The sequence below is a fragment of the Coffea arabica genome, chromosome 1e (genome assembly GCF_036785885.1).
Source record: "Coffea arabica cultivar ET-39 chromosome 1e, Coffea Arabica ET-39 HiFi, whole genome shotgun sequence".
In the NCBI taxonomy this organism is placed as follows: Eukaryota; Viridiplantae; Streptophyta; class Magnoliopsida; order Gentianales; family Rubiaceae; genus Coffea; species Coffea arabica.
This window is the reverse complement of record NC_092311.1, coordinates 31,806,420-31,878,508: the sequence shown is the minus strand read 5'-3', so window position 1 is coordinate 31,878,508 and position 72,089 is coordinate 31,806,420. Positions and strand designations below refer to the sequence as shown.

Sequence of the window (72,089 nt, the reverse complement as noted above, 5' to 3'; positions counted from 1 at the left end):
CTAATTACAGTCCCAATTGAGCAAAAATTGCTGGATCCTTCTATGCCCATGTACTGTTTGTTAAAATGCCCGAGTGAAGGTCTAAATAGAAGATTGATGCCTAATCTGCTTGGGGAAGACGATCGTTTGCTTAAATTTGCAATTCCGGTCATTCCATTTTCTTTTTTGTAATTTAGCCCCAGAGTTCCTGAACTTCGTAATTCGACCCTAAAACATCCATAATTCATTCAGTTAAGTCCCTATTTAGTTGCATTTGAACCCTTCTAAGAATATCACTTTCAAACTCCATTTACGTTTTCTGTTGTTTTCTATGGCTTTTTTGTTTAGTTTTATGAAGTTGGATGTTTCTTTTCCTGTATCATTTGTTTTGCAATTTTTTTCTTGGCAAAATTGAAGTGGGTTTTTCTTAGAATCATTAGTAAAGGTTGGTTTGATTTGGTTTGGTTGTTTTTTTTAAAATATAGCAAGCTTTTGCTGTTTTCTTGCCCATAAGGTCTGTTGGAGTTCAAGGTGATCAAAGAACACATTCTCATGTTGTTGCATTGAGAGCTGTCACAAGTCAATATGGGATGACTGCTGACTGGTACAATTTTGAACACAATTTCCTTGATGTTGTTGCAAGAAAGATATGCAATAGTGTACGTGGTGTAAATCGAGTTGTTCAAGATATTATTTCCAAGCCTCCATCAACAATTGAATGGGAATAATATCATGTGATATGCAGCGTGGTTGATAAAGTTTGGAAAAATCTTGCGGCTTTCTAATATAAATGAAATTTTTTTTATCTGTAAATTGGTTGGAAATGATTCAAATTAGTTCTCTCCAATTAAGCCAAAAAGTATATCAATTCGAAATGAGCCAAAAAACAAAGAGTTATTATCTGCCACGCCCTCCTCACGTAGCAAGTGACTAAAGATTTTTAGAATAACTATTATAGGATCTTCTTTAAACTAACTCAGTTCGCTAATTTGATAGGTACTATTTGATACTTTCAAAGCCATTTTTTAGCAAGGAAGGATTGGGAAGGAAGAAAAAAGGGAGATGGGAAAAAAAAACCATTAACCACTAGGCTATCTATCAGATTGTTCTTCGCAGTTCATATCCTTCTTCTGTTCCTGCACTGTTTGTTAGTTTGATACTTGATGTTCATTTCATTTTCTTGAAATTAAATGAGTTCTTATTTTTTCCACTTGTTCTTGGGATGGTCACCACAATGTTTGAGCAAGCTCTTCGAACTCTTCAATCCCACGGTTGCTCGAGTAATTGTGGATTTCATCATGAGTGTGGAATTGCTTCATCCTGCAGTGTTTTAGTTTTTTTCTCTCAAAAACTATACATAAGAGTTTTACTTTTTCCAATAATATTTTTCGGTGCAAAAGGCTGTCTATCTACAATTTCCATCACCAAAGAATAAGCTGCAAAATTGGGAATAGTCATTGGAATAGATCTTGGAACTACCTATACATGTGCTCATATTTACAAAAATGGTCATGTTGAAATCACAGCAAATGACCAAGGAATCGTATTAAGCCATCATGGATTGCATTTGCTGGTAGCGAAAGACTGATTCGATGTTAATGTTGAAAGAACTATCTTTGATGTCAAGAGACTTATTGGATGAAAGTAAGGCACACTCGTGTATTTATCATTTTTGCTGGAACATTTTGGTGTGTATACATATGCTCACTGAAGTCTTAACTGTTATATAACAGGATTGAGACTAATGAAGTTTAGAGGGATATGAAGCTCGTTCCTTGTAAGATTGTGAACAAGGATGGAAAACCTTATATCTAGGTGAAAATTAAGGATAGTAAGGTTAAAGTCTTCAGTCTTGAGGAAATTAGTGTAATGGTTTTAACTAAGATGAAAGAAGCAGCTGAAGCTTTCCTTGCAAAGAAAATTAAGGATGTTGTGGTAACTGTTCCCGGTATAGTTCAATTTCTAGAGTTACTCGTTGAATCATATTTTACTTCAATGATGCCCAGAGGCAGGCAACAAAGAATGCAGGTATTATTGCTGGGCTGAATGTTGCTAGGACTATCAATGAACCCAGAGCAGCAGCAGTTGCCTGTCTAACTACGAATTAAAAAAGTTTATCTAACTACACTAATTAACTGTTGATTTTGCAAAATATTGAACAATGATTAAAGCAACCAATTTCTTGTATAAGTTTTATTAGTTACATTTCTTATAAAAAGCTTTCATATGGTTCTAATTGCTCTGTTTTATTGTAGGCAAAGGCTTTCATCAAAGGATTATAGAATATTTCATCAAGTTGATTAACAAGAAACATGGAAAGAACATCAGCAACCACAATAGACCACTTGGAAAACCGAGGGAAGCTGAACGTGCCAAAAGAGCTTTAAGCAGCCAGCAGCAAGTTAGGACTCATGCTTGATTTGACGAGTTGAACAATGACCTCTTTAGCAAAAACATGGGACTTGTCAAGAAGGCTATGGGGGATGCTGGTTTGGAGAACCACCAGATGCATGAAATTGTTCCTGTTAGTGGGGCTACCAGGATCCCAAAAGTCCAATAACTTCTCAAGGACTACTTTGATGGAAAGGAACCCAACAAGAGTGTAAAACCAGATGAAGCAGTGGCTTATGGGGGTGGTGTTCAAGGAGGTATTCTAAGCCGGAAAGGTGGTGATGAAAGCAAAGGTACTTTTTAAAATTTTTAATGGACATGTAAAACTTGATATTTTGCAAACTTAAGATGCAACTTGATTGTCTCAAGAAAGTTGAAACTGTTGGTATTGAAACTGTTGCTGTGGCAATGACCAAGTGATTGGTACTTGTGAATTTATTTTGCTGCTTCATAATTTATGAATTCATTCCTTGTGAACCCAGAACAAAAAAAAAATTTGCATGTGACCAAGTTGTAGCAATATCTTGCTACTTCCATTAACTGTTACTGCAGTAATGACCAAGTGATTAGTACTTGTGAATTTATTTCATTGTCATCTGAGTTGTTGTTACATGTTAATGGAATGTATTTGAACGTCAAAGGAGCCTCTTTCTTTTGAATCATCTATACTAAATTACTGCTGTATATGTAAATATCATGCTTTCCTTTTTCTTGTGAATCATCATTACTGCATTGGCTGTATCCTTTGTATTAGTACATGACTACTCTTTGAACTAATATATTTTTGACTAATACTCCTTTTCACTCCCAGCCCAAGTTCACGATACACACCACATCACTCTTTTCATCATCTAAAATATTAAAAATATTACAATAACAAATACAACCTTACTAACAGGTCTAAAGTTCCCACGCCTTGCGTGGGAAGCAATCACCTAGTTTTAATATATAAACAACCAAAAGCATAAACATTAAACAATAATTACTGTGGGAGTCCAATTTAATTGTTCAATAAGTTGAGCTATTTAAAGAAGAAGAAAGATAATTAAAAAAAACTGTTTTAGAGAGCTCTTTAGTTGAGCTTATGCAGTGTTGTATTTGTATAGATTGGACTGTGATTTCTAACTTCTTGCTGGTGTTGTAATATGTGGGCCCAAATTATATGAGGTTCTTAATGAATTGTAATTTTTGTCTTAATAATCTAAGTCTCATTACTTGTTCTTTATTATTGTACTCCTCCCCTTACCTACTTCTTTTACTCTTTTATGACAGATAAATGCTATTCATACTAGCTTTTGGAAGATATCTATGGTTATGGTTGAAGAATGTTGAAGACAAAATTGCCTTTTGCTCATGAGTGGTTCATTTAGATGTTCTTCAATTTCTTAAACTGTGATTGCTTTTGTAAATGTACCTTATGTACAAGTGATATTTTGGACAAATGTTATTTTTGTAGGCATTAGTTGGGCAATGTACACTTGAATTTGGCATTTGAGAATGCTATATTATTACCATGTAATCTAATGCAAATACTTTTGGTTATCAATCGTTCATGTTTATTTGTATGGTTTGTTTAAAATCAATGATTTAGCAATGATTACAGGCCAAATTATGACTATTAAGCTATTATGAAATTATCTAATGACAAAAAAAAGTTGTCACAAAATAGAAAATAAAAACTCCTTGTCACAACAGAGACTGTCACTAAATCTAAGTTACATTTGTGACGACAATTGTTGTCAGTAAAATAGTTATATACAATGGCTTCGGTGCTTTTTAGTGACGACTTTAAGTAGAGCATTTTTGACAAAAGGTCAATTCGTCAATAAAACACTTCCAGATTATCGTCACTAATGACAACTATTTAGTGACGACCAAATAGTTGTCACTAAATAGTTGTCATTAGTGACGACAATCTGGAAGTGTTTTATTGACGAATTGATCTTTTGTCAAAAATACTCTACTTAAAGTCGTCACTAATGAGAACTATTTAGTGACGACCTACACTGTTTACTTTTACCGACGGGGATTTAGTGACGACTTTGTCACGATCAAAAAGTCGTCAATAAAAGGTATTTGTGACGATATTTGTATGTTCTGTGATGACTTTGTGTTGTCACTGATGAACAATTTTCTTGTAGTGTTAGGGTTATTCATTATTCGGTGTGGTGAAATTAGGGTTTTAGGGCTAAGGAGAAAATCCTAATCTTGGTTAAGATTGAAAACCCTAGTTTATGTATTATTATTCGTAGGTTCGAGCTATAATTTATATTCGGTGTTCTAGTGTGCGTTTTGGCATACGTAAGTTTAGGATTCGTTTTAGTTTACAAAGGTTTAGCAAGTTTGAAATGGTTAGCAAACTCTAGATTAGCAAACCTCTAGTGTTACAATTTATTAGAAAACTTAAGTGGGGTTTAAAAACCCTAATTTTGCTAATGTTATAAAAGTTGTTGTTTGATTGTTTTTATTATGGAAAAAGTATATTTAAGTATAGGTGATTAAAATAGGAAAGTGATTAGTGAAGTAATTGAGCGTGATTACATGTTTTAGACTAGATTAAGTTATGACCTATGGAGTTAATTGAAAGATTATCAAATGTTTGAGGGCAAGAGTAGAATAAAAGCTAGGTTGAAGTGCAAGGGTTTAAAAGGCAAATAAAGCATTTTTATGTGATTGGTTAGCCTAAAAATATCTTCTATTGTCTTTGACTATTTATTACCTTAGGATTATAAGTCATTTGTAAGACAAACAAAACAAAAATTAAAGAGAAAAAGTGAGAGAGAGGGCCGGCCACCTTGAAGGGAGAAACCAAGGGAAGTTTGTGAAATTCAATCAATTTCCTTCCATAAATCTTCATTTTGAAGCATAAAGAATCCACTTTGGAGTTGGCTTAAGGTCATTAGCCATCATACATACTTAATCTTGAGGTAAGAAAGTCTATTTGAAGACTTAAGTTGATTATTGATTGATGAACTAGTGGCTATTTTTGGTAAAGAATCTTAGTTGTGCTTGATTATGGTACCTCTTATGTCTATCACTTGTTTTTATGGAGTAATTTGGTCAATTTTGGGGCCTTGATGATTCAGCCATAGGAGCCCTAATTAGGGTTTCATGCTAAACAAGTTAAGTAGCTCTAATTTTGTGTTATGAAGATTGTAATAGTTGTGTTTGATGATTTGTTTTATTTGTTTGGTGAAGTGGATGGTAAAAACTGATTTGGGTTAAGAAACCCTAGGCTTCCTTAGGTTGGTTTAGCTTGGCTAATGTTTAGTTAGTTAGGGTTTGGTTAGTAAGTTGTTAGATTAAGTTTGGTAATGCAAATAAAGTTAGTTTAAGGATCATGGTTAGTTTTGGCAATTTTGTAGTGGCTTAGAGGGAAACCTTTGGACCATTTGTAGGTCATTTAGAAGTTAGTATATGTGTGCTTAGTTGGTATGAATTTGGTTGGAAACCTTGCATAAGAACCATAGAAATGAACCATGTGTTTGCGACATTGGAAACCGGCAAAACGGGTAACCAGGGCAGTTCAGCATCGGAATTTCGGTTCCATTTTTCTTGATACTACGTATTGATTCAGAAGTTTCTCAAAACATGAAAGTTGTAGCCTCTTATGTCCTGAACATTCCTGCAAAATTTCAGGTCAAACAGATCAGTGTAGTCCGAGTTATAGACAAAACACTAGCACCTGTTTTGTACCCTGAAATGTGTTACGTTTTGACTTTTGCTTCTGCCCATGTTTTATCCGTTTTGATAACGTGCGAACTGGGTGTTGATCCCTTCATAAGAAATATAGATCTTGGTCTCATCTTCGAAACGGTATAAAGTACATCCAAATCCGAGTCCCGTAGCTTCAGTTATGACCAAAACAAGATCGATTGTCAGAACTGCCTGCACATTGGACAGTTCTGACAAGAATGTTTGGACCCGTTTTCCTCCATGCTCGGTAATGATTCAGCTTTTGGTCCAAACATGAAAGTTATAGATTTATGTCTTAGCTTTCCAAGGCCTTTGGAATTTCTTGATTTGGATTTGTGAGCTGTGAGTTATTATCCAGCAAACAAACCCTGTTCGTCACCCTAAGACTTAAATTTCTGGTACAGTTTTCCATAATTTCGACCTGCTTCCATTCAGATCTAGATTAAGGTGTCTTCAGGAGAATTGTAGCCCTTCCTCATAGCTTCGAAACGGTGTCTCATTCACCTTGAACTAATATTCCTAGCCTAACTTTTGATCAAAACGGTTTGAGATGGCAGATTTGGCCATTTCCGTTTGCCGTTCCGCGCGCCATTTTGCCGTTTCCGCACTTGCATGTGCCGATTTTGCCGTTTTGCTTGTTTTGGGCACGTTATTGGCCGTTTGTGATAATATGTGATGCAATCTTCTATTTCAGACAGTGGTGAGTTTGGCGGAGCCGGTGGGGCCCACTACTAGCGAACACGCACGACGTGATTTTGCTCTTGTACTACTTTTGTATTTTGAGTAAGTATTCAGGCCGCTCTTGTGTGTTAGTTGCTTATATGTTTCGATATGTATGAAGAGGGTACCTAGGTGAGGGTGTACTTTATCGCACTCGACCTAAACCCTAACTTGCGCATATATTTGTACATGGCTTGTGTATATGAGCAATTTTGGAACTAAAACCCTTGAGCTTGTGGCTCGGGGTGACTTTTGAATAATTTTGTGAAGTTTGTGAGTTTGGGGCCCGATCTCAATACTTAGATGGACTATTCGAGCCGGTTAGGGCTTGGTCGAAGTCAGTCCAACCTGGATTGAGGTCATTAAGTTTGTGAATCCGGTTCACCGAGTATGTGGACCAAGTTTGTGACCCGAGCTTGTGACCTAAGCTCAATTTCGTTCGCTCGAGCAAGTTTGTGAGGTGTTTGGCCAGAGAGGGCGATAATGTGTACGGTGAGAGAACAAGTGGAGTTCTACGGACCATTATTTGTGGTCGACGGAGTGTCGGCAAGAGATCATACATGGCACATGAATTGGCTTTGGAGCCACCCGTATCCTTATTATGTGATGTTATTTTTCTGCTTTTGCTTTACTCTTACATATGTGAGATTTACGCTTTTGCCCCTGTTTACTTACTAAGCATATAGCTTACCCCTTTTCTTATGTTTTCCTTAGCAGGGGCCGATGCAGGGATTTTTGACACATACACTAGTATAGTTAGATTTGCATGTAATAGTTGGACAATTAGGATGTTTGTTTTAGTTTTGGTGGTTTGTATAAGAACCCTTCTTAGGGTCTACTCTTTGGTTTTGGTTATATTCATAAGGATGTAATGGGATGATTCGAACACTTTTGGGATTGTATATATTGTGTATATAGTGGTCTTTCGGTTTATCTAGTTTTATTGCTTTAAATTTCGAGTCCTGGCGCGAGTTAGGCAGGCGGCCCGCTAATACTCTCGGGTTCGCCCTTGGGAGAAGTGGGGTCATCACAGTATACATGTTTTCAACCTCTACATCATACTACAGCTATAAATAGGGATCTCTCTACCAAATCAGGGGACATCAAGGGGCATCTCATACGGTCAAGTATTGAATCTCCGAACTACAAAGGCCTGAATTTTCAAGCACTTCAAATCTTCCAAATATCAAGACTTAGAGTATTCAAATATCTTTTAAATTCTTCAAATCTTCCATATCAAGATTTGAAGGGATTAGTGGTTGATTCAAGAACAAACTATGAAACCCTTGTATTAGTGTTTGAAGGGAAGAATCAAAGGAAACTCTCTATAAACTCGAGAAAATTTCGAAGACTGTACTCACATATTTTCCTAAATTATATATTGCATAATTGTCGTATATTTTTCTTGTCGTTTTGCAGACTTGAAATTTTATCGCGTAAAAATTTTTGGCACGCTCGGTGGGACGATCTCTGTCTTCCATCTTTTCTCTTTAAATATTCAACTACATATATCATCGATGGCACCAAAGAACAACAAGTCCATAACTGCACATTCCAAGGCTACTGATGCCAAATCTTTTCAGGAAATTGCACATGTTACCACCAATACTGGCGCTGTTGGTCCTATGACAAGAAGTATGATGATAACTTCCACCCAAAGTAGCATGGAAGTTCCATCTGCGTCAACTCCCGTCTTTGGTTTAACATCACCAATGGGCTTTTCTTTCACAATTGGAATCAAAGACGTTCCTGTCTCGATTAAGAATACTCTTGCCATGCTTAAATTTGGATCCGGATCCAAATTTTCTAAGTATGATGATGATTCATCAAGCACCGAATCAGCCTCTTCCCATGAAGCTCTTTAATCAAAGTTTTTTTTTTATTGAAGATCCCGCTGCTTCTTCTGTTGTAATGCCTGCTATGATGACAAATACTTTAAATCTCGAAAAACAAGTTTCAAACATGTCCAAAATGATGGAGACCTTGATGAAACACATCAAGGACCAAGATACTCTTATCACCCAACAGCTCACCCAAAAAGATCACGCTCCTGAAGGAAACCATATGAATTCTAAGAAGCACCAAGAGCGCGAAATTCCCTCATCTAAAGACAAAGATAAGGTAAAGGAAGTATATGTGATCGCTGAGGGACTATTCCCGTAGAACAACTGAAGAAATTTGTTGAAGATGTGATTAAAGACAAAAAGGAGGGTGATTCAAAATCAAACTTTATTTACTCCAAACCTTACACTACTAGAATTGACAACCTAACAATGTTTGCTGGATATCAACCGCTTAAGTTTCAATAATTCGATGGAAAAGACAATCCAAAATAACATGTGGCTCATTTCATTGAGACCTGCAATAATGCTGGAACCTGCAGTGACCTCTTAGTCAAACAGTTTGTTCGGTCTTTGAAGGGTAACACATTTGATTGGAACACTGATCTTACACCGGGGTCCATCGATAGTTAGGAATAACTTGAACAAGAGTTCTTGAATCTCTTCTACAGCACTAGAAGAACCGTTAGTATGTTGGAGTTGACTAACACTCGCCAATGAAAATATGAACTTGTGGTCAACTACATCGATACGTGGAGAAATTTGAATCTTAATTGTAAAGACAGACTATCTGAACCTTTTGTCATAGAAATGTGTATCCGAGGAATGTATTGGAGTTTAAGTTACATTTTACAAGGTATACGTCCAAACACATTCGAAGAATTAGCTATTTGTGCTCATGATATGGAATCAAGCATCACAGCCAATGCAACTAATGGGCTTCCTATTCAAACTCTACAGGTGCAACTGTCTCGTCAAAGCAATGAAAGACAAGAAAATAAAAAAGGGGGCAAACGTCCTTCAAAACTCAGTAATAAAGAGTCCATGGCAATAAACACGACTCCCATAAAGATTGCCATCAAGGTGAGTCGAAAGGTCACGGACCAGGTAGACTCCTTCCAGAATAAGTCAGTAAGAAATCCCACTTTAAAAGAGATGCAAGAAAAGAAATACCCCTTCCTTGAATTTGACTTACAGGGAATGTTTGATGATCTTTTCAAGAAGAAACTCCTTGAACTGGCCGACATGAAGTGCCCAGAGGAAGCCGATCATGTCAATGATCCAAATTATTGCTGTTACCATCATTTGATTGGCCACTCTCTCACTAAATGCTTTGTCTTTAAAGACAAAATCGTGGAATGAATCCGTCAAGGAAAAATCTTTCTTGAGAAGGATAATGTATCGGCAAATCAACAACAATAATGTTTGGGTTGGTGTGTTGTCCGATAGAAGTTCCATTCACATCAAACAATGCTCTGTCTGTAAAAAGGGAATTTAAAAAATCTTCAATTGAAAATGTTATTAAAGATAATAATGATGGATGAATTTTAGTCACTCGAAAAAGGACTTGCAAACCAAAGATAAAGAAGTACATTTTTTCAAAAAATATTTGTTCGACAAAGGCTAAAGTGGCAATGAAACAACGAAATGTAACAAAGATACAAAAAGGAGTGGCCTAATACAAGTTTCTTCAAATCATCCGCTTCTTCAAGAGGTTTGACAACCTGTGACACTGAGAGAGTTTACGCCAAAAGGATATTTAAGTGATAATGATGATGATTTCACTTCTTGTAATGTCATCAAGACTAAAAACTTTCAAGTCACACAAATTGGCATTGAATTTGAGAAAAATTCAAAATTGATAGTAAATCACCTGTAGATTGTGCAACGACTATTATTTTTGATAATGATTATTTAACAGTTGATTCCAAAATCTACAATTGACCCTTGTTTGTTAGCGCATATGTCAGAGAACAGAAGATGAATCGGATACTCATTGAAAGGGGATCTGCTGTCAACATTATGTTCGTACGTGCTATGAAAGAATTCGAAATTTCAAGCGATGAACTCTCTCAAAACCGCCTTATGATCCAAGGATTTAATCAATGGCGGTAAAGAGTAATTAGTCACATAAGGCTTGAATTGCTTATTGGCGAGTTGTCTTCAAGCGTGTTATTTCATATTATTGACGCCAAAACCTCTTATAACATACTCTTGGAAAGACACTGGATTCATGAGAATGAAATTATACCATATATTCTTCATCAATGTTTTAAATATTGCCGAGATAGTACAGTTAAGAAAGTTACTGTCGATGATAAGCCTTTCACTGAAGCCGAAACTCACTTTGCCGACGCAAAATTTTATTTTCAAAAAGAAGCAAAAAGAAAAGAATTAGTAGGGGAAGAAATTAAAGGTCCCAAGGTACCTATTTTGCATTACATCCCAAAATCAAAGAAAAAAAGAAGATCAATCTTCTTTTATCAGAAATGACACATTAAATGTTCCGTTCTGTGAGGACTCGTAAAAACTATTATTTTTTTACTCCTATTTTTGCTTATTTAATTATTTATTTGAATATTTGCTTCGATTATTATTTTTTAACTTTATTAGACCTAAGTACATGGTATTATAGCTCCATTATATTTTTAAAGTGTCTCGTTTCAAAAATTATTTTCTTAGAAGCTTGTTCAGTGAAAAATAAAAACACGTTTGGAAAATTTTAACCGATTGAGAGTACAATAAGTTTGAAAAAATGGAGACTTGTACAATGGTCCTAAAATTAGGTATTTTAATGTTTAAATACTCAAGCGATAGTTATTAGTATTATCGTTATAAGAATTTCTCAGAAGTTTCGCGTTATCGCGCTCAAATTGGAGATACGCGTTTTCACACGCGCGATTTTAATTGAGGGACTTTAGACCCTTATTTTAGGACAATTAAGAGTGAATAATATTGGTATGAATATAAGTGTACTAGAGGTTTAGTGCACTAGTGAAACAAATGCGAGAGAAATCGAGCACGAAACGTGCCCGAGTGCGCCGTGTAGAAGAGTTGACTTTTGCATCAACATGGGCCACACGTTTGAAGCTTCTCAAGGAAGCTGAAAATTGATCAAATTTCCCTCTCTCTTCCCTCTCATGTCAGCCGGCCAAGGAGAGCAACAAGAACACCAAGTTCTTTCAAAACTCTCTTCACCAAAATCATCATCAAACCTCACTCAAATCCTACCAAATTTTCACAGCACTTAACTCTACACTTGAGGATCATTTTGAGCTGAAAAAAGGGGAGCTGAAAATCACGGTTTTGCTGGAGTAAAGGGGGCCGAAATTCTGCTTGAACATCAAACCAAAGTAAGTGATAATCAACTCATAGAATCTTGTCTTTTGGAAGTCATATAGCATGATTAAGCTCTAGCATGCCTTTGGTTAGCTTGTTTATGGTGTAAAATGAAATGGGTGGGCTCTATGAACTCCCACCTTTGTCTTGGAGACTGATCGCATACTTGATGATGGATTTAATGTTAGTTTAGTGCTCAAAATGGTAGATTAATGGTGTATTATTAGTAGAAACTTCAAGGGGTGCATGGAGTAAAAAGTTCCGATTCTGCCCCTGCTTTGAACGTACCTATTTCTGCAGAATTTTGGGGATTTAATGGCTTGTATATGATGTTTATATGTTGTATAGATGGTGTACAAAATTTTATTGAAAAATATTGAGGTTTGGTTGGTCAAATGAATTATTTTCGTAAAGGTAGCAGACCTGGAAACTGTTCCCGTAATGCTCAGACCAGCTTTCTTGTTTCATCCATAACTCTGTTCTCCGACATCGAAATCGAGTACCGTTAGCGGCATTTGAAACTAGACATTCCCACCTTTCCAACGGTATAAAATGCATGTTCTGATTCCATGTATGTGAGCCGAACCAACCATTTAAAGTCAGCTGTTCTGTTTCTCTGTTTTCCTGGAATGAAATGCTGAGGCTGCAACTTGTGGGTCGAATTCGAGCTAGTTGTGTGCCGAATTTCAAAATGATTTCTTCTGTGAAATTATAACTCTATGAATTTATTTTCAACGCCATAAACCATACTCAATTCCGAGTTAAGTTGAGTGATTTGTGATCAAAATACCGAACCTGCCCTGCTCTTGAAAACCCTAACTTTTGGACAGATTTGATGCAAGGCTTGATGTAGACTTGCTAATTGAATTTTTTGGGTGTTAAACACTTAGCAAATGTACCATGAATGTTCCTTAGGCTTTGCCTACACCAATGAACTACGTTTGGAGGATTTTCCTTGACCAAATGTTTGGAATGGAAAACCAAAAAGCTCAAGGCAGTTCTACCTTAGGATTTTCAAAACTTTGGGTGTTTGGTTGACTACCTTCCCGAAGGTATTTTTCCATGAAAATTGATAGAGGAATATCCTTTATATAGGAGTATTATACTGCCAAATTTTGTACCAATCCAAATCCATTTCGATACCCAACTAAGGTCCCAAAGTCGGAAACTCAAATCTGGAAATTTGTTCAGTAGTTTCGAATTTTCCCAAATTTTGAGCTGCCGTATCTCGGTGTTCGAAACTCCATTTCTTGTTCCGCTTGTTTTGTTGTAAACTTGGATTACAACACTATTAGATTTACAAATTTCAAAGACTAGTTTCACTCAAGTGAATTTTTCCGAATTTTCAAAGTTGGCCAAAAACCAACTTAAATCTGCCTTATGAACCAAAACAGCAACTTTGAGCTCATTTTTGAATGTTTTTCATTTGGAATCTTAGAAAAGTGTATTCTAAGAACTTTTAGTACTTTCAAAGAAGTTTCCAACGGCACCCAGTTTTCCAATTTCTGACATGTAGAATGGGAGATACGATTTTTCAAAATATCGTATCAAACCTGAATTTTTTTCCCAAATTCCAAAGGAAGGGAGTTTTCAAGTACTCCTTATTCCTTCAATATTTCTTGACCGTTTTATACTTGATTTCCCAAAATGAAAACTCGATTACCGTGTACTTTGAGAAACTCCATTTAAATCTCGATTTACGAGTAATTGAGGTTCGTTTTCATGAAATTTCCTTAGATTGTACTAGTGTACAATCTTCCTTGATAATTGGGATATATGAGTGATACTTCACTATTATATGCTCAGGCGCACACGAGGACCCTCAAGAGGATCCCACGGTGAACACTTAAATTTTGGTTGAGACTACTTCTACTTGGTGAGTGTCAAGTGTATGGCTACTAGAACTCTATGGACTTGATTCATGCTTGGCTTACCTGATTACATGCTTAGCCTACTTGGTTTTGAAAAATGGAGTCGAGTGTATACTTTATCGCACTCGTTCTTATTTGAAACAAATGACTCATGCTTAACATGTTTTGTCTGGTTTACATGACCTGAAATACATGCTTAAACCTGTCAAATGCTTGAATACATGACATGGTAAGCTATGGCTGCATACGTCGTTGGAGTGAATCTCCTAGACACTTACATGATACTAGAGGGACGCCCAAACTCATAGGCCGACCTTGGAACTCGAGCCGGCATGGGCTTGGTCGGGAATCTTGGTGAGCCATGAGAATCACATGATAAACTTGATCTATTTGAGAGATCTTGCTTGGCATACTCGTGGAGTATAGCTTTATAAATGTCGTGCGGGCCCGAAGCGGTGTAGGGTGGACGGATGAGAAGTAAGTGGTGATCTATGGTTTGGAAATATCAACCCGGTTGACGGAGAGTCATCGCGGGAAGATATACGAATGAACTGGCAAAGCAAGTGGAACTTAGCTCCTGAGAGCTACTATATCCTTGAATTGTTTCTGCTTACTTTCACTGGCTTTATTAATTACTTGTAATTATCTCTTGAACTGTTATTTGGGACTGTTATCTGGACTACGTGCTTGCATGTGTGTTCTTGGCCTCACGAGCGTTTTTGCTCACCCTGTAGATTTGTTTTCCTTAACAGGATTGAACTCGGAGATGTATTGGAGAAACCCTCCTGATGTACTTTTGTTTAGGATTTCTATTATATTTAGATTATACCCTTGGTTTTGGGTTGTTCTTTTGGAATTGAAATGTAACTTTTAGGGCGTGATGTATATTTGGGATTCATGATGTACTTTGAACACCCGACGTGCGGGTTGGATAATGGATGACTATTGTTAAGTTTGAACGCTTCCGCATTTACTATATTTAAGTTATTTACTTGTGTTGTGTAGATCGATAATAAGCTTAAATGGAATTGGTTGAGTCCTGGCGAGACTTAGGCAGGCGTCCCGCGGATACCTTTGGTTCGCCTTAGGGAGAAGTGGGAGGCGTCACACGTTCCACTCACCAAAATAGAGCCTGTTAAAAGCGAAAAAATGAATTTGCAAGGATTTGTCCGTCCTAAAGAAGAACCTGTAGTGGAACATCACTCACTACCAACTAATCGGACACAAGAAGATTTTGATCCAAATGCATATAGACTTCTTATTAAGGCGGGTTATGACCCAAGTGAGAAGAATGCATTGGGCAAACTCTCTCCTGAAGTGACTGACGAAAAGACTCATGAATTGACATCTACGTAGAAAATGTTGAAAGAAAGAGATTATAGCATTAAAAGTTCATCAATGGATCTTGGTTATCAACCGCCTTCTCCTGTTCGTATAGTGATCAAAAGGGCAAGTTGTAACTATGTGAACGAAGAAATGGAGGTCACAAGCCATAAGAGATCTGTTTTCGATAGATTGGGAAATAAGTCAAAACGTACTTCGGTATTTGATAGACTTGGCCCACAATCAAAGAATTTGAAACCGCCCATCTATGAGAGATTAGGCAATAAATAATAAGAGCATCAAGTTGTCAGGGAAGAAAGTCTTACTCCAATAAAAAAGAATGGTCCGAAAAAATGAGTCTTCAATTTCTTCATGAACTATAGAAATTTGTTTAACGTAAGATTCGAAACTATCTTTGAAGAACAGGGTCAAGAAAGTATTGCTTCCTACCATCATATTACGATTAATGATCATGAAGAAGAAGAAGATGCGGACGATGCTCCCTCTGAATTTGAATAAGTAAAAACTACAGCCGATATGCTAAAAGAAATTAATTTTGGTGCGATGACTCTCGCCCAATCTACATAAGTTTTTGTATGACTCCTGAAGAAGAGAAAGAGTATGTTGATTTATTCTGTTCGAATTTAAGAATGTCTTTGTTTATGTCTGGTTTAGATCCAAGAGTCACTGTTCATAATTTATCTGTCAAACGAGGAACAAAACCTATTAAGTAAGCTCAAAGATTCTTTAGACTCGAATTAATTCCTTTAATAGAAAATGAGGTAAATAAGTTGAATGAAACTGGGTCATACGAGAAGTGAAGTATTTAACATAGATTTCGAGTATCGTCTCTGTGAAAAAGAAGAATGGGCAAATACGAGTATGCGTAGATTTTCGAGAGTTGAATGAAACTTATCCAAAAATGATTTTCCACTTCCCATAACAGAATTGACAATAGATGCTACAGCGGAACATGAAACACTATCTTTCCTCGGTGGATCTCTTGTTACAATCAGATGCGCATGGCAGTTAAGGATGAGGAACTCACTACTTTTCGTACTCCCAAAGGAATTTATTGTTATAGAGTAATGCCGTTTGAATTGAAAAATGTTGGAGCAACATACCAAAAGGCAATGTAAAGAATTTTTGATGTTATGCTTCATTTAAATGTGGAGTGCTATGTTAACGATCTTGTGGTAAAATAAAAAAAGCGAGAAGATCACATTCAAAACTTTCGAAAAATTTTTCAATGTCTTCGAAAATATCAGCTGAAAATGAATCCTTTAAAGTGCACATTTGGAGTCGCTTCTGGTAAGTTTCTCGATTTTATCATTCATCAGCGGAAAATAAAAGTTGATCGATCTAAAATTAGCGCTATTATGAATATGCCTGAACTGCGAAATATCCAAGAATTGAAGAACTTTCAAGGAAAATTGGCTTACATTCGGAAGTTTATATCTAATTTGGCCGGACGGTACCAACCCTTTAGTCGATTAATGAAAAAAGGGGTACCCTTCGAATGGGATGAAACGTGTGAAATGGTTTTGCAAGCAATTAAAACTTATCTCACGAATCCGCTTGTGTTAGCTGTACCAGTTCTCGGAAAGCCATTAATCCTCTACATTTCTGCTCAAGAATGATCGGTTGGAGTTTTACTGGCTCAAGAAAATGATGAAAGTAAGGAGAATGCGTTGTATTACTTGAATTGGATGATGACATTAAATAAGTTGAATTATTCATCTTTTGAGAAGTTGTGTTTGGCACTTATATTTGCCATTCAAAAGTTGAAACGTTATGTTCAAGCACACACTATTCGACTCATATCCAAAACTAATTCCATTAAATATGTCATGACAAGACTTGTGCTATCTGACCGTCTTGTAAGATGGTATCTTCAATTTCAATAATCAAAATTATTTATGTACCTGCAAAGGCTATCAAAAGACAAGTATTAGCAGACTTTTTAACTGATCATCCCATGCCTGCCGAATGAGTGTTGATTGATGAACTCCTCGATGAAGAAGTATTTATGATCGAATCTCTATGGTCGATGTATTTTGACAAGTCTGCTCACCGTGATAGAGCTAGTGCGGGAGTCATCTTTTACACTCCTCAGGCAGACATATTGCCATACTCTTTCACTTTAACACGTCGATGCTCAAACAATGTAGTTGAATATCAAGCGTTAATTCTTGGTCTTGAGATGGCTATGGACATGAAATAATTACATCTTAAGGTCTATGGTGATTCTAAATTAGTGGTAAATCAACTTCTTGATATTTATAATGTTAAGAAACCTAAATTAATCCCATGTTATAATTATGCAAGACAACTCATCAGATATTTAGGCAATGTCACCATAGAACACATCTTTAAAAAATTCAACCAACAAGTTGACTCTTTGGCAAGGTTGGCGTCTACGATCACTCTGCCTTTTCATCGAAATCAAATCTTAATATGTCAAAATTGGATCATACCTCCAATGTTCGATGAAGAAGATAATGGTGGGAAAGAAAATGCCTATCATATTTACATTAATGAAATTGAAAAGGAGGATTGACGTCATCTCATCATTGATTATTTTAATCATGGAAAGTTATCAGAAAATTTCAAGAAAATGGTTGACATACGCCGCCAAGCGTCACGTTTCATTTACTATAAAGGAACGCTTTATCAAAGATAATTTGATGGAGTGTTTCTACGATATCTTGGAGAAAATGAGGCCACGCAAGCAATGGATGAACCTCACGCTCGGATATGTAGTGCTCATCAATCTGATCCGAAATATACTTTCGCATTAAGAGAATGGGATGATGGTGAAGGACTGCATTGATTTTGTTAGAAGATGTCAAACTTGTCAATTTCATGGTAATTTCATCCATCAACCTCCTAAACCATTGCACCCAATTGTGGCTTCTTGGCCATTCGATGCTTGGAGTTTGGACATAGTTGGAGTGTTTCCAAAATCTTCTGGTAGACATATTTTTATTTTGACAGCGACAGATTACTTCTCAAAGTGGGTTGAAACAGTTCCTTTAAGAGAGGTCAAAAAAGAGAATATAGTAGATTTTATTCGTTTGCACATTATTTACCGGTATGGAGTTCCACTTTATATCATCACTGATAATGGTAAATCTTTTTGCAATATAGCAATGAATAAGTTTTGCGAAAAGTTTCACTTCAAACAATACAATTCTTCAATGTACTACGTTGTTGCAAATGGATTCGCTGAAGGATTCAATAAGACCTTATGTAATCTGTTAAAGAAAATTGTAGATACATCAAAAAGAGATTGGCATTTTTGAATTGAGGAAGCTCTTTGGGCATATAGAACTACTTTTCGAACTCCCACACAAGCAACCCCATACGCACTTGTTTACGGTGTTGAAGCTGTTCTTTCAATTGAATGTCAAATACCTTTGCTAAGAATTGCAATTCAAGAGGAGCTCAGTGAAGAAGATAATGTTCGTCTTCGTCTTGAGGAGTTAGAAGCCGTTGATGAAAAGAGATTAGAAACTCAATAACGGACTGAGTGCCTATCAAGCTCGCCTTTGAAAAACATTCAATAAGTATGTCGACCACGCTCTTTTCAAATTGCAGAGTTAGTACTCACTGTTTGAAAACCGATCATTCTTGCTCATGGAGGACAAAGGAAGTTTATCCCTAAATGGGATGGTCCATATATTGTCCGAGAAGTGTATATAAATGACTCAAACAAATTGGTTGCTGATAATGGATTAAGAATTAGCCCCATCAATGAAAGTACCTAAAAAGGTACTATGCATAATTTGAGAACTCCCACTACCAATAGTGTAGTATATGGTTAAACTGTTGAAACACTCCACCAAATCTAAGATGGTAAACAAACAAATACTCCTGACCACATGAGGTTAAAGTGTGAACGACAGGAACTACGTGTAACTTAATTCCTTTTTTGGGATACGTAGGCAGTTTAGAGGGCAACTTCTAAGTTCGGTTATACCTCCCAAATCAAATTCTTTTTTTTTTCTCCTTGCAAAAAAAAAAAGGAATCCTCTCTTTCTTTGAAAATAAAATGCTAAATTTAAAAGTTCTTTTCTCTTAAAAAAAAAAGAGATAAGGGACGAAAAGCATTTTATTATTCATAAAAAGTTTCATTACATAAAAAAATGATAAAAAAATTTTTTTGATGAAAAAGAAGGAAATGATAGAAAGTCTAAATGTCAAACTTGTAATCTACTACAATTATTTTACATGCTTCGGGGTGCAAATTTCATGTCTTCAAGTTCCTTCATTGCATCATCAGTTAAGACATTGGCATTCTCGATAGAGGAGAGTTCATCATGCACTTGGTTTATCTCAATTTAGATCTCTTTAAAAGTTTCATACTTTTGATCAATAGTCAAACTGATTTTTGTGTCTTGTCTTTCCAAATCAATAAGTTCCTGTTGAAGAACTTTCTTCATATATTCGATAGATTGTAACTTTTTTTCAAGATTCTGCAGATGGCAAGTTAGTTCTTCTTCCTTTGTCTTGGCTCTCCCGAGTTGTACAGTCACTTTAGAAGAAATTCTGCATGTGTCTCTTTACTCATCTTTTTCTAAGATGAAGATGTCAAAATATCGTATGTCTCTGTCTTGGCGAACAATTCTATCAAAGAGTCTTTTAAAGGAAGAACATTGATAGGATCTGTTCTTGTGATTTCTGCAATAATTTCCTCTATGCATTCTTTTAAAGAAGAGATTTGCTCGATAGGAGTGTCAAGAATCTGCCCGCGAAAATCCATCTACAAACTCTGCAAGTATTTCTTTCGATATGCTTGGATCAATTTTTACCCATGAAATTCTGAAACCAATGCTACCTTAGACCTCTTTAGGATCTCGTATGAACTAGTCAGCCCCTTCTTATGAATTGATAAGGCACATCTACTGGTGACAAATTGTTTTGGGATGCTGACGACAATTTCGTCACCTTTTTTGTCTGAAATTTCACCATCAACTTCAAATTCAATTGGTGAATTGTTGCCAACATCTTCTTGGCGGAATTGAAGAAAAGGGGGCTGAAAAAAATAAAAAAATAAAAGAAAAAAGTTACAAAAAAATAAAAAAAGAAAGATGATATAAAGGAAATTTCCTCCAAATTAGAAGATGTCCTCTTCTTTTTTCGATTCCAATGACAGTCTTAACTGCTACTATTACTTGTCAATGAATGTGTTCCTCCTTGGTAGGTCTGGTGCCTTGGATTTGAGTTCCTCCTTTTCAATAACCTTGATAGAATCGTGATCATCTAACATTTCAATTCCGGCATCTTCTCCCATGGAAGTCATGGTTAAAGATTTTAAAATTTTTTACGACGTCTTCTTTATTGGAAGTGCTAGTTTTGTCTCTTTGATGGCCCATTGATAGTCTTTTGAAAACTTATTTTTCGTGACAATACTTTTCAAGCGAGTGTTAGTAATTTTGTTCTTCTGCAAGGTAAATGCAGTAAGAACCGTTCCAGTCTCTATAGCTCTATTGTGATGCATTGACTCATTGACAGAGTTATCCTTGCCCTTCTTTGATGATTGTTGAGGGATCTTAACGGTGAATTTAAAGGAAGTTGAATTGACGCTATTTGACCGTGTTGACTACCAGGTATCATAATCTTTTGTGATCAATAGATGCTTCCTATGCATAGGTATAGTCATTCGAGATCACGTCTGCGTGCAAACTGAGGAATCCCGTAATTGAATAGTTTCACCCAAAATATAAGTGTGAGTAATCTCTTTTAAATTATTTAGAATATCCTGGCAGAAGGCGAATTGTCTACTAAATCTATAAGGATTATATTTTTCAACAATAAAGATATTGTCCTTACATAGAGTTAAGTAGCAAGAGTATTGACTGATAAAGTAGCTAAGTCTTGATGATAAGGATCCGTCGTCGATCAATACCTTTTCTTCATTCTCAGTCCAACACAATTTAGAAAGCATCAAGGGATTCATTTCTTTGAAGATTTTCTCAGCTTCTGATTTATCATAAAATATTACTATTTTTTCACCACTAAATCTTATCATGCCTGCGTGGTGGTTACTCACTTTGTCATTCTCATAATACACATCAAAATATTGGCCAATTCAAACATAGACGTAATGGATTGGAAAAACCACCTCACATTTTCTAAGGTTAGGGGCATAGACGATCTCCCTCAACCCATAATATATGCTCGCAAGGACGGAAATTGTAAGGCAAAATCTTTTTCCTGTGACCATTAAGCATGCAACATTGAAGACACTTGTGCGAATGCAATTGACCTTTTTGATTGGCAAAAAAAACTTGCAAATTCAACATGTTATGAATGCCGCAATATAGGTTTTCTTTCTCAAGAACCCTAGGATATCCAATGTGTCAAAAGGGATGTTGAAATCTTTTGCATCAGTAAGATCATGAGACTCTATGCTTCCTGAAGGCTTATAGGTCATTTTTTGTTTAGATGTGATTTTTCTTCTATTCGCCCTGTTCGGATGAACCCTATATATAGCCTCTCATTTGAACCAGAAACGGATCTAGTCTTTTATCCACACTCCTTGGGCGTTCGTCCAAATGTGGTAGTAAGCGGAAAAGAGATGCCTGCAACTCTCAGAGAGAAGTGACTTCCCTTCTTTATCACAAGTGAGAAGTTCCTGCACAGAAGGAACAATTTCATCAAAGAATGAGCCATCAATTGAAAGACCACCAAGTCGATAAAGGTCCCAAAATGTGATGGACAACTCTCCAATAGGCGTATGGAGTGTATTTATCGATGGACACCAATATGTGAAGAAAGCTCGCAAGATATTTTCACAACGGTCGTAGGAAAATCTCGACGCGTAGACGACTTCAAATATGCCGGCACGTGTGAGCACCTCTTTATGCCTTCCAAGGATGTTTTCGATCCATTCCCAATAGTGAGAAGTGAAGCACGCCTCACCAAAGAAGAAAGAAGGAATCTTCCATGTAGTTTTGTCAATATTAAATCCCACAAACGGAAGCGTGAATTTAGCTATTTTTGGATCTCCATTATGAAGTGACGAGTTTAATACCACCACTTCTTCTACCCTCGACATAGTGAAGAAAGTCGATGGTGCTACAACTTCCTTAGTCCACTTGCTAGTCCAATCTTCAAGATGAAAGCATCCTTCAAGGAGTATAAAAGAATCAGCAAAGGCACCGATTGCTGGCTTATTAATATATAATGACAGACTTTTCGATTGAGATCATCACCGTTCGTCCGTCAATGAGATATGTGGCAATGGCGTGGCGCAATCTTTAATTTGCATGGCTGCTAAATTTTCCCGAAGTTAATCTTTCTAAAGTTCGTTGATGGATCTCGGACAGGAGTTGATCCTGCAAGTTAAAGTGAAAGTATTTAAGTTTATTGCCTAAATAAATTTATCATGCATGTTTGGGTGGTAACGCCCTATAAAGGTAGATAAGTAGGATAATGAAATTTGCCTTTTGCTATATGCAAAATCGAAAGAAGAAGAGCGCATGAGACCTGACATGCAATAGTGTACCATGCTACCGTAAAGTATTAGTCAATCTTGCAGTGGGAAGTTTTATGCAAAATCAAAAAAGATGAGGATACGTACGATGCTTAACATCTTGCATGAAAAAAAAGAGAATATACCAAGCATAGCATGTATACCTTCGAGTTGACTAGTTCGCGGGTATCTCGGAAAAAGTGATTATTAGCTTCAAGAGGACAACAAAGTGGGACAAACTAGCAAATAATGAGTAGCAGCAGCAGCGAACAAAGAAAACAGCCGCAACTTTTGCTGAGCAAACTACAAAGTATGGGCAACAAGCAGCAATTGGAGCTTCACAATTCTGGGGCATTTGTGAATTTATGGATTTAGTCTTGAATATTTTATAGCGGGGAGTGTCATTGAAAGCCCGCAGGAATTCAAGTTCGAATGCGAATAGATTTCTTGTTTACATGAACTATTCGTGGGTTATCTTTGTTTTCGAATCCTCTGTTGATAGAGTTTGTCATGGGCTGATCAACTAATTCCTCTTTCGCACAGGGGAATTTTGCCTTGGGAACTATGTATGCTTATTAGAGCTCCAGTAAATGGAATTCAAGTCCAATACGGTGTCCTTTTGGTCAACTATATTATGAGAAGGATCACTTGCATAGAGAATTGGATACTGATACAATTCATATCCTTGAGGGATAAGAGAATACTATTGTAATTAAAAGTTGATACCTTAACGGTAAGAGTTGTCTCCAATTCTAGAAAGTATATCTTTAGGTTCCCACAGATTGAGCTTGCCATGAATTGAACTAACTAATTTGTAATAGAGAAGGAATCTGGTTCAGCTTTGAAATGTCACACATGTATGTCATTGGCGTCCTAAGGGGCAAAGGAAAACTTAGAAATTTGGGCAAGTTAATATGGAGTTATAGTATAGAATCACTTGGTCTTGGAAATTGTAACTACTGAATTCGTCTGATGATACATGCGTTTGGTAATGTTGCGGTGGACTTGAGCCTATTGCATGATATGGTTTGATCCTGGAAATTGATATCACTAAGTTATGCATGAATTGGTGGTATTCCGTGTGGTCATCTTATATGATCAAGTCATTGCCATGAAGTTTGCAAAACTTTAAATTTAGCCAATTTATGGACTTTATTGAATTAATATTCCGACGATGCTCAAATAATAATAATAATAAAAAATGTCGAAACTTATCCGTTCAAAACTTACTTCAATCTTCAGCATTCATGAACAAGGTTTGAGGGGGCATTTGTAGGCAATGGAATTTTAATTAAATTCTAAAAATTACTGTTGATTTATAAATCATTTCTATGGCTTATTTTTATTCAATTAAGTATGGCCATATGTCATGCACACTTGGAAACTTGACTATTTGGTAGCCAATTATGTCTCTTCACATGTCAAGACGAGGTATTGCGGCCAATTAAAATCTCCAAGATATCTCTGCCAATCTCTATCTCCAATCAAAACATCCTAACTTTTTTTCAAACATCTCTGGTTATTTTGCATTGCAAGGATAGTGAGTTGCTTTTGCCTTTATTCAAATCAGTAATTGCATTTGGATAAAAGTAAAAGAAAGTAACTAACGAATATATATCTAACTCTTTAACTCATACAAACCATAAATCAACACTTTATTTCAATACCAAACTATCTAGAACCTCACTTAGCAAACTAACACATTAAAACATGTACCATTCATAAATACACACTACAACTCCCTACCAGCTCTTCAGTTGCAAATCGAAACACTCATACTTCACATACAAACACTTAGAACAAAACTCGCAAACTTTATTAACTCAAACTAATAAGAAAAATATTTAATATATTTTCACTCATCAAACATATTTACATCAACTGAACCTCCAATAAATTATTAATTACCACCATCTTCCCCCAATGTGTCGAACCATTGTCTCAATTCATGAGCTTGGGGAATTGCCACATTATACATAATAATGGTTTGACGTTGTGTTCCCAATGAAAGACCTATACAAAAAAATGTGAATAAAAAACATAAATTCAAAAACTCCAATTATAATTTAATATTATATATTCCAAAAGACCATTACCATGAAAATAACTGATCTTAGGCCTGCAAACCAATATAATGGGATATTCATGTGCAATTTGAGCAAGATATAATCCATCTATATCGATAAAATCATCCCAAATTGCAAACACAATTGGCATCATTCTACAAAAAAAAAATGAATATAAATAAAATTTAATGTAATAATAAAAAATCATACCAAAAAAATTAATTTAACAAAAACATACTCTTCATTAATTAAAAGAAACTCCTGAACTCGTATATATCTTCCTCCCAACATAAAAACTTGCATTGGAAGCACCTGAATGACAACACCGAGAATAGCTGTAACAACAAACAAAAAATTCTCACTATGATAACAAATATAAACCAATAATTACATAAAAAAATATCAATAATATTTAGAATACTTCTAATTGAGTCTCGCGAATGCCTCAGTGACTCCAAATCTCCAAACCGAGTCAAGTGGTAAATATTATGAATTGGTAGTGCAAGACCTTCATCAACAGTTTGAATAAAAGTATTCGGTCTTAACACCAATTCAAAAGGAACTGATCCAAGCATTATTGAGCCATTAAGGATTCGACGAATAGCAGCATCAGCAATGTAATACGTCGAGTACAATTGTATAGTTTCATTCAAGACATGAATATCATTATAATATGCAACTGCTTGAACCAACTCACCCTACAAAATAAACATCATAAAAATTTCTAAAAAAAAAAAAGCAACAAACAAAATATAATACTTACCAAACTATCTGCAAAAACAAATCGTTGATACCTCCGACCCATATTACGACTGTCCTGAATAAGACATTTTTCAACAAATACTACTTGAAGAACCCATCCACAGATAACATCATTTAACCGATTAACAAACACAACATTCTGCTCCATAGTACTAATCTAAAAGACAATTTCACCTAAATAACAAAGTTACAAATTACGTTTCTTACAAATAAAACTCAACTACTACAATGAAATGATCCTAATACATAATACAATTCACTTATATATATGGAAAAAATATCAAGCATTCATCATACTCGTCACAAATATTCTGAACACCATAATAGATGCCAACCACATCAAAGAAACTTGGCACCCATGCACCCAATGTATTCAAAAACCCATGCCACCTAGCCAAACAATCACTCTATATTTTATTCTACCTTGCATCTAATATCATATTTCACTCAACCCAACAAATAGAACGTCTGACAACAATTCTCACACACACTACACATGGGCCCCTAAAATTCAAAATGCATCTGCTTAACACAACAAAACCAAAAAATAACTATATAAGGGCAAGGCCACGCTAGGCGTGGCCCCAAGCACTAGTATGAAAGAAATAGGCTATCATTCCTTCCTTTGCAACCCGAAAACAACTCCTCCAATTCTTCCGAAAATTTTAGCTGCTCCAAAATAAATTCAAGAAAATTAAATAACATCCAAAACATTTCACACCCAAGGTAGAGCAAGACAAGCAAATAATTAATATTTCTGCCACTGGTAAATAAGATACAACATAACATTTCCAAATATTAGATGATAGACACTAGTCCCATTACCAAACAACAGATAGTAGTCATTTTAGATTGAATCACAGTCTAGGAGTTAAGCAAATAGCTCGCCAGATTGTTTAACATAACAAAACTAAGGGTGGAGCTAAATCCACACTCCTAGTGTTAAGAACATGGAAACTTTTTTCAATACAAAACTTATCTTTTATACAATAAGAGATGTTAAAAAATCAATTATAAATCTTAATTAATTGAAATTATTTGATACCATCATTCTAATTATTGATCCATTAGTGTTTTCTAAAATTATATTTCAATCAACTTTGAAATGCAACATGCCAAAAGGTAAAAGTATTTTCTAAACACAATTTAAAAAAAAAGAAGAAAATCTCTCATCTCCTCTTACATGATAAAAAGGGATAAAAACATTCTCTCCACCAAATAAGAGGAAAAAAATAAATGCCATTAAAGTGAATGAAAAAAATGTTAGAAAATTTAAGAGCATTCATAATGATGTAAATTTTAAATGTAAATTAGCACCATCTATTTTTCATCAAAAAAGGCTTTTTTTTTTTTTTGAAAAAGTTTCAACCAAGCCCCACATATTTTTTTTGTCTATTATCACTATCTATACCTACTCTTACTCTAACCTATACTATGGGATGACCTAATAGGGCCACAGGAAATCAACGGAGACTGAACTACAATAAGACCATACGAGTGCTTTAAGAACCCATATGGATTTTAGGGAAGCCACGTTAAGTGGCAACTTTTTGATGGACGGTAAGGTTTGAATCTTTGACCTTCCATTCCACAAGACATGTGGTAGCCAACTCCTCCAAAAGAGGTTGATTCTACCAAGCCCTACAAATGCTACAAGCTTTTTGGTCAACTTGGTTATAAGAGTTCGAATTTAGATTGTGGAGTTATGAATTTAGCTCCACTCCAAAACTAATTCTAGGGATAATTTCAGAAATCTCTCCTGAGGTTTCTGACAATTTCACTCGCCTTCCTTGAAGTTTGTAAAATTACAGAAACCTCCCATAAGGTTAACGTTTTGATAACAAAGTAAGTCCAATTAGAAAAAATAACATTAAAAAAGTACTTTAAGGAGAGAAATAAAACTTTTATTTCATAAATACCCATTATACATGTATATAAGTAGTATTAGTAAAAGAATAAAAATAATTAAAAGTTAGAAACAATTAATACACACATTTAACCACTCAAAAAGTTCATATTTAATAAATTAGACATCATAAATAAGCAACAAAACTACACTAATGATTACAAGATTTAGCAAAATAGAGTATTTATCTCTTTTAACATGATGTTTTCTATGATTCTTGTGACTTTGAATAGAAAAATTTTCAAATTTGTATTTCTTTTCCCTCCTTTCTCCCTTATTTCCATGAAATTACTTTACAATTGTCTCCTTTATTTCCATAAAATTACTTTACAATTGTCACAGTTTTAAGAGTTTCAAAGAAAATTGAAAGGAAGGAAAAGAAAGATAAAATTTGAAAAATTTTCTGTTCAAAATCATGAGAATCATAGCAAACATGATGTTAAAAAAGATGATTAGTCTATTTTTCTGAATCTCATTTTGTTGCTTATTTGTGTTGTTTAATTTATTAAATATGAATTTTTTAAGTGATTAAATGTGTGTGTTAATTGTTTCTAACTTTTAATTATTTTTATTCTTTTATTAATACGACTTATATACATACATAAGGGGTATTTATGGAATAAAAGTTTCATATCCCTCCTTAAAGTACTTTTTTAATATTACTTTTTCTAATTAGACTAACTTTATTATTAAAACATTAACCTTAGGGGAGGTTTGTGAAATTTTATAAAATTCAGGGGAGGCTAGTGAAATTATTAGAAACCTCAGGAGAGGTTTTTGAAATTATCCCCTAATTCTAAGCATGTAAAAGAATATTTCAGTCCCAACTAAAGAAAAGATAATTACTTCATATTCATATTTGACAAGTCTTAATTGGCAATCCAAAGCTACTACTCACGTCTACCAATCTACAGCAGTATCCATTACTAATTGTGAATTATCAGAGAAAAGGATTTTCTTTTTGTCAATCTTCTTGTTCCTTTTATAATTATGTCCCTTTACTTTCTTCCTTATTTATTTTAGTCACCACATGATATGCATGTGATCCCCCCACCCCACCCCCCCCCCCCCCCCCCCCCCAAAAAAAAAAGTGAGAGGGTAAATTTGTTATACTAAATTATCTATTGGCGCCAAATGCTAAAAGCGTCAAAGGCTAAAAGATTTTGACCGTATAATTGTCTTTACATATTTGAAAAAGATAGAATTTACTATATGCCAAACATGAATTGCATATTTCGTGAACATGGGGGTTGAAATAAAACCAATCTCTAATTACAAGGGGTCACAATGTATTTAAGCCTTAATTATACGTCCTGTATAAAGTAAGATATCCAGTTACTCAGAAAATCCTTCCACACCAGTCTTTTTCCCGCTGGAAAAAGCATGTCAATGGTTTTGTGTAGCCATGAGAACATGTACAAATTGGAATTGAAGTTCGGTTCAGGTGCAGCAAGAAACTCTATCTAATAATTCAATACAGGCATGTCACACATCTAAATTAATTGGATGTTCATGCCAACCAATAGTATTCTCATATATTGTTTGATAAATTTTGAACTTGCCGAGTTATATTATTAAAGGGTTCATGACAAGCTTATTGTCATGTTCTGATGATGCAAGAAAGGGAGATCAGATGACGGATTATTTACATTTATGGGATATATCCAGATGCTCTTGTGGAATATGTGCCATTTGACTGGAAATTGTAAGATTCATGAATCATGAGAATTAATCAAATAGCAGACTTTGAAAAGTAAAGTAACATAAAATAGTCAATCAGTCAGATAGACAAGTTTCCTTGGTAGCTGTTTTCCTATCTTCTGGCCGCGAGAAATGGGAAGTTTCTCAAGAAAGAGCCACATTTGATGAAACATTCAAGTTAAGTTCTGAAGATGTCATCTGCAGCTGCATTCAATTTTCATGCAATGACAGAAAAACTAGGAATATGCAAAGCACTGCTAGTTTCAGGTCTTCTTCTTTGGGTGATCTTTGTGCTCTTTTTCAAGGATCCAAGATGCTCAAATTCTAAATCCTTTCCTCTATTGAGAACAGAAACAGCTTCTTCTTCAAACTCAACATCTACTGATACTCCTAGTCCTACTACTCTCAAACATATTGCCTTTGGACTTCAAGGTTCTGAGAAAACTTACCACTTTAGAAGGGCTTATATCGAGGCCTGGTGGAGACCCAAAAAAACAAAGGGTTATGTCTATCTTGATAGGCCTCCCACAGGGAATCTCCTCCCATGGTCGCGGAAATCTCCTCCTTATAGAATCAACGATGATCTCAGCAAATTGTTCCAGGTAGTCAGACCGAAGGATCCTGTTATGCCTCGAATGGTACATGGGATTTTGGAGTTATTTCGTGAAGAGCACGAGGGGGTCAGATGGATAGTCATGGGAGATGATGATACTATTTTTTTCGTCGATAATTTAGTGGATGTTCTCTCAAAATATGATCACACAAAGTACTTCTACATAGGGTATCCATCTGAATTTGTTTTGTCAAATTACTGGTATAGTTTTAACCAGGCATTTGGTGGAAGTGGGATCATTCTCAGTTATCCTCTAGCAAAAGCATTAGTGCAAGATATGGATCGTTGCCTTAAAACATATGCAAGTCTTTCAGCTGATCTAATGACCATGAGATGTCTAGCTGACATCGGAGCTGATCTTACTCCCCAGAAAGGTTTCCACCAGGTAAGTTTGCCTCTCTATACTTTTTGGTTAATGACTTCTTCATTGGATTGCACTCTAGGATCATCAAATCTCCATGCCCCTTACATGCACATTAAAGAAAATTAAGGGGCTGTTTCAGGAAATTCTGGTGTTTGGCAGCCAAAAAGATTGGGAAAATTTTTTTCCGTGGAAAATCTTTTACGCAATCAGGAGTAAAATGACTTCTGCATCTGTTGTACTGAAGTTGTTTTCCAATAACTCTTAGAGTTCATCAACCTCACAATCCCTTTAACAAGAAAAAATTTGAGAGCTCATCAGTCTCATGATCCTTTACTAAACTGAAAATTTTCAGATCATGACTGAAAATTATCTATTGTGTCTAACCTAGACCCACAGCCACCTCCCCCACCACCACCACAAAGACGCCTCCCCATCTTTCTTATCTTTCTTAGTATTGTTTGTAAGCATCAGTGAAGTGCTTCATCTGATAGAACTCTGTCAATGATAAGGATCTCATTCTTGATGCAATTTCCATTGACATAACGATTAGGTAATTAGTATGATTTGTAATGGTCATGGGTTTGCGATACTATGGATTTCCAGATCATGGAGCATGATCTAATTTTTTGGAATTTGAAGTATTTGGATTGTGGTGATGAATTGATATAGGTGTGGATGGGAGTTCTGGTCATTGGGCAGAAGGAAACTGACGAATCTTTGAGGGGAACATTCTTTGTGGGTTTTTGTCTTCAAGGACTATTTTTCAAAAGTGCACCAAACACCTGAAAATGAAGGGAAATAATTATTTTCCTATTAAGATGATTTTCACTGAAAATATTTTCCTTGGGAAAAAATTTTACACTGAAACAAACGGACCCTAAAAAAAACCATTTTCTTCGGTAGTGTTATTTTTAATTTTTTTAAATATTTTTTCTGATACTTAACAAGCAAGTTATAAAGTTTAGTTCTTGCACTATTCCAACATGGAGAGGGCATACCCTAATAATTTATTGTTGTCCTTTCTCATTATTGTGTATCAAGCATGGGCGGAACTACCCCGCGACCCTCAAATTATTAAAAACTTAAGTTTTTCACCCTTCAAAAGTGGAAAATTTTAAAAATTTACTGTATAAATTTAAACTTTTGCTGTCACAAAGAATAAAAAATATTTAAATATATACTTAAGTTTTAGTTGAATTAGAATTCGTCCCCTCAATGGAATTTTTTTTTCTTTTTTATGTTTATGGTATCAAGTTCAATTATTCTATCACAACAAATATCTGATTTTTACCTCAGTAATGAAATCATGCTCACAGATATTCAAGTAATTAACTTCATTAAGGATAATTAATACTGGATTTTGTCATGCAGATAGATTTACAAGGCGATTTATCAGGTTTCTTGTCATCTCATCCTAAAGATTTAGTATTGTCCCTTCACCACATTGACGCAGTAGATCCATATTTCCCCTCAATGGATCGTGCTAAATCCACAAACCATCTAATGAAAGCCGCAAATGTTGATCAATCGCGCTTATTTCAACAAACCATTTGCCACCACAGGCAAAACAACTGGTCTTTTTCCATATCTTGGGGCTACTCCACTCATATCTATGAGAAAATAATGGCTCGAAGTTGGCTAAGAATGCCCATTGAAACATTCAAGACATGGCAAAAAAGTCCAAATCGGCCACATTACATGTTCAATGTTAGAAGACCATTTGGTGATCCTTGTGAGGCTCCTCACGTTTTCTTCTTCCAATCTGTAAAGAAAATCTCCAGAAATGAAATTCTCACAGTCTATTCAAGATCAGCATCTCGGAATTTGCCTGCTTGTGCTTCAAGTGGCAATCATTCTGCTGAGCATGTATCCAAGATACACGTGTTCTCACCGGCAACCAAGCGTACTGAGGTTAGTTAATTATTGGATTGAACTTCATTATTTATTTATTTATTTATTTCTGCAAGCATTTCTTTAATGGTGTTATTTACAAGTCAACTATAAAAAATGATAACACTACTATAATTTTAAATTTCTTAACTGATTTATATTACATGGCAAAAAATATTAATTATCTGCAAGATTTTACATTATAAACAAAACCCTCTAAATTCTAGTTACTTTACCTATTAACTTCTTTAGATTTTCTTTTCGATAACCATTTTTTGGATAGAGTTTAATTTGAAGAACTCATTATACATGTGATTATACATGATAAGAGTAGATATTTTCCCGTGAAGAGTTTGCGCTGACAATGTAATTAAAGATAATAGAGTGAATGACACAAAATATCACTCAACTATTTAGGGTTCTCTATTTTTTTTTTGGCCATTAAACTTTTTTATTTAGTCAAAATGGTTATTCAACTAATTAAAACATACTTTTTTTCTTTTATAAATTCTTAATAGCTAAGTAATCAAATTTTTTTTTACTAGTTAAACAACTATTTTGCCTAAATGAAAGTTTAGTGACCAAAAAAAGAAATTCTAAATAGTTTAGCGATGATCTTTGTCATTTGCTCTAGACAAATATTTGTTTGAAATTTATTTTGATGAGGGCTGACATGTATGACATTAGATGGCCTCATAGGGGTTCATTCATACTAGATTGTTGTATGTGCTTGAAAATTTCAAAATTGCACAGTTACGTAATCTGTCTATAATAGTTTTGCCCAGGCGTGTTCTCCAGAAATTTGTCAATGTGGCATCTTAATCCCCTCTCTCACGTAACCATATCCAGGGTCAACATAGGCTTCCTATCAAAGAAATTCCACTTTTAATAGTAAAATACTGAATAAAAAACACAGAAGAAGATATCAATTAGGATTAAGTACCAGTTGTTTTCAATAGAATCCGACAAACACGCAACAACGTTTGATAGGATACGTTTCCTACTACATATTCTACAAAACAACCAATACTAAGCTTGTATCTTACATTAGTTAATTGACCAAAGACAAACATCAACTAGGTTCCAGCTGGAAAAAATTCATTTAAATTTATTAATTTACTATTGCAAAAATGGATCAGAAATATGCCCATAAAGATGGATGACCTAATTCTCCATTCTCCTCTAAAAGTAATGATACAGATCATGATTTCAAGGACGAACTACACTTAACACCTCGGAATTTGTATGAATTCTTTACTTTGCACTCTAATTTTAATTTTCAATACTTTGCACCATAAATTCTCAATTTTGGATAATTTGGACTCTAAACTCTCAAGTATGTCCCATTTAAATTCAATCAATGACAATTTTAGTAAAACTAATGATATAGAGGACCCAGCAAATCAATAACAATGTACCAAAAGTGGTCAAAAGGTATCAAGATATCGTAACAAAAAATAAAATAATACACTATGGTTAGTTTGTGCTATCTTTTATCTCATTAATTTGCTCACAATATTAGTGACTGAAACCATATAAATCAATGACAACATGCCGAAAGTGATAAAGAAAAACTAAGGGATTGTAGTTAGAATAAAATGGTATATTTTCGTTAATCTTCACAATTCTTTGTCTCATTAATTTTGCAAAAGTGATTTATTGATCTGATTTAAGTAGGACAAAAAACTTGTGAGTTTAAGGTTTAAAGTGTCCAAAATTAAAATTTATAGTGCAAAGTGAGAAAATGATACAAGTTTAAGGATGCAAAGTGATGTTAGTCCTAATTTTTTACACATCACCCAGCATATAACTTCCAACATAGACTCATGATGTGGTATTTATTTTCCTTTTCCATCCTTATAAAATGATGTGGTATTTAGTTTCCTTTCCCATCCTTGTAAAGAGATGATGTGGCAATTGCTATATTTAATACAATTTGTTTTAATGGAATTTAATCATCTCCTTCATTATTTACAATCTTATCTTAATATTTCCTAGAGAACCTCTTTAACATATGCAAATAAGAATCTAGCTAAATTAGATTCTGTTTGTAATCAATGTTTCACCAAGATAAAAATCAAAGCCAGGGAAAAATGTCTTATTCAGTATTTCTACTGTCAATTTATCCATCTGCATAATCTTAAACTCTAGCTAATTTAAATGACTAAAATTTTCAAAAGAAACTGATATTGAAGATTGATCATTTAGCCAATCAAGATAAAGTTGTTAAGTATGTGACTACTATCGTTTCTATAGTTTCAATATCTACGTGTTCCTTCAAAAAAAAAAATCAACGTGTTTAACATTCTCAAATTTGAATTTTATGATTCCTTACATTTAAAACGATATATTTGTGTCCCATTTTTATTATATATATATATATATATATTCCCTTAGAAAAGTAAAATGCACCAATTTGGTCTTGAAATCTAGTAATTCATATCACTTTTCTCTTTGAAGTTGTCAAAGACTCACATTTGATGAATTTTAAGCAGCCAAAAATGTCAAATTGAAAACTTTGACCCGCCCACGTGCTCCGAGTTTGCTTGAACCTAAGCCGCCTTCTAGTTGATTGCGATGTATCGAATCAAGTGGCTGGATAAGAATTCTTTATTTGACCTTTTTGCCTCCTTGAATTTCATTACATAGGTGAAAAATGATCAGAAAGAACAGTTCCATACCAACTTGGTGCATTTCTGTTTGTGATGAACGTAATATATCATTTTAAAAGTGTGAGGAAAAAAAAGTCATACGGTAAAGGGATAATTTGAGAAACCTCCCTTGAGGTTTTCAACAATTTCATTTAGCGCTCACGACCTTTTAAAAATTACACTTACCTCCCTTGTCATTTAAAATGATAATACTAATCTTAAATATTTTAATGAAATTCTCTTGTTTGGTATGTTTATACTTAAAATGACTTTTAAAATTATTTTTTATTATTTTTCCTTCTTATTTCTCTTTTTTTAATTTTTTGCTAATAAAATTGTAGAACTACCATTATTACCTCTAGTTTCTATTGTAACCAAATGTCGAATTAGTGATTTTTTTGATGAATCAACTTTATATGGAATCCAATGTTTTTGCTGATTTTTGTTTGCTATTATTGGTATTAAAATTAACAATAAATCAAAAGGAAGTGGCCCAAAATCACTATTAAATCATGATAATCCCATTACTCGAAATTCATAAACTCTAAATGAATTATTTCAATATTTTTTTTCTATCTTATAAATTTAAATTCATAATAAAATAATATTCTATCACAGTGATAAAATTATTATTACAGTTGTTTATCAAATAGTAGGCATGGACATAAAAAAATTGGCACCTTTTCTTATAATTATACTAAATAATCTTATAATTGTATAGGAAAGTAAATTAAAACTCATTACACAAGGGCATTTTTGGGTATTCATTTAAAAAATTGACCAAGTCAATATTATTGTCAGGTTCTGTTACTAAAACTATAAAATCAAGGGAGATATGTGTAATTTTTCAAACCTCATGGGAGTTTAGTGAAATTGTCAGAAACCTCAGAGGAGATTTCTGAAATTTTCCCTATGGTGTAAAACGTAAGGCATGTTTTGTGCAGTTTTCTCAATTTGGTATATCAAGTTATACGGCTAGATTAAGATTCATGAGTTGACCTTTTTGTCCCCATGAATTTCGTTACATGTAAGTCTTGTGATGGCCCTAGTTAAAAAATGATCAGAAAAACAGTTTCACACCAACTTAGTGCATTTCATGTTCCCGAGGAATGTAGCTAAGTCGTTATAAAAGTTTGGGAGAGAAAATCAAACTGCAAAACATAAGGGGCGTTTTGTGCAATATTCCAGAATGCTATCATAACTCGTATACCATTTCACATGGCGTGAGGTTATCTAATTATCACTACAAATTAAGATTACCTGAAACCCGAATATTAGAGTTTAAATATGTAAGGGATCAAATTCTTTCATGTAAGAGAGCAAAAATAAGATCATTTGCAAACATGAAGGACCGCTGTTTCAATTTGTAAAAAAAAAAAAATCCTTTTATCTAGATATTAGTGGATTAATATGATTCTTGTTTGCTGGATAGAAGAATTAAATATATCAAAAATTTAAAATTAAAGAAAATGTTTTCTCGAAGTTTCATGATAAAGTTATTAATTTAACCAGTGACTTTTGTTATGAAATTTCCTAATAAACTTTAATAAGGTATATATGTCGTGCACAAATTTTTTTTTGGTAGGAAAAAATAAATATCTATTGCTTCTGTTGATTGTTTTCACAGTTTCTGCCAATAATCATTATTCGTTTGCTTCTTTTATTATCAAAAGAGCTGACTACTGTAGAAGTATTTCATTCTAGAAAGGTTATATGGGTTATAACTTAAGTTAAAAATAAATGCACAATACCATGTGAGAACCAAAATATAGAAAAAGTTGAGTGTACAAACTGCAATTGGTTCATCTTTATTTGAACTAATTAGTTTTTTAAACTAACGTGTAATCCAATGTCTGATCTAAAAGAAAGTTCCATGAAAGCTTATTCTTGCTTAGAAAAATTTTAGGGGATAATTTTAGAAACCTCCCTTGAGGTTTTTGACAATTTTACTAGTCTCCCTGAAGTTTGTAAAATGACACAAACCTCCCCTGAGGTTAAGGTTTGATAACAAAATTAGTCCAATTAAAAAAAGTAACATTAAAAAAGTACTTTAAGGAGAAAGATGAAACTTTTATTTCATAAATACCCCTTATACATGAATATAAGTTATATTAGTAAAAAAAATAAAAACAATTAAAAGTCAGAAACAATTAATACACACATTTTATCACTCAAAAAGTTCATATTTACTAATTTAGACAACACAAATAAGCAACAAAACTACGCTAATAATCACAAGATTCAACAAAATAAAATAGTCATCTCTTTCCTTGTATTCTTCTGAATGTTTTAATAAATTGTAGGGCTGGCACCCCACCCCTTCCCTGTGAATGGGACTTTGCCATTAAAAAAAAAAGAAATTTTTTTTGAAATTTGCCTTTTTTTTCCCTCCTTCCTCCATTAGATATATCAATTGATGTTATTTTGTATATACAAGCTATCATCCATCATTAAAGAAATTTTCAATAGTTATTTTTATTAATTAGTTACTAATAGTTAATTAGTGCTCTAATTACTTAATCTTAGATATTAGTAAAGGAGAATGGAGGGAAAAAAAGGCAAAATTATTTTTTCTATTCAAAATCATAAGAATCATAGCAAACATTATGTTAAAAGAGATGACTAGTCTGTTTTGTTAAATCTTGTGATCATTAGTGTAGTTTTGTTGCTTATTTGTGATATTTAATTTATTAATTGTGAACTTTTTGAGTGGTAAAATATGTGTATTAATTAACTTTAACTTTTAATTATTTTTATTCTTTTACTAATACAACTTATATACATGTATAAGGAGTATTTATGGAACAAAAGTTTCATCTCTCTCCTTAAAGTACTTTTTTAATGTTACTTTTTCTAATTGGACTAATTTTGTTATCAAAACCTTAACCTCAGGAGAGGTTTGTATAATTTTACAAATTTCAGGGGAGGCTAGTGAAATTATTAGAAACCTCAGGTGAGGTTTCTGAAATTATCCCAAATTTTAGAGCGAAAAAAATGCCAACATCACAATCAAAGTATTATTCTTAAATATTTTTAGTAAAACCAAAAAAGATTTTATAGTACATCTTAATAAATGAGTCTAATATCTGATGAAAACTGTACATATCATATTTCTTATTTTTTTTTATTTCACAGATCCATATATCGGAGTGCTGTGATATTGTCCGCGTTGACAACACGGGCAAAGCAGAGGTGAAATTCAGGGAATGCATGGCAGATGAGATTATTGCCTAAAGCTGATACGAGTCTTAAGATGGAAATCAAATTTTGGTTCTTTCTTCTCTACTAGAAAGTTGTACAATATCGCGGAAATAGAAATATAGACTACTGAAATTTTTATACACAATTGCTGTAGAAAAGTCTATCTTTTGTAACATGTATTGTTAATAGACAAGAATAACTATTTCCTTGTACAAATGCAAAAAAAAAAAAAAAAATTTTTTTGAATGAATAAAATGTTAGTCACAAAATGCCCCTAAGATTTTACATTTTCTATTTTGCACTCTTTAGTTTGTTATTGGTTTAACATGCCCCGTAAGATTCTAATATGCAATCTGTGGAGGCCAATTGTGGATTTGTCCACCTCGGCAACCCCTCACCTCGGCAACCGTCTTGGGGAGCAGGACGCCTGGACTCCCTGGTGGTCAAGAGGGTGTTGGGATGGTACCGGGAGGGGCCTCCCCAGGATTCGAACCCTTGACCTTAAAGGCCTTTGGATTGAATGCCTGGTACCCATTGGGCTACTTTTTGTGGAGGCCAATTGTGAATTTGTCCACCTCGGCAACCCCTCACCTCGGCAACCGTCTTGGGGAGCAGGACGCCTGGACTCCCTGGTGGTCAAGAGGGTGTTGGGATGGTACCGGGAGGGGCCTCCCCAGGATTCGAACTCTTGACCTTAAAGGTCTTTGGATTGAATGCCTGGGTTCGAATCCAAAGACCTTTAAGGTCAAGGGTTCGAATCCTGGGGAGGCCCCTCCCGGTACCATCCCAACACCCTCTTGACCACCAGGGAGTCCAGGCGTCCTGCTCCCCAAGACGGTTGCCGAGGTGAGGGGTTGCCGAGGTGGACAAATCCACAATTGGCCTCCACAAAAAGGCCCCTCTTGACCACCAGGGAGTCCAGGCGTCCTGCTCCCCAAGACGGTTGCCGAGGTGAGGGGTTGCCGAGGTGGACAAATCCACAATTGGCCTCCACACAATCCACTCAACTAAACGACTTCAAATTGAATCCAGTTTTGGCATGTGAAATTAAACATTCTGCAAAATAAGGTTAACTTTGCACTCAATGAAATCAAAGAAACTAGATTTTAACCTATTCATTAAATCACAAATACATATTTATTCAACAAAAGGGTACACAACATTTGCCCAAAATTTTCTTAATATTGGGAGCTTTAGGTTGTAGATAATTTAGTTTTGTTTTTTGTTTTTGTTATAGATAATCTTATTAGATCATATCGACACAAGTGTTGGTGGATGCTCATTAGTCTACTCATCAATGGCTGGATGAAGGGCCACTAAACACCATGCCCTTGTATCCAATTTTCACAAAGAAAAGAATGTATTCTTTTCACTGAAGGGTCACCGCACACCATGCCACTGTATCTAATTTTGACCTAGAAAATAGATGTATTCTTTTCTTTTCTCAAGGCTATCAAGGCTGAAGTCATACAATCTATTTCCATGTTTCCAGTTGTCAAGGTTGATCAATTAAGTTGAACAATCAATTTCCATCAAGATATTTAAGTCAAACTACCAAGTTGTCAATCCGTTTCCGTGAACACATTTCTCAATCACTTTTTTACCTCATATATATCAAATCGATATAGTATATTTTCTACAAAAACTCTGAAAAATTGCAATCCAAACACAACCTAAAATTTTGACAAGACACAAAGGTTCGTGAGGAAGGCGTGGCTATACAAAATTCATAGAAAGCTTGTAGACGTATTTAATTGTTGTTTCTGCATCAAGATTCTCCACAGAACTCGACAAGTGGAACAAGGGACCTCAAGGTTTGAACCTAACCATATACCCTCCATAATGTACCTCGAGAAGCCGTTTAGAATTCTTAATTAGGGTAGCTATTATAGTTTTGTTTAGAATTTCTATTTGTTTTCATTTATTTTCTAGTCATATTAGTGTTGTGCATTAAGTTCTTAACCATATTGATAGGGTATTAAGCTGGAGACTCTCTTTTTTTGTCGTAACGATAATATTTTTATAACTTAATCCGTCCTATTTTACAGAAAAAGGGAGCCTAAAGAGGTTAGGTTAGCAGGTATATTGATTAAACCAAAATGGATATTCTGACATCTTCTTTCAATTTTTTTTCACTTTAAATGAGGTTTGAACCCTGACCTTGAGTAGTGTTAAGCTGGAGACTCCAGCACCAGGGAAGTAAAGTCAATTCAAGAGTGAAGGGTACCAGCTGCCAAATCAGCACCGACTCCCATAGGTAAAGATTGCTTGCGTCAATTGGTCGAGCTAGTTGGCCACTAACTGTGAAGTGTTAGGGATTCAAGTGCGGAACACACAATTATTAAGATATCAAGTACATAACAATTTAATGACAAATAAGACATAAACATAAAAGATAAACGACACATAAAATTTAATGTGGTTCGACTCCATCATTGAGCCTACGTCCATGGAGAGAAACTCGTTATTTATTATGAGAGGAAAACCCTACTCAAGAATATAATTTGAACCCAAATCCAACCCTTGTATACCATCTCTCATCTTCCAAAAACCCCCTCTCACCTCATTTATAAGGCTATATGTCGCCTTTTATGTGCTCTTGTGTGTCCCTTATGTAATATGCCAACCCTTTTATTTATAGAAAATATTATTTGATCAAAACTCAAATAACAACAGGAAACTAGTACTAATGCTTAGACTTGTACAGAATAGAAAATAACTTCTAAATTCTAAACAAAATAGGAAATTCCTTGGTTACTACTTCAAATAACTAAAACTAATTAAGAAACTAGTTACTTTCACATAAAATAAGAAACCTGTCTATAAGAGATTAAGCCAATTTCCTAACATGAAGGTGTTGCCAGCTCTGATGGTCCATCCTCTTTGGTTCAAATCGAACCCCAGGCCAGCCCACAACGGTTAGCTACACGAGTTTCATGGCAATTGAAGCCATGATGACTAGTCCATTCATTCTTAAGTATCTTGCATGCCTTTCTTCCCCGTGTCTTCTACGTCATTTCCTTGTAGTTGTTTGTCGGGGTTACCTTGAAGTTGAAGCCATGCACAAATTACAATATTGACAAATCAAAGGGTCTTTTTGGATGGTGTAGTTTTGGATATTTATATAAAATTTTATTATAGTTTATTGTAAAAGTTGTAAAAAAACCTTTTATTTATTTGAGGTTTTGAAGATTTTTTTTTTTCTTTTTTTCCCTTCTTTCCGCTCTTCTTCTTTCTCCCCACACCCCTAACATTGGCAACCACTCCACTCACCCCTCTTGCTTTTTGTGTTTTTTTTATGGCTAAATAGCATCTCAAAAGTTAATATATTTGCAGCTAAAGTTGATCAAAATTCAAGTGTGTATCTAAACAGTGACCATTTTAATTATGTCGATCTCTTTATGTGGATTCCAGTTACTTCACATATGTTATATAATCACATGCTGTTGCTTAGGAATTTTGTTCGAGCTATTACATGTGTCATATTAGCACCTCTTAGTTGTTCCATAAGTATTTTTAGAAGACGTAATTTAAACATTTTCGGTGAAACTCTGGACAAAAAGAATATTTAACCAATTTAGCTATCAATGCAAGTCAAAAATTTGCTATTTCTGTATAGCTTGCACCTTTCCTTGGGATCTAATAAAACAATATTTAATTGTATTGGAAGAATTGATAGATCCGTTCATTCCGCAATTGGTCAGTGACTTTGTATAGTATTATAGTTGCATGATACGTCTAATTCAAGAATAAGGAATAATGTTTTGAAAGTGAAATAGAAATATAATTACCATAACAACAAAGAAAAATCTAATTAATCCTTCTTCCTTTTTGTTACAAATGTAAAAACCACTTTATCATTCTTTCACTCAAAAGGGATTGAGTTAGCCAACTGAAGACTATTAATGAGGCTTAGTAAACCAACCTTAAATACTAGTACAATCTATTGGAACAATGCATCACATTCCATAGTTCACATGTTCCTCTTTTGGTTTGTGTATTCTAGGACAAAAATTCAATAGCTCTAAATGGCGTCAACAGCAGGGGCCAACGTTTCAGAGTTCAAAGAAAAAGTAAATTTGTGGTCAGACAATTTTGTAGTCAGAAACCTCTGCAGAGTATTTGTGATTTCAGGTCTAATAATTTTTGCCATTCTTGTTTTGTTTTTCAATGATCCAACATGTAAGGCTTCAGGGTTTTTGTCAACCTGGAAAATAAGCCCTTCATCTTCACAACCTGCATCTACTGTTGATGATGTTCCCACAAATGTTAGTCACCTAGCTTTTGGTCTCCAAGGCTCTGAGAAAACATACCACTTCAGAAAGGCTTACTTGGAGGCTTGGTGGAGACCAAACATAACAAGGGGATACGTTTACATTGATAGAGAACCTACAGGAGATCTTCTCCCATGGTCTCCAAAGTCTCCTCAGTATCGAATGAATGATGATCTCAGCAAATTGATTCAAGAAATCAGGCCGAGAAGTGCTCTCATGCCTCGAATGGTACATGGGATATTGGAATTGTTTCGTGAGGAACATGAAGGCATAAGGTGGATAATCATGGGCGATGATGATACAATGTTTTTTGTAGATAATCTGGTTCATGTTCTTTCGAAGTATGATCATACAAAGTACTACTACATTGGGTATCCATCTGAATTTGTTTTGTCCAATTATTGGTTCAATTTTAACCAGGCATTTGGTGGAGGTGGGATTATTCTTAGTTACCCTTTGGCAAAAGCACTTGTAAGAGATATGGATCGCTGCCTCAGGAAATATTCAAACCTTTCGGCTGATCTAATGACTATGGCCTGTTTAGCTGATATTGGAGCTAATTTAACACCCCATAAAGGTGTTCATCAGGTAAATTTTCTTTCATAAGCATTCCTCCAATTTTTTATTACAGCTAATTTCATGGATATATACATCTTTCGTTTTGCTATTTGCATTTTTTTTATCAGCTGCACTTATCTTTTATTCTAATCTTGATTTTTTTAATCAAATGCCAATAAACGTATAATTTATAACATTCACAGTAATAATTATTCATTGCAGAACGACTTAAGAGGTGATTATTCAGGTTTCTTATCATCCCATCCCAAAGAGCTCGTCTTGTCTATACACCACTGGGATGTGTTAGATCCAATATTCCCTAAAAAAGATAGATTTCAATCAGCACAGCACCTCATGAAAGCAGGAAATGTCGATCAATCACGCCTGTTTCAGCAAACAATTTGCCACCATAGACCAACCAACTGGACATTTTCCGTTTCCTGGGGATATTCTGCCCATATTTATGAAAAAGTGATGGCCAGAAGTTGGCTGATGACCCCAATTGAAACGTTCCAGGGATGGTCAAGGAGCAACAAGCCACCACTTTTCATGTTTAACACCAGACGCCCGTTTGGTGATCCTTGTGAAGCTCCTCACGTCTTTTTCTTCGAGTCAATAAAGGAAACATCAAACAACGAAATTCTTACCATCTATGCAAGATCAGCACCTCGAAATTTACCGGCTTGTCCTGCAAGTGGTAACCATTCTGCTGAATTTGTCTCACAGGTTCACGTTTTCTCACCAGCAACCAAGCGGCCTGAGGTAAGTTAAAAAGTTAAAACAATGAAATACACCTGCATTTCTGTGGATTTTTTTAATATTCTGGAAGATCTTCTGAACTGGTAGATTTAAGTAGAAAGTAATACAGTAAAATTATTTCAAGAAATTAATCATTTTGAAGCAACTATTTCAGCAATTTTGGTTAAAAAATCGTTCGCAACGCACTCAAGATTAGCCTTAAATGTAAGAATTTCCACTTTATATCTGTACTTATTTTCTGTTTAATTTACATATATTTTAATAGTTCCTATTTGGCTTTGGTCCCTATTTGGTTTCTATTTAATTGAGCGCACCGTCAACTTTGTGGTTTCTATTAAAATAATGGAGGAAGTTTATTCTCCTTCTTTCGAACAGGAACGTGAAAATACAGAAGATTAGAAATAACAACTCCAGTTTTTTTTTTTTGGAAAATCTTATATATAGGAGAGGGATGCCAGTTCAAAGTTTTAGTAATCATGAAATAAAGTGAAGAGGATTAAAGCCTAATCTCCATTACAAAAAGCACAAAATAAAAAAAATTAAGCATGGAGTATTACTCCTTTGCAATGTAAGACCTAATTGAGGGAATAATAGCTCTATTTGGTTTATTAATACGTGATCTAACTCATTTATAGTTCTATCACTATAAAAAGATGTAAAGATGAAGAGTATTCCCGTATAAGTAGATCATTTTACAAACAAGAGAAAAATAATTAACTTAACATTCTTTTCTTTTCTTTTCTTTTTTCAGGTTCAAAGAGCAGAATGTTGCGATGTCCTCAGTGTAAAGGGCTCTGGGAAAGCAGATGTCCAGCTTAGAGAATGTAAGTTAGATGAGATCATAGCTTGATGACATAGAATGAGATGCAATTCTAGAGGATGTGGTTTCAGCCTTTGAGTTAAAAATTTCTAATTATTAAATCAATTAATCTCAATTATCTTGATTTTACTGCTAGTATATGGTCAAATAAATATAGTGATAATTAGGGTCAATCCCTAAGGGAATCTAGCAATTATTTCTACTTTTTAAACTTATTCTATTATCTAAACACTCAAAAAAATTAAGTAAAAGCAATACACTACTAATTATACTAAATTAAGCGAGTAATTGACAATGGTGAATTTAGGAGAAGAATTTTCTAAGGTTTACGAATCCTTTGTTGCTCAAAATTAAGAATAATCCGGTTGATTAATGCCTTAAACATGTGACTTGTCAAGGATTTCTTCCAATTTTATTCGAATAATGCTTTCGCCCTTATCCAAACATACTTGCACTGAGCCTTCACCTATTTGCATGATGAGTTAACTTGACATAAACTCATTAAGATCTATGAAGTAGTTAAATAAAATCCACCTAAATACATCTACTACTTTCGTGAACATGATCTTTAGGCTTCATGAATTTTGGTCAACACTTGCATATGCACAATAAATGATTAGATCATTCATAGTTGGTTATCAAGCCAAATATAAAGCATAGATGGATGAACTAATAAGTTCACAAGATAGCACAAATCAACCAAAAATCACTTCATATCATGATGCAAATAAATTCATTCTCACCTTAGGAGAAAATAACTTACAGAAAAATGTGCGACTGATAACAAAATGTAAATAGTAAAGGATGAAAGATTCTTATTCAAGATGATCTCCACAAGTTTCCTTTTACAATATTGCTTCAATCTATTAAGTTTACAAGCTCTTCTTCTGTCTAAACTACCTCTTTCAAGGTTTTTCAATGTCTAAGAATACTCTCCAAAAAGCTCTCTTGATCTTCCAACACAATGAATATATATAGATGTTAGAAGGACCAAAAGTCTTCATTTGAGATGGCATAAAGATTCTTCACACTTTTCTAAACTTTCTTGAGTAGCTACAACCGAAATTTTAGCTAAGAATTGAGATGTAAAAGCTATAGAAAAATAGAGCAAGTGGCTATACAAGTTGCATAACCACCTTAAGAATACGCGGGGTTATTATGTAGGAGTAAGGTTGCGTATTTCACCCGCATATTGCCTCACCTATATTTTGTTCGTCCTTTTCTGCTCCAATTAAAATGAAGAACTAAAACATAGGTTCCCCAGCATATTTAGGTCCTATTTTCTACTCAGAGAATGCACTTGTTTCTTTTGTCATCTCCAAATCATCCTTGAATAACATCAATGTTATTGTATGAATTTTTCTTGATCCAAAGTGATCATTAATCTCCAAATCCTGCAAATGTTACAAGTTTTGCACATTAAGATGCTGAAATGCAAGTTTTGGTTATAAAATGGAACAGTAGCTTAAAAGAGCAAAATTCATACTTAAGAATTTGAAAAGCAATCCAAAACTAAATAAATAAACACACTTAAAACGCGTAAATAAAATAGTTATCAAATTCCCCCATACTTGAATCATTACTTGTCATCAAGCATTAGGAAAAACCAATTAACAATGATTCAATTACTTGAAATAAATCATGTGAAGTTTTAGAATTCAATTCCTCATAACTTGGTAAATCATCGTAATGCAATCATTGAACTTTCCTTAAATACTCATAATATTAAGTAAAAGATAGACAATTATACTCTAATTTTAACAGGTTAAACTTAATTTTTTCAATTCAAAACTTTCCTCTTCCAGAATCTTCTTTTTCTTAAAATTTCAACACTAAAAGGGATGTATTCATATTTGACTTACTCAAATAGGGAAAATGGCTTTTGATGTGAAGGTCTACATTTTTAGATACGAGCCACCAGTTATTCAACACTTCACTTATTTGAATTGTTTATCTTACTATTAATTCAAGTACCTTTTGACGCAAAAGTTAGCATTTTTAGATGGCAACCTCTGGTTATTTAGTACTTAAATCATTGGAGTAGAATAACTTTTTTTTTCATATATATTTTTTTTGTAATTTTTTGATTGATCCCTCTATAAGATAAATTATAAGAAGAGGATAATTCTATTAACTATATCAATCAGTTACTTACAAGATTAAGTGAAATCGAGAAATCTCATTCAACAAGCAAAATTTTAGGCACAATTTTCCCATTTTATTTGATATACTTTCTAAAATGCAAAAATCCTAATCACACAATAACTATTTCCAAGTCAAATGAAAATTTAATTTTTCAAGTCACATATATTTAGTTAAAAAAGGGAAACTGAATGCTAATGGTTTCAACTTTTGCATTTTTGGATCAAATTGAAAATTTTTAAAAATTTTTGGGGTCATTTGCAATTTTGGACAAGATTTTGAAAACTATTTAGCAGAGTTTTTTCTTATAACTAGACGAAACTCCCTACTAACAAACCCGAATTGCAACAAATTTCAACACAAGTAATATTTGCAATACCGAATCCAAGTAATTTATGCACACAACCACATGTAGCACAAATTTAAACTCTCCTATCACACTTAAAATATACATGGTTCTCAATGTGTAGAGAAAGATAAACTAACAAATGAAAGAAATACTCTTCAAATGTCAAAGGTTGAGGTCCAGTTCAGCCATAAATCACAAATCATTAATCTACACATCTACTAGTACTGCACATAGTTCATAAGTAGTGACTTCATAAGTTCACATAACCATTAGTATTTAAAAAGAAAACTAAAAGAAGCTACAATTGTTCATGGAAGCAAGAAAGTTAGAGAAAATAAAAGGCTCGAAGGCCAAGTCAAGGTAGATCATGCCAAGCCGCCGGACTACCTCCTCCACTTGGCCTCTCGAGTTCTCTACCATCAACTTGGTCCTCAGGAATAGATTGTGGCTGAGGAATAATGCACAATCGATCCTCCACATGGTGCATCTAAATGTCAAATGTATCATGGCTAGCGTCGACCCTATCAACTCTGTAAAACCCACGATTTTTGGGCTCATTTTATCTTGCCAATTTAATTAAATGGTAATTTATTATGGGTAAAAGCAAACATAATTGCAGGTTAGGTTAAATAGGGTAAGGGGTCTAATAAATGAAAACTCTTACCCAAGCCACCTACTAATAAGTAGCGCTAGGTTTAGGATTTTATTAAAACCCTAGACAGGAAAATAACCCTAGCCTTACTTTTCTTTCGTCTACTTCCCTAGAGCAAGAGTCGTCAGAGAGGAGAGAAGGAGAAGCAGGCAACACCGTCAATTGATCCGACGACTAGGCACCTAAACCTGTAAGTCTCGAGTTCACACAAGAGAACCTCTCTTTTAAGTTTTAGTAGTTGTATCAATTGTTCTAATAATTTTATGAGCATGTATCGTTGCTATATAGGTGTAGATATGTATGTTTTGATAAGATTCGTATCTGGATTAATAGGAATAGGGGGGTTGATTTTAACCCTGATATTATAGGGTGTTTGAATTTGTTTTAAAAAAAGAAAGAAAGAAAGGGAAGAGCAGCGGCGGCTTCCACTGCTCTGTTTCGGCCAGGCGTTGCAGAGGCAACGCCACAGGAAGAATTCCAAGGGTTGGCCTTTTCGGCCAACCAATGGAAGGAATGTTGTTGCCAGACCTTGGTCAAACAAATGGTTTGTGACGACCATGGTCTAAAAGGAAATGGTTGGCCTTCTGGCCAACCATGGCTCTCACCCGAAGAGGAAAAAGGGATAATTTAGATGTTAACCAAATATAAGATAAAATAAATAAATATTTAATAAATAAATTTTGAATATAACTAGTCCATTTTTATAGGTGATCATGGGTATTAAAATTCAGGACCCAATTTAAAGAAATTGTTAGAATTCAAGTATTGGTCATGTAAAACTTTTATTTAATTAATTACGTCTAAGATATTTAAAGAAAAATCTAGGATATCTTAATTTAGCCTTATGAGGTTAATGTAGATGAGGTGAGATAAATTCTAAATTGTTAAACGAAACGTTTAAAATAATAATAATAATAATAATAGTAGTAGTAAATAATAATGCTGACGATAACACTAATATTAATAATAATCATAATAATAATAATAATAATAATAGTAAATAATAATTAATAAACAATAATAGTAAGGATAATAACAATATGGGCATGGAGGAAGTGAATTAAGGATATAAACAAAGATACAAATATAATACGAGTGGAATAAACTAAGACAATAATAATTATAATAGGTCAATATATATAGATATATATATATATATATATATATATATATATATATATATATATATATATATGTACATGTATACATAAATAATAATAACACCTATACACGCCTAAAAGTGGAAATAAAGGGAAAGGTAATAGTAACTATCTAACATATATATAAGTGATAATAAAATAAATTAGCGACGACGGGGATGGTAATAATAATAATGGATAGTCATAAATTATAAGTAAATATAGTAAGATAGTAGTGAGGATAATAAACAGGATTGTGAATAATTATTTTCTTCTAAATTAGGAAACTTTACAAAATGAACACTTTCCAAATTAAGAAACTTTCTAAAAATAGAAACTTTCCAAAAAAAAAATAGAAATCATCCGATTGGAGGGAAATGCTATTAGGGTCCATACAATGGTCTAGATATGAATCTTGTACTTACTTAGAGGTTATATATTTATACATCTATAGGAAGTAACAACTAATTAGGGAACTCATGCATTTGATAGGTACGGTACAAGGATTTAAGGTAGTTCCACTCGAGCAGCCAAACAGAGGTAGGTGGTACTTACCCTTCTGAGATTTCAAATGTGCAAAATGAAATTCTTGTTTTCAATCCTATTTTGTTGTGTTGACTCGAAAGGTGTTTGATTAAATGCTTTACTTGATATTTATGAAAGTTATATTTTACTATACAAAAAGGACCATGTGACTTATTTGAAATGTTTTGATATGTTATTATATACCAAATGAGTTGAACCTTTTATGTACTCAAAGATATATATATGTGGTGCGTGGAATGAATTTTTGACAAGTAAAGCTCAAAACAGTCATGGGATAGACGGTAGGAGCTATAGTCCTGTATAATGGTCATGGTAGCCTGGTATAAAGCCCAGCCGATTGACCGATGGATAAAGTCATGGTAGCCTGGTATAGAGCCCAGCCGATTGACAAGGTCAGGGTAGTCTGGTATAAAGCCCAGCCGATTGACCGATTGATAAAGTCATGGTAGCCTGGTATAGAGCCCAGCCGATTGACAAGGTCATGGTAGCTTGGTATAAAGTCCGGCCGATTGACCTAAGAATGAAATGAGATCAATCGATAGTCGCGAAATCTATTGGTCGCCCACCTAGAAGGGGTTTAATCTCTAGGCTGAGTACTCAGTAGCCGGTCATTACATGTACTTGTTATGAGCTGATCTGAAAGAATGATTTATGAGCCGATATGGAATGATTTATGAATTGGTTTGAAATGAGACTTATGAGCTAATTTGAAATGATCTATGAACTGCTATGCAACGTTTTACAGGATCATTTATGAATGGATATGAAGAGACTTATGAATTGTTATAAAGTGATTTTTGACGTTACAATTTCTCATGTATAAATATCAATAAGATGCCTTTTGAACTGCTTGTCATTTCTTTACTAATGATTGTTTTATAAATGACGCTACTTTCAAAATTATGGATGTGAATGATTTGCAAACGATTTGAGTTGTACTTCTATATATATGTATCTATAAAACTAAGAGTGCATGGTCCAACAGAAGGGTAAATATTACCTACTGAGCGATGTGTCGCTCAACCCACTCCTTACCATTTTTGCAGATTTTGAAGAGTATGAATTGGTTTACATAGAAGACCCTGAGGAGGACTTTTATTAGTTTAGGTACATAGAAGTTGGCAGGCTAGCCACTCCTAGTGTTAGTCTTATTTACTTTTATTTCCGCTGTTTCAATTGGAGAAAAAAAATGTACGAACGTCTTGAATATTCGTAGACTTCCTTTTATATGTAATTCGAACCGCACTTTATTTGTTTAAATTATTTAGTACTGTCAAGTTAAATTAGTTAATGTAGCCTTGTATTCCTGAGTGGGACTTGGGAGTACGGCGGATGTCATTTAACGGGCACGTGCGGGCTCGGGGCGTGACATTTTTAGTGGTATCAGAGCTTAGGTGATATGGTCCGGAAGTATGTGAAATGGTTTTTTTGAGGTTAGGGGTTTTGAGAATTGAAACAAGATGAAAAGAAAAAGGGGATTAAAGGAAATAAGAGATTCATGTGATTTTTTTTAATGTTTAGGTTATGCGATCTAGATATATGTTGAATGATATTTGTAGTATTAGTGCTTTTAGAAAATGGGAATGAGGTTGGATAGAATATTGTGTAATAAGAGATTTTCATAATATTTAATGATAACAGAGTTTGAGGTACGATTTACTCTTTAGATGAAGTACACCCTAGGAAATGCTCAATTGTGACTAAATAAATAGGCTTGAAAATTTGCATGTGTGAATAGTTGAAATGGTACAATTGGTGTTTATGATGTTGTTTTATTGGATATGATTTTGATTGCAAATTTTAAGTTTAAGATGTCGGATGTGTAGGAAATGTTATATATATTTGAAGTATTGTCTGCAGGAAATTGAAAGTACTAAGGAAATTAAAGTACGTATGCAATATATGTTGGATCTTGGAATTCTGTTGACTTATTTGAGGTTTACGATAATTAGATCTAATGCTCAAGACATTTTTTTTAAACTAGTTGATATTATTAGTTCAAGTATTATTACATCTTGCTCAAGAAAATATATTTATAAATTTCTTACAATATATAATTTTACATACTTTTTACCTAAAAATGAGTAAATGGTGAAACCAAAATTTTATTTGCACAAATAGTTTTTAATCAGAATTTTTAAATATGTACCTTTACCTTGCAGGTACTTGGTAAGTATAGTTTCTAAATATATATGTATATATCTATAAGAAAAAAAAATACATTAAATAATTATATCCTATAATCCTGTGCAAAATATTTTTTTTTATATACTCATCCAATCTCAAAAAGAGCTTTAGCTGAATGTATTCTGGAAAAAAAAAAAAAATTCTTATCGTATAAAAAAATTTAACAATAATTCTTGATAAATTCTCTTTGTACTCTAAATTCTAATGCTGAAAGAAGTATAGTTAGTTGACTTATGTATTTCAAAACACTTTCAGTTTTCTAAAATTGTGTGAGTTTGAAATTCTATGTATAGATAATACTTTACCAAGGTTATGATAAAGTTATTAATTTCCTATATGAGAATTTGGTGATAATTTTTGTATAAAATTTTCTATATTTTTGTATCATCAAGAAGTTTGTGAAATGATATTTGAGATATTAATATTTTCGAAAATTGAATTGAGCTAGGAAAAAAAATGACCAAAGGAAATAAGATTCCCATGTCATTTAGTGGTATAATAACTTAGGTTATAAGATCTGAAAACAGGAGTGATGCTATTTGAGATATTATTGATCTCTTTGGAATTTGAAATGAGATATATATGAAATTTGAGGGAAATAAGAGATTTCCATCACCAATTACAAATACAGTGGGCAGGAACCCATATATCAAGATAAGGATTATTTTGTGATAGTGGATAAGTAAGTTGTGATAAAATGTGTGACAAGAGAAGAAATGGTACTGTTAGTGTCTCTGGTATCTTTTCTATAGGTTGATATTTATAGAGCATTATAAGCCGATATTTAGAACACCGGATTTGTGAGAGATATTATGTTCATCTGAGCTATATAAACATGAAGATGGAAGGTATTGAGAAAAATAAGAGTGCGCAACAGAAGCTTGATGAAATTAAAGAAGGGAATCCAATTGAGACATTGTAGGAATAGTTCCAAAGATGTATTGCAAGAACATTGGAAATTTTGTTAACTTATCTTGATGTTTATGTCTTTTAGGTTTTGAGGACGAAACCTTTAAAAGGGGGGAAGAGAATGTGATACCTAGTCTGAAAATGAATTGTGAAAGTAGTGTGGAATTAAAACCCTAAATTCACATCTAGATTTTGGTCATCCTACCAAGAGATTATAGGGATTGATATTTAAGATTAAATACCGCCTTCTATCCCCAAATGAATAGATAGTTAGAAAGAATTGTACAGATATTGGAGGACATGCTGAGAGCTTGTGTTCTAAACTTCTCGAAGAGTTGGGATAGGTTGGTGAAACTAATGAAGCTCTTGTACAATAATAGCTATCATAGCGGGACGGTATGAAACTATTTGAAGTGTTGTATGTGCGAAAGTGTAGATCTTCCTTATATTGGGATGAATAGGTGAGAAACGGATCACTGGCCCCGACTTGGTGGAACGAACTTTGGAGAAAATTAAGATTATTCGGGAAAGATTAAAAGTAGCTCAGGACTGAAACAAGAGTTGGGCAGATTCAAAAAAAGGAAACCTTTAGAGTTTCAATCGGGAGAAAAGGTATATTTGAAGGTATCCCCCACCAAGGGACTGAGGGGATTTGGAAGATGTAGTAAGTCAAATCCGAGGTATGTAGGATCTTACGAAATACTGGATAGAGAGTTGGACTTTTAGCATATCGCCCTTCCACCTACTCTGTCGAGGATATTTCATGTCTCCCAACTGAGAAAGTATGTATCTGACCCAAGTCATGTTTTGGAGGACCAACACATCGGGGTGGGGGAAAACTTGTCAGTGGAGAAAGTTTCTTTGAGAATCATGGATCATAAGAATCAAGTTCGAAGGAGAAGGACCATACCCTACGTGAAGGTGCAATGGACGAACCATACACCACGAGAGGCAATGTAGGAGTTAGAAGAAGACATGCGAAATAGACATCCCTATCTTTTTATCAAAGTACATAAGTTTCGAGGACGAAACTTTTTGTAAGGGGGGTAGAATGTAAAACCCACGATTTTTGGGCTCATTTTATCTTGCCAATTTAATTAAATGGTAATTTATTATGGGTAAAAGCAAACATAATTGCAGGTTAGGTTAAATAGGGTAAGGGGGTCTAATAAATGAAAACTCTTACCCAAGCCACCTACTAATAAGTAGTGCTAGGTTTAGGATTTTATTAAAACCCTAGACAGGAAAATAACCCTAGCCTTACTTTTCTTTCGTCTACCTCCCTAGAGCAAGAGCCGTCAGAGAGGAGAGAAGGAGAAGCAGGCAACACCGTCAATCGATCCGACGACTAGGCATCTAAACCTGTAAGTCTCGAGTTCACATAAGAGAACCTCTCTTTTAAGTTTTAGTAGTTGTATCAATTGTTCTAATAATTTTATGGGCATGTATCGTTGCTATATAGGTGTAGATATGTATGTTTTGATAAGATTCGTATCTGGATTAATAGGAATAGGGGGGTTGATTTTAACCCTGATATTATAGGGTGTTTGAATTTGTTTTTTAAAAAAAAAAAAAAAGAAAGGGAAGAGCAGCGGCGGCTGCCACTGCTCTGTTTCGGCCAGGCGTTGCAGAGGCAACGCCACAGGAAGAATTCCAAGGGTTGGAGTTTCGGCCAACCCAAGACAAAAAAAAAAAAAATAAATAAAATTGAAAGTTGATGTCGCCAGCACTTGCTGGCGACAATGGACATAGGAAATGGTTGGCCTTTTCGGCCAACCAATGGAAGGAATGTTGTTGCCAGAACTTGGTCAAACAAATGGTTTGTGACGACCATGGTCTAAAAGGAAATGGTTCTGGCCAACCATGGCTCTCACCCGAAGAGGAAAAAGGGATAATTTAGATGTTAACCAAATATAAGATAAAATAAATAAATATTTAATAAATAAATTTTGAATATAACTAGTCCATTTTTATAGGTGATCATGGGTATTAAAATTCAGGACCCAATTTAAAGAAATTGTTAGAATTCAAGTATTGGTCATGTAAAACTTTTATTTAATTAATTACGTCTAAGATATTTAAAGAAAAATCTAGGATATCTTAATTTAGCCTTATGAGGTTAATGTAGATGAGGTGAGATAAATTCTAAATTGTTAAACGAAACGTTTAAAATAATAATAATAATAGTAGTAATTAATAATGTTGACGATAACACTAATATTAATAATAATCATAATCATAATAATAATAATAATAGTAAATAATAATTAATAAACAATAATAGTAAGGATAATAACAATATGGGCATGGAGGAAGTGAATTAAGGATATAAACAAAGATACAAATATAATACGAGTGGAATAAACTAAGACAATAATAATTATAATAGGTCAATATATATAGATATATATATATATATATATATATATATATATATATATATGTACATGTATACATAAATAATAATAACACCTATACACGCCTAAAAGTGGAAATAAAGGGAAAGGTAATAGTAACTATCTAACATATATATAAGTGATAATAAAATAAATTAGCGACGACGGGGATGGTAATAATAATAACGGATAGTCATAAATTATAAGTAAATATAGTAAGATAGTAGTGAGGATAATAAACAGGATTGTGAATAATTATTTTCTTCTAAATTAGGAAACTTTACAAAATGAACACTTTCCAAATTAAGAAACTTTCTAAAATAGAAACTTTCCAAAAAAAATAGAAATCATCCGATTGGAGGGAAATGCTATTAGGGTCCATACAATGGTCTAGATATGAATCTTGTACTTACTTAGAGGTTATATATTTATACATCTATAGGAAGTAACAACTAATTAGGGAACTCATGCATTTGATAGGTACGGTACAAGGATTTAAGGTAGTTCCACTCGAGCAGCCAAACAGAGGTAGGTGGTACTTACCCTTCTGAGATTTCAAATGTGCAAAATGAAATTCTTGTTTTCAATCCTATTTTGTTGTGTTGACTTGAAAGGTGTTTGATTAAATGCTTTACTTGATATTTATGAAAGTTATATTTTACTATACAAAAAGGACCATGTGACTTATTTGAAATGTTATTATATACCAAATGAGTTGAACCTTTTATGTACTCAAAGATATATATATGTGGTGCGTGGAATGAATTTTTGACAAGTAAAGCTCAAAACAGTCATGGGATAGACGGTAGGGGCTATAGTCCTGTATAATGGTCATGGTAGCCTGGTATAAAGCCCAGCCGATTGACCGATGGATAAAGTCATGGTAGCCTAGTATAGAGCCCAGTCGATTGACAAGGTCAGGGTAGCCTGGTATAAAGCCCAGCCGATTGACCGATTGATAAAGTCATGGTAGCCTGGTATAGAGCCCAGACGATTGACAAGGTCATGGTAGCCTGGTATAAAGTCCGGCCGATTGACCCAAGAATGAAATGAGAACAATCGATAGTCGCGAAATCTATTGGTCGCCCACCTAGAAGGGGTTTAATCTCTAAGCTGAGTGTGACGCCCCGAAAAAAAAAATGAGTTTGAGAACCCGAAAATTTTCTAATTTTCTAGGGTTTATTTTATTTAATCGCCCGCCTTTTCTACATTTTATTTATTAAAAAAATTCCCCAGATAAAGTTTATGAGCAAAGATAGTTTTAAAATGATTTTTCTAGTATCGGTTAATTTTTGAGAAATTAAAAGCGTATTTTGAACGTGGGACCCGCTAGTGCGGTAAATGCATTATATTTTTGACAACTTGTTGGAATTTTGTATTAAGTGATATTATTTTACAAAGTGTTAAGATATTTGTATTGGAGAGACAAAAAGATAAGTTTTGAACCAAAAGGGTGACAAGTGTCACCTTCCTATTCAACCTTGACTTTGACCATTATTTCTTACCTTTATTAATACTCAATTTTGACCCAAAAATCACCTAAATTTCTGCAAGCTTGGCCGAACCTCTTGGAGCAAGAATACAAGAAGAAAGCCTTCAACTCCAACTCCATTTCTTGCTCAATCTTGTGAATCAACCGTTAAACTTTCGAATTCCTCCACAAAAGTCACTTGTTTAGGAAGATTGAAGGTAGTGGTGGAGTGATTAGAGAAGGCAAAGGACTAAGCCATCAACTTTCTTGCTATTTCAAGGTTCATGTCTAGCAATCCTTTCTTTGTTCTTGATTATGCTAAATTAGTGACTTGTGATGGCTAAAGAGATGGTTTGATGGATTATATTTTGAGTTGTGGTTGGATGGATGAACTTTTATTATTTTTGGGGATTTTTCTGTTTTAATATGAGTATGATTATGTGATTATGTATGATGATTGGAAATGATGTTTAATGATTCTAGAAGGTGGAAAAAGTGGACAATTGCAATCAATTTCTGTTTTGGAAGAAATTCTGGAAAATTAGGGTTCTTGGTTCTTCATTCTGTCCGAAATTTTTGGTCCTAGATAGAGGTCAAATTGGCCTTAGCTGAAAACATGAAAGTTGTAGGTATTGATGTTTTAAGGGTGCCTGCAAAATATCAGGTCAATTGGAGTAGTGTGGAATGAGATAAACCAAAATTACTATTGCTGTTCTGGGTTCATCAGGATGTTAGAACTGCGTCTGAAATTGGTTGTTTTGACTGGAATTGTTTTGGATTTGGTTGTTGAGGTCTTCTGATGAAATGTAGCTTGATGTCCTATCTACCATATGCCTTTGGAATTTCTGCATTTGGACCTGTTTAGATTGAGTTGTACTGATTACAGCATAGTGTAATTTGTAAACCTAAAATTACGGTTCTGGTTTGTTATTTGGCATATTTGACTTAGTTGTGCTGGGATTTGGACTGAGTGACCTTCTACATTGTTGTAGCCCTGGTTCTTAGCTTCGAAACGGTGGGTCTTGGACCTCCATCCGACAATCGTAGCGCCTTTGATACCATTACCGCAAAATGACGTCAAAACTGTTTTTCTGGTTTTGAGCTTAACTTTCATTTCCGGACTTTTCTCTAGCTTGACTTGTCTTTGTACTTCTTGGACCTTGCTGAATGGCTATTGGATGAACTTGTTGTTGTGTGTGTACCTTTGGGTTGGAATGAGGAAATAATGAAGCCATGATGGCTGGAAAAGTTAGCAAATTCAGGGGAAGTGCTGTCCGAACTTTGAAGGGATTTGTTTGCATTGAGTTTGTGATCTAAGACTTGGATTTGAGCAAGGCAATGATATTTGATGGATGATTTCTGAGCCATGGAGGTGAGTGACCCTAAACTATTTCCAAAGTACTTGTGAAATGTTTCTTGCATTATGTACTCGATTGCATCTCATGCGTGCTTGCATGTGAATTCATGACATGATTTGGCTTCAATGAGTTCTGGGAAAGTCTTGTGCTGGACACCAACGTCTCCACCATTTTCGTGAGTTCGTGACATGACGGAGCAAATGGCTCCGGAGCTCAAAAAGGGGCTCCCTCCTAATGTTAATGTTAATGTTAAATAATCTATTTGAGCGTTGGGTGTTCAAGTGCTGTGATTTCACCGGCTCACGAGAGCACTAAACGTACATTTGATCTCTGAATCATGACATCATCGAAATGATCGAAATGCAACATTGTGAAATATATTTGTTTAATGATTTTCCTGGTTACTCGCTGAGCTTCTAGCTCACCCCAAAAATATTTTATTCCCCTCCACAGGGCTCAAAGCGAAGGAAGGACTTGTTGTGCTTATTCACATGTCTGGATGGCCTATATCTTGTACAGTTTGGATTTGAAAATCATTTTTATGTATAGTTGAGAATTGTTTCCGCTTCGCTTATGACATGTAATTTTTGGAGAATTTGATGTATATTGGAGATTTATATTGTAATATTTGAGGTTTATTCTTGTAATTCATTTGAGGACTGTAGTGAACGACTGAGTCCCGGCGAGAGCTGGGCAGGCGGCCCGCCGAACCCTCTGGTTCGCCTTAGGGGGAGGTGGGGCTGTCACACTGAGTACTCAGTAACCGGTCATTACATGTACTTGTTATGAGCTGATCTGAAAGAATGATTTATGAGCCGATATGGAATGATTTATGAATTGGTTTGAAATGAGACTTATGAGCTGATTTGAAATGATCTATGAACTGATATGCAACGTTTTACAGGATCATTTATGAATGGATATGAAGAGACTTATGAATTGTTATAAAGTGATTTTTGACGTTACAATTTCTCATGTATAAATATCAATAAGATGCCTTTTGAACTGCTTGTCATTTATTTACTAATGATTGTTTTATAAATGACGCTACTTTCAAAATTATGGATGTGAATGATTTGCAAACGATTTGAGTTGTACTTCTATATATATGTATCTATAAAACTAAGAGTGCATGGTCCAACAGAGGGGTAAATATTACCTACTGAGCGATGTGTCGCTCAACCCACTCCTTACCATTTTTGCAGATTCTGAAGAGTATGAATTGGTTTACATAGAAGACCCTGAGGAGGACTTTTATTAGTTTAGGTACATAGAAGTTGGCAGGCTAGCTACTCCTAGTGTTAGTCTTATTTACTTTTATTTCCGCTGTTTCAATTGGAGAAAAAAAATGTACGAACGTCTTGAATATTCGTAGACTTCCTTTTATATGTAATTCGAACCGCACTTTATTTGTTTAAATTATTTAGTACTGTCAAGTTAAATTAGTTAATGTAGCCTTGTATTCCTGAGTGGGACTTGGGAGTACGGCGGATGTCATATGACGGGCACGTGCGGGCTCGGGGCGTGACACTCTCCACCACATGAGCCTGAATGCAACGAATTGCTTCTAATACCCTTTGCAAAGAAGGACGTGATAATGGAGGTGGTGGTGGTGCAGAAGTAGACGGACCAGCAATCCTTACTGGGATCTAGAGGCACCCCTTGGTCTCTCTCTCCGTGGGTGAGCTATATTATCCGTTTGAATGTCCATGCCATTAAGAGTAGAAACACTCAACTCATCCATGGTTTGTATAGGAGGTTGAGGTATGCCATTTAAATTGACTCCCTCCCGCTCAAAAATTAGTGAGAGGAGACATGGGAATTCAAACCAATAGGAAGCATTACTCCTACTTGCAGTCATCCTTATGCTACTAATGATGATATTTGTTAGCGGGATATGGGCAAATAGAGACTCCTAGTTATGAAACATGTGATCCAAGAAGTAGATATCACTGTGTTGAACTTCACCTTGACCACTTTTCTTAGAGATCATATTATGATCCATCAATAAATGATAAGGCGATGCCTAAACTTGAAAACACGCGCAAGAATCATCTCTTTCTGAGATGATCAGAATGGTTGATACTCGAGATCATACCACGCCATGGCATGTGAAGCGTCACAATTCTTATTTGGTGGAGTAAATCCCTTCTTCAAATTAATGATTGAACATGATCATTGCATCCCAAACTTCTAGCAATAGTGTCTCGAGTGATCATCAAATGCATCCCTTGGATAAAAGATTGAATCTCTTCTTCATTATGGCCCTTCTTATTGACTACATTTGCATAAAATTCCCAAACCAAATTTGGATAGATGTACTGAGGAAGAGAAAAAATGGACGCCCATAGATCAAAAGCCTTAGTAATGTGATATACTACATCCACCTCTGGGCATCCCATATATGAATTCCATATGCTTATGATCTTCATACCATTCTTGATTATCTTTAGACATGAATTCCGTGGTCTATTCCTCCATTGTTTAGGAAAGGATGTCCTCTCTTTACTCCCCTCTCTTCGTGGAGGAGACTCAAGAATGATAACACGTCTTCCTCTCTCCATAGTACCTAAAAAAAAAAAATCAAATATTAACTTAAATATTGTACCAAAATTTCACACACTTCACAAAATTATTCAAAAAATAATCAAACCTTATAAAATACCTAAATTACCAACATTACAACTTATATCATCCTAGGCATTTTATAATACCACCATTTCATGAATGCTTATCATAATTTGCTCAACTAACCACAAAGTATAAATCATCATGTCATGAAGGATCAATTAATTGCTCAAAATTTCACATTATGTTCATGAGCAATTCTATTTCAAAAAGTTTTGCCTAAAATTGTTAAAATCACCAATTGACCTAAATGACCAACAACATATGTTTAAACATGTGAATTAACAATAAGCAAGCTCATGACAATTACTAATTATCAACAATAATAGACATTTAGCCATAAACATGCTTAAGCAAAATTAACCAAAAATTAACCCATATAATCACAAATTTCCTCAACATCACTCAATATGACCAATATAAATGCTTAACCATCATCATCAAGTAACATTTTAAGTATTTGCATCAACTAAATAGGCTTACTAATAATGACTCTATGAAGGTCAAGGGATGTTTGGATGTTGATTTCTTGCAACAAAAATGATGAAAAAGGAGATTTTGTCAAGTATGTGTGTGGAGTGTGTGAAATGCAGGTTTGAAGAAGAAGAAGAAGAAGAATGAGAGTTGTGGCAGCATTTGTTTCTTAAAATAGGGGAAATCAAATATCCAGGTTGAAAACATGGGTTGAGACCTGCATTTTCAAGGAAAACTCTGAGATTCTTCAATGTAAACTTGTGATATGCGGGCTGTGACTCGTGTTTTCAAGCCTGCGCTTTCATTTTTTTATAGCAAAAGAGGCAAAAAACGTGGGTATAAATGCGGACTTGGCTGCATTTTACCCCACATTTTTCTATGAACTCTTGAAGATGGACTAAAATGCAAACCAAAACATGGGTAAGGTTGCATTTTTTGTCCCTATTTTCAAAAATTTGCAACTTTTATGTAGAAAAACTGCACTTTTCCAAAATTATGCACAAGACCCCTATTTTCCAAAATGCATTCTAGATCACTGTTTTGCCTAAAATATCACTTCATACAACTTTAAAATAATCTAAAAATGCATTCTACCCCAAAATAACAAATAAAAAATAAAAATTATGCAAAATAACAGGTGGAATTTTTTGATCAATTTTCTCCTTCTTGTCCTCAATTGGTAAGCTTTGCTTCTATTTCCAAACCCTATGAAACAAATACTCCAAAATATCATTAAAACTTAATTTAAACTTAAAATCACACCAAATTAAGATAAAATACTAAAATCAGTGGGTTGCCTCCCATCAAACTCTTTTGTTTATAATCGTTGGCTCGACTCAAAAGAGTTTCTATATTTTAAAAGGATGTTAGGAGCAATTTTCTCCCCAAGCATCAAAGTTTCAAAGCCAATCCACTGTATGATGAGCTTTTTTTTCTATCACCATAGTCTAACTCCCTCAATGGCTTAGGAGGAACATTAGACTTATCATATGTAATTTTAACTTCACTTTGTGGTGAGAAATGCTTGCCTTCCTTAAGTCGCCTCAACTTTTCACTTAATTTTTCATGAAGTTGTGAACGCATCGACTCAACTACCTTCTTTATCCTTGTTTCTCTTGAAGATTAGTACAAAAAAATTTATAGCCTTAACCTCTTCATGCATCTCTTAATTAATATTATCGTCACATGTCAATTTAGAAACAAGGTTGATTGGCTCTTTATCTCTATTCTTGTTGATCAAATTGAATCCAAGTTCCCCACCATTAACCCAGAATATGAGCTTACATTTTTCCACATCAATTAAAGTTTGTCCGGTGGTTAAGAACGGTCTTCCTAAAATAATAGGCATTTCTATATCCTTCTCTATATCTAGGACAACAAAATCTACAGGTATTATAGATTGTCTTACTCTTATTAGCATATTTTCCAAAATACCTATAGGATGTGTTATTGATCAATCCACTAATTGCAAAGTAATTTGGTAGTTTTAAGCTCTTGAAGTTCCAACTTTCGGACAACCGATAGGGGAATAAGAGATACACTTGCACCTAAATCACATAAAACGTTAGAGAAATGCAAATGACCAATAGTGCAAGGAATTGAGAAACTTCCCAGATCTTTTAATTCAGGAGGGAGTTTGTTCTTAATTAATACATTACACTCCTCCATTAATGCTATTATCTTATCTTCTTCTTCCTTGACATGATATCCTTCAAAAGACATGCATAAGAGAGAATCTATGCAATAGTATCAATAAAAGGGATGTTAATGTGAAACTGTTTAAAAATTTTGAGAAATTTCTCAAACTCCTGGTCCTTGTTATTCTTCTTCAACATGTCCAAAAAAGGAATAGCATTAGAAGTCACATTAGAAGGAGATACACCAACATCAATAATAACATGATCCTTTTGGTTTATCTTTACCCCTTCATTAGCTAATCCCTCGACTTTTTCCTCACTAGACTAAACAAGGTTAGGTCCTTCTAATGTTTTACCATTCCTAAGAGTAAGGACATTGACATGCTCTCTAAAGTTGACTTCTATTTTACCAGGTAATGTAGACACCAAAATTTCATTTATTGGATTTTTAGCTGTATTTCATATTTAATTCGACTTTTGCTTTATTTATTAGCTTTATTATTCTCGTTTTATTTCATTTTTATTTTTATGGATTAAACGATATTTAAGGTTTTTTAATTATTTTTATAAATTAGGTTCATTAGTTTCATTTTTATTTTCTAAGAAATTTTGCATTAAATTTCCGGAAAAGAAAATTTTTCACAAAAATATGTTTTAATCCTTTTAAATTCAATCTATCTAAAATAAATGAAAATTTGTTGCGACATAACTTCAGTTAGGAATTAACGTTGTTTGTTTACCTAAATTGATTTTGATGAAAAAAAAGAGAGAGAAAGTAATGAAAATCAGCTTTTGAAAAAAAATAATAAATAAAATAAAATAAAAAGGGACAAATCATCAATCAAACACAAAATTTTTAGCATTTTATTTCATTTTAGTTGATCTTGTTTTATTTCCATTTTGTTAAGAAAATCATTTTATTATTGTTAATTAATTATAAAAAAAAGAAGCCACATTGCACGCGCGCTGTTTCTTCTTTAGCGTGATAGCTGATAGCCGAATGAATTGCTTTATGGGTTGATTGAATTGAAATCCTTGTTGTTTCTAACAAATTTTTAACGCTAGTTGCAACTTCATCTGAGTAGGGAATTGTTGAGATTTTCATGTCCACTTATTGTTTGATAAACTGCCCCAAAATGACAATCTTGAGCCAAAAAGAGTCAGTCTCATGCGTCTTCTGTATGCATTCAAGCGGAAATCTGGCCAGTCTGAAGCTGGCCAGAACCTGTGTATTCCCTAGTTAGGAAGGCGGACAGAAACCCAGGAATTTTTGGGGCTGATTCCCTTTATTTTGCTGTCTTTTGTGTTGGATTATGGCTTGGTATGTGCTTGTTGTGTAAGGTCGCTGAAAACTCGAAGTTTTCAGAGGTTGCCGAAGCTTTCTTTAGTTGCGGAAAGAAGAAAGCTTCTAGCTTTGCATGCTCTTTTATTCTGATTTCTTTTTGTGTCTAAACCCAAAATTTTTATGTTGAAAAATAGGAGGAATGTTTGATAATCCTGTCGCCTGGGTTCAGTTTGCATTGCACTTAGATTTGCGCATAAAAATCTGCTGCAACAAGCTCGAAGCTCCCGGCTTGTTGCAGCAGCGTGGACAGATCCTGTTTCTTTCCTTTGGTTGTTGAGTTTTGGCTTGTTTGAAGCTTGTGATTTCTTTGGTGTTCGGTTGGTATGCGGTGTGCATATTTGCCGCGAGTTTCTCTCTTTGTGTCTCCGCTGCATTTTAACATTCAGTCGCATGGTGGAGCATGGAGCTGCTGATGCTTGTAGCCTTTTTCTGATGCTTGTAATCTCTTGCGTCTCTTGCTGTTGTATGTGTTTTCGTTCATACCTATTGCCTTGATCTTGCTTATGAAGTGTTTTATCATTGGATTTTGTTGAAAAAAGAGTTTAAACTCTTGGGTTTTACGTTGCTAAGTGAATATTCCTGGATTCGCATAAGCTTCTGATTTTGCAGAAGCTCTTGTGAAGAAGAACGTTGGCTGCATGAATTAATTTCAGAAAACTGAATTTTAACCCCAGATTTTGACTTAATGCTTTTATGGCCCAGAAATATGGAAAAAGTAATCAAGTTCACTCTTTTGAATTTCAACCGTGCTTTTTATGTTTTAATCATGTTTTAGGTGGGTTTAATTTTTGTTTTTTAAGAGATAATTAGTAGAACTCCACTAGTTTTAAACCTTTATTTTTTACTTCCAATTTTAGTAATAATAATTCGACCCCTTGAACACCTTTAATTTGTTCCATTAGACCCTTGTTTGTTCAATTTCTTGAACATGGATGGCTTATTTTATGTAAATACCTTAGGTGATTCCATTTCGTATTTAATTTTCATTTCGTGTTTAATTTTTCATTTCATGTAATTAATTCTTAATTAAAGTGATGCCTTGACTTTTTATTCGTTTTGGAGGGTAAATATAGAAATTCCATCTCCTTAGGTCGTCAATTCAAGGAAGATACACTCTACCCTTTTATTTTGATTTTTAATTGATTCTATGTGCTCTTATGTGAACTTATGTGTGAAATGGCATGCTTTTTTGAATATTTTATTTTATTTATTTATTTAGTCACTTTATTTGTTTTAATTTAGTATATTTATTTAATTTAGTTTTGGTTATTTGAAAGGCATTTAAATGCCAAAATTGTAATAGTTAGATAATTATTTTATTTATTTATTTATTTTATTTTTCCTTTTAGATTGTAGTTAGGGCCCCCGAATGTAATAGTTATGTTTTATTTGTTTTATTTGCTTTATGTGTTTTGCATGCTTGTGCGTTATGTGTTACTCGCTTTCTTAGACCTTGCATCTAGATACCATGCCTAGGTGCTATGTGTTTTATGTGATTTATTTGCTTTATTATGCTTTTTCTGATTTATTAGATTATAATAAATGCATGTCGTCACCACACTAGTTCAACGCTAGTTGTGGCCCATTTTACGACTCCACACTAGTCCAACGCTAGTTGTGGCCCTATTTCCCGTCTTCTCGCTAGTCCAACGCTAGTGAGAACTGTGACGCCCCCACTTCTCCCTAAGGCGAACCAAAGGGTATCCGCGGGACGCCTGCCCAACTCTTGCCAGGACTCACGCAATTCCTATTCAAGCTTAATACAACACTAAATTACAACCAGATAAAGTAATTGCAAATAGTGCGAAAATTTTCAAACTTAACAACACATAGCCATTATTCAATCCTTACAATGGGTTTCCAAAATATATCCCAAATACCAAAATTTTTCGTAGCCACAATACTTGGCCACTAACACTAGGGCCCTATTACAATATATCACAAAAGGGTTCTTCCATGTCTCAACCCATGTCCACTCCTGTTAAGGAAAACAAATCTACAGGGTGAGCAAAACGCTCGTGAGGCCAAGAACACACATGCAAGCACATAGTTCAAGTAACACTCCCAAATTAATCAATTTAAAACAATAACCATTCAATAAGGAGCACTTCACTAAAAAGTAAACAGAAACAATTCAAGGATATGGAGCTCTCAGGGGCTATTTTTCACTTGCACGATCACGAACCTCCACGCGTTGACACTCCGTCAACCGGGTAGGTTTAATTCATAGAAACATCACTTACACTTCCCCTTCTCAACCTTACATACCACACCGGGCCCGCAATACATTTATGAGGCGATACTTCAGCGAGTATGCCAATCAAGACCTCTCAATAGGTCGAGCTTATGAAATCTCATGGTTCACTGAGGAGCTCGACCAAGCCTATGCTGGCTCGAGTCCAAGGCTAGCCAATAAGAGAGTTTGGGCGTCCCCCACTTTTACACTTTTGTATCGAGGAGGTTCACTCCAACGACTTATGCAATCACAGCATAAATAATCACTTAAACACTTCACATATATTCTCACTTAACAAGTTACTTAAACAAATAATCACTTCACTTCACGAACTCAAGTTCACTTCGTTTAAATGAGGACGAGTGCGATAAAGTACACACTCGACTCAAAGGTTTCAAAATCTCAGTTTATATAACACTTATCACTTTGCAGATATATCACATAATACACACACTTGACACTCACTGTGAGTCAATAGCAAAAGTGTCACTTGGAGGTTCAAACTTCCATCGTGGGATCCTCTTGAAGGTCCTCGTGTGCGCCTGAACAAATAATAGTGAATTATCATTCATACATCCCAATTATCAAGAAAGATTGTGCACTAGTACAATCTAGGGAAATTTCATGAAAATGAACCTCAATTACTCGTAAATCGAGGTTCAAGTGGAGTTTCTTGAAGTACAAGAGCAATCGAGTTTTTTTTTTATCTTGAAAATCAAGCGTAAACGTTCAAGTACTATCGAAAGAATAAGGAATACTTGAAAAACTCCATTTCCTTGAAATTCGAAAAATTTCAGTTTTGATACGATATTTTGAAAAATCGTATCTCACATTCCACATGTCGAAAATTGGAAAATTTGGTACCGTTGGAAACCTCTTCCAAAGTACTAAAAGTTCCTAAAATGCACTTTTCTAAGATTCCAAATGAAAAACATTCAAAAATGAGCTCAAAGTCGCTGTTTTGGTTCATAAGGCAGATTTAAGTTGGTTTTTGGCCAATTTTGAAAATTCGGCAAAATTCACTTGATTGGATCTAGCCTTTGAAATTTATAAATCTATTAGATTTGAAATCCAAGTTTACAGCAAAACAAGCGGAATGAGAAACGGAGTTTTGAACACTAAGATATGGCAACTCAAAGTTACCAAAATTCCCTTGTGAAACAAGGGTTTTCCAAACTCGAGTCATGAATTTTGGTAATTTAGTCGAGTAGCGAAATGGACTCAGATTGGTACCAAATTCGGTAATATAATACTCCTATATAAAGGGTATCCCTCTATCAAATCTCATGGAAAAATACCTTCGGGAAGGTAGTCAACCAAACAACCAAAGTTTCGAAAAATCCTAAGGCAAAACTGCCTTGAGCTTCTTGTTTTCCATTTCCAAACATTTGGCCAAGGAAAATCCTTCAAACATGGTTCATTTGTGTAGGCAAAGCCTAAGGAACATTCATGGTACATTTGGTAAGTGTTTTAACTCCAAGAAATTCAATTGGCAAGTCCACACCAAGTCTAGCATCAATTCTGCCCAAAATTTAAGGTTTTCAAGAACAGGGCAGGTTTCGTATTTTGATCACAAATCACTCAATTCAACTCAGAATTGAGTATGGTTGGTGGCGTTGGAAAATAAATTCATAAAAATATAATTTCACAGAAGAAATCATTTTGAAATTCAGCACACAACTAGCTCAAATTCGAGCCTCAAGTTGCAGCTTCTGAACTTTGTTCCAGGAAAACAGAGAAACAGGACAGTCATCTTTAAACGGTTGGTACGGGATATTCGGGTGGAATTAGGGGGTGTATTTTATACCGTTGGAAAGCTGGGAATGTCTAGTTTCAAATGCCACTGAAGAAACTTGAATTTGATGTTGGAGCACAGAGTTATGGATGAAACAAGAAGGCTGTCTGAGCATTACGGGGAAATTTTCCAGGTTTGCTAGCTTTGCGAGATTAATCCATTTGACCAACCAAACCTCAATATTTTTCGATGAAAATTTGTACACCATATATACAACATATAAAAATCATATACAAGCCATTAAAACCTCAAAATTCCGCAAAAAGAGGCACGATCATAACAGGGGCAGAATTGGAAACTTTACATCCATGCACTCCTTGAAGTTTATACTAGCTATGCACCATTAATCTACCAATTTGAGCACTAGACCAACATAAATCCATCATCAAGCATCACATCAGCCATCAATCCAAGAGCGGGAGTTCATAGAGCCCACATTCAAAATTTTCCAACAATAACAAGCCACCCACATGAATATCTAAGCTCATAAGTGTAAATCAACTTCCATAGGCCAAGAATTTGAGGGTTGATCGTCACTTACTTGTGTTGGTGAACAAGGGCAGAATTTCAGCCCTCTCTTAGCTCAAGAAAACCGTGGAAAGCTCCCTCTTTTTGTAGCTTAAGATGATCTCCAAGTGTTAAACTAAGTGTGTGTGAAATTTGGAAGGAATTGGAGATGATTTGTGCAAGATTTAGAGATGAAAAATGAAGAACTCCTTGGGTTATTTTTGCAGCTGATGGCCGGCCACTTTGTGAGGAAGAGAGAGAGTGTTTTGATCTAATTTGGCTTCCTAAGGAAGCTTCATTTGTGTGGCTAGAATTGGCGCAAAAGTCAACTCTTCAATAGTGTGCGTACGCGCGCGTTTTGTGCTCAATTCCTCTCGCGTTCATTTTACTAGTGCACTAAACCTCCAATATACTTATATTCATACTATTATCCACTCTTAAAGATATAAAATGAAGGTCCATAGTCTTCCAATTAATCGCGCGCGCAAAAATGCGAATTTCCAATTTAAGCGCGATAACGCAAAATCTCTAAGAAATTCTTATAACGATAGTACCACTAGCTATCACTTGAATACTTAGGCATAAAAACAATTATTTTAAGACCATTGTGCAAGCCTCTAATTTTCCAAATTTATTGTATTCTCGAATCGATTATTGACTCCAATCACGTATTCACTATTTTCACTTAACGAGCTTCCAAAAATTAAATTTTGAAATAAGTCACTTTAAAAATATAACTAAACTATAAATCCATATAATTAGGTCTAAAAAGGTTAGAAAATAATATTCAGGGCAATTGGCCAAATAAATAATTAAATGAGCTTGAATTAGGAGTTTAAAATAGATGAATTTTGTGAGTCTTTACATGAGTCTTGTATTACTTCCTCAAATCTCCAATAAATTTGTATCAGCGCGTCTTTTGGGAAATTATCGACGCGCAAGCGGTATACGCTTACTTAGAACTCATTCACTTTTAATTCCTCAATTAACTTTTCTTTATCTACTATTGATCATTCTTAATTCTCCAATATTAATACATTCCCGATTCAAGTATAGCCTCGAAAAACGTGTACTCGTTATTCCGAACTAAACGAATTTTCAAAAATTGAATTTTTCAACAAAACGCTTTAAAATATAAAAGAGGTGTTGTTCCATATAAATGGATCTGTAAATGGTCGAAATAAATAATTCGGAGAAAATGAGTAAATAAATATTTAAGTAAACTTATAATATTCGATAAATAAGAAAATTTTCGGGTCCTCACAAGAACTTATAGACATGGGTTAGTTCAACGCTAGACCCTTAGGAACCTATCCATACATTAGATCATGCTTGTGTGATCAAATCATTACATGTTATGCATATTTTTCCATTTTAGGATCCTTATCATTTCCACATAATATTGTCCCTAATAAAATATCCCTTACCCCTATGTATATATAACATTAGACTTGCATTTCATTTAAGGAAAGCTAGGATTAGATTAGTACATTTGCTTGATTCAATTAGGGAAAATAACCCCTCGAATATGGTACATGGACGAGTTTGACTTTCTAACCTTAGCACGCTCGTATTTCCTCTATTAAAGGAAAAATTAAAGTCACGAACATTAGATCCCCGCACTCGTTATGATGCACTCCTTTAGATCATGTATTCGTATATAATTATTTTTATTTTTATTATTTTTCTTTTTCTTTTCTTTTTTACTTTTCTTTGAGTCTCATATTTTTGCACAATTCGTGATTTCTTCGAAAGTTTACCTTTGGGCATCGCAATTAATGCAATTTGCATCAAATAACTTCGAAGAGATATTCTGACCCCGATAATTAGGTCTAGGTTTGCATTCATGTAAATACCTCCAAAATGTGATAAATTTTTAGGTTAAATTAAGAAAACTTTTGACTAAATTGCGCAACTAGCTTTGGCTAGGTTGAAAGGGTGTCTAGGATTTTATCCTGTCCTTTCTTTTTTTCAAATGTGACTCCCGATCCTTTTTCTCTTAGTTTTCGCAAACTCGGAGTCGTTAAAAAGGGTTTTTCCTACCTTTCATTTAAAAATTCCTTTTTAGGTGATTTGGTACACCTTTACTCAATATCAAGTGGCGACTCCCATTTTTCTTTTTTTAAAACCCTTTTTAACTATTTTTTTGGGGCCCAAACCGTCGCACTTTTAAGTCCCATTAGGCCCATTTTCTTTAATTACTTTATCAAAAATCAAAAACTCATTTTTCAAATAAAAAATTAAACAAAATTTTTTTCTTTTGTTTTCCAATAAAAGTTCATTTTTACTCAAAATTAAATAAAAAATTCATTTTTTCTAAAACACGTTATCCTTATTTTTTAAATGGGGCGCGACAACTTGGCGACTCTACTGGGGACTTAGAGGGTCCGAGTATTTGATTTAGTCAATTTTTTTTCTTTTTTCTAACCTTCTTATATATCACATTTGGAGGTGTTAGGTTGCATTCTTCTTTTCCTTTTCCTTTTTCTCTTTTTAGGATTTTTTTTGCATCTACCACATGCGTAATCACTCCTCGCACACTATGTATGTGATGAATGGATTGTTTCTTTACTTTTACTTGTTTTGCTTACGTTGTTGGATGGGGGATAGACACCCTAGAACCTTCGCCCGCATTTGATGGTATTATAATCTCTCCCCTCAAAAGAAAGCACTCCATACGTGCATGCATGACTTTTTATCATATTTTTCTTTTTCGTGGGCGTTTCCCACATCTTCTTGTAAGATTAGGATCGATTTCCTTAGGTAGGCGGATGGTGTGCTCTACGCCCATAGTGATGCCTAAGGGATCACTCGAGCCACCGACCAAAGGCCCTGGAATTGATGACCCTTCGCCTTTTGGTCTGAAGGATTGGGAACCTGAAGCCTTATCGAGTCTAGATGCATTAATAAGCCAAACCTCATGCATCCATATTAGAAATACCTTAGGATAGAGTCAACCTCATCCTAAACTAGGGACACTAGACACGAGGGGAGGGATTCCACCCCTCTTTCATTATTGTTCTTTATCGCTTTTCATATTAATTGATTGCCACAACATGTTATGTGTTGAACTAACTTTCCTTGTTTCTTATCTTTTGCATACACAAATGCTAGGAAATAAGAGGTCTGGCATGATCCTCTTTTAGAACCTACCCTTTTAGATAGGTAATTGCATGTTTAAAGATTTTGATATATTGCATTCATAGATTACTAATTGCATATCATTCTAGGCCTACCCTGGCATATAATGGGTCACTTTAGGTCATGATATCATTTAAATTGCATATTTTATCGCTTTAATAAACTGACATCATGCATAAACCTTAGAAGGGAATGCCGTATAGGGAATCCCACGTTAAGAATAAGCCACCACATGTCTTGGATATTTAATCCAATGAGACTTGCATGTTTACAATTTTGCATTGCCTAAGGGGTAAAATCCCAAGGTAAGGTACTAAAAGTGAAATTCCTCCCCAGATGGCTCCATGCAGAATGTTAAACCAGATACCTCGTGAGCTGATAGATTGGAAGAACAACATGACGCATGAAGTGAACAGACTATTCTAGTATATAGGGCATTTACCGAGTCTCCTGAACATAACCCCAAATATGGCGATCATCCAAGCTTTACTCGAGTACTGGGATCCGGAGGGCTCCGTTTTTCGATTTGGAGAATGTGAACTAACACCAACCCTAGAGGAAATAGAAGGATTATTGCAAGTACCTAAAAAGGGTTACCCTATGGTATACCCAACTAGTGGAACCAGAGAACAGTTTTGTAGGTTTTTGGGATTAAGACAAGTTAGCATGAACCAACACCCGGACGCGAAATCATGCCCACTGGAGTTCCTATACAACCGATTCGGGGAAAAAGAATCTTATGACCAACACCATAATGACTTCTTCATTAGCAGAGAGTAGTAGGAGGAGAAGCGAGTGCAAGCCTTTGGACTAACTTTGATTAATCTACTATTGTTCCCGCAAAAGCATGGAAAAGTTATCTTCTCAACTGTCAATATGATTTAGAGTGTGTTTCTGAGAATCAAGGGAAAGACCCCTACTTTGATGCCTATTATTATCGCCGATATCTTCACAGCTATTATCGAGTGTTAA

The 72,089-nt window shown here is 34.6% G+C and overlaps 2 protein-coding genes and 1 long non-coding RNA gene across 3 annotated transcripts in view; all 3 read left to right on the top strand.

Moving 5' to 3' along the window:
- The window catches only part of LOC140021416 (uncharacterized), a 4,868-nt gene extending 952 nt beyond the window's left edge, over window positions 1-3,916 (top strand). Inside the window, exons 2-3 of the long non-coding RNA XR_011825163.1 lie at window positions 2,235-2,663; window positions 3,643-3,916. This is a non-coding gene — a long non-coding RNA (uncharacterized lncRNA). The remainder of the gene's footprint in view (window positions 1-2,234; window positions 2,664-3,642) is intronic.
- Window positions 3,917-29,178: 25,262 nt separating this feature from the next.
- Window positions 29,179-38,072, top strand: LOC113701804 (uncharacterized). The gene is made up of 3 exons (XM_027222616.2): window positions 29,179-30,073; window positions 31,424-31,963; window positions 37,729-38,072. The coding sequence occupies exons 1-3, from the start codon at window positions 29,267-29,269 to the stop codon at window positions 37,825-37,827; spliced, it is 1,446 nt and encodes a 481-aa protein (XP_027078417.1). The 5' UTR covers window positions 29,179-29,266; the 3' UTR covers window positions 37,828-38,072.
- Window positions 38,073-41,782: 3,710 nt separating this feature from the next.
- On the top strand, window positions 41,783-44,277 carry LOC113693063 (uncharacterized). The gene is made up of 3 exons (XM_027211648.2): window positions 41,783-42,656; window positions 42,849-43,388; window positions 44,137-44,277. The coding sequence occupies exons 1-3, from the start codon at window positions 41,823-41,825 to the stop codon at window positions 44,233-44,235; spliced, it is 1,473 nt and encodes a 490-aa protein (XP_027067449.2). The 5' UTR covers window positions 41,783-41,822; the 3' UTR covers window positions 44,236-44,277.
- Window positions 44,278-72,089: the final 27,812 nt, after the last annotated feature.

Excerpts from the sequence above, each read along its gene's own strand:
- LOC113701804 (XM_027222616.2), top strand. The coding sequence starts at position 29,267 with ATGTCATCTGCAGCTGCATTCAATTTTCATGCAATGACAGAAAAACTA. Across the intron at positions 30,074-31,423 it reads CCCAGAAAGGTTTCCACCAG|ATAGATTTACAAGGCGATTT; the intron begins GTAAGTTTGCCT and ends TTTGTCATGCAG. Across the intron at positions 31,964-37,728 it reads CGGCAACCAAGCGTACTGAG|ATCCATATATCGGAGTGCTG; the intron begins GTTAGTTAATTA and ends TTTATTTCACAG.
- LOC113693063 (XM_027211648.2), top strand. The coding sequence starts at position 41,823 with ATGGCGTCAACAGCAGGGGCCAACGTTTCAGAGTTCAAAGAAAAAGTA. Across the intron at positions 42,657-42,848 it reads CCCATAAAGGTGTTCATCAG|AACGACTTAAGAGGTGATTA; the intron begins GTAAATTTTCTT and ends TATTCATTGCAG. Across the intron at positions 43,389-44,136 it reads CAGCAACCAAGCGGCCTGAG|GTTCAAAGAGCAGAATGTTG; the intron begins GTAAGTTAAAAA and ends TTCTTTTTTCAG.